This window comes from Drosophila willistoni, unplaced genomic scaffold (genome assembly GCF_018902025.1).
Source record: "Drosophila willistoni isolate 14030-0811.24 unplaced genomic scaffold, UCI_dwil_1.1 Seg182.1, whole genome shotgun sequence".
NCBI lineage: Eukaryota > Metazoa > Arthropoda > Insecta > Diptera > Drosophilidae > Drosophila > Drosophila willistoni.
In genome coordinates this window covers 13564-78186 of record NW_025814143.1, presented here as the reverse complement: position 1 = coordinate 78186, position 64623 = coordinate 13564, and the positions used below count along the sequence as shown (strand labels likewise).

The 64623-nt window shown below is 40.2% G+C and overlaps 2 protein-coding genes across 2 annotated transcripts; both read right to left on the bottom strand.

The window, feature by feature from the left end:
- Positions 1-5993: 5993 nt before the first annotated feature.
- Positions 5994-14536, bottom strand: LOC111519775. Its single transcript, XM_047012611.1, has 4 exons — positions 14506-14536; positions 14103-14438; positions 6547-6593; positions 5994-6486 (listed from the first exon to the last, which is right to left on the bottom strand). Exons 2-4 carry the CDS (start codon positions 14415-14417, stop codon positions 5994-5996), a joined length of 855 nt encoding a protein of 284 aa, XP_046868567.1. The 5' UTR covers positions 14418-14438; positions 14506-14536.
- On the bottom strand, positions 11580-12258 carry LOC124461021. The gene is made up of 2 exons (XM_047012612.1): positions 12137-12258; positions 11580-12069 (listed from the first exon to the last, which is right to left on the bottom strand). The coding sequence occupies exons 1-2, from the start codon at positions 12170-12172 to the stop codon at positions 11677-11679; spliced, it is 429 nt and encodes a 142-aa protein (XP_046868568.1). The 5' UTR covers positions 12173-12258; the 3' UTR covers positions 11580-11676.
- Positions 14537-64623: the final 50087 nt, after the last annotated feature.

Genomic DNA, 64623 nt, shown 5'->3' with positions numbered 1-64623 from the left:
TCTTTAAACTCAAACTTGTGTTTTTTTTTCGCAAAATGTCAGTCAAGGGCTTAGCTGCTACTGCGTATCCTTCGATAAATCTACGGAAATACGATGTTAGTCCAAAAATCTTTGAACTGACTTCTTATCATGTGGGATCCTTACTTGGCTGAATACTTTCATTTTCAACTATATAGCCCAAAAAATTACTTTACTCTGCAGTATCTGACATTTTTCCCAGTTTATTCTCAACCCATTTTCCGCAGCTATCTTCAACACTCTTTTAAGTTTAATTAGACCATCATTCACGTTAACACTTGGTATAATTATATCGTCCATATACACCACTGCATCTCCATTCTTCACTGATTCTCTCATACTGGCATTATAAATCTTGTAAAAACTGCTGAAGAGTTGGATATTGCAATGGTACATATAGGAATTCATACTGACCATTCTGAGTTACGAATGCTGTGTACTTCTGAGATTTTTCCTCAACAGGAACATGGAAAAACCCGTTTGTTAGATCTAGAGTAGTATAAACTAACGCACTTTGAAGTTTTTCTAATACGGTATCCATCTGTGGCATAGGAAAATTATCTCGGACCACTTTCTCATTTAGCTTTCTGCAATCGCAGCACAAACGCTTTTTCCCATTCTTCTTTGTTACAAGTACAACAGGCGAAGCATATTCGGAAAAACTTGGCCTTATTATCTTCTCCTCCAACTATTCTTGTACTGTACTATCAACAAGTTTCTGACAGACTCAGCTAGACGCCTTGGATGCTGATAAACTGGCAACTCATCTGTTAGTACAATCTTCATTTCGATAGGAGTGTTTGTATTTCTAATAGGTTGTAACTTTTAATCAACTTCTTGACTTCACTAGCGATTTCTGTACTGATATGCGAAAGTCACTCTTGATTTCCACTTTATTCTGTTCTGCACTGTGTATACACATACTTTCAAATTCCTTAAACAACTCAGCACAAGATTTATTTGTTTTACACAGTGATTCTTTTATCTTGATGCTCACAAACTTTGTACCTTTCTTTGTAACAACCAAATCGACATGATCTAATATGGTTCTACCCAAATTGCCTCATATGCCATGTCTTCATCAGGAACGATTTGAAACACGACTTCCATCTCAATGCCATCTATCTTGACACTTATGCTAAAACTACCAAAGGTCATCACATGACTTCCACCAATGCTGTAAGGCTCTTCGAATATCCTGTTAATGATTTAATTCCAAGTTCGACCAACACGCTTTGCGTATGAGACTCAAATTTGCTCCTGTATCAATTGGACCGTTGGACTTAATCGACTTATAAGTTGCTTCTTTCAACTCCAAACCCGAATCAGTAAATTTACCTGATGCTTTTACTAATTTATCATCTACAACATTGTACTTTCAACTTTGGTGGTATCTTTTCCCTTACATTCAAATGAGCGATTTCCTGTTTTGCCACATTTAAAACAAGTAAGCGTTTTCTTGTTACAGTCTCTCATCATGTGTGAAGGATCACCACACTTAAAACATTTGCGATCACCTTTGTTATCGATTTTTTCTTTCTATTATCTCTACCTTGCTTGTGAAAAGATGACCCCAATGTTGTTTCTTTGACGATTTCCTAGGATCATAGGATTTTAAGTACGTCTCTATTTGAACTTTCAACGCATCCACTGTTCTGGCTTGATACAATAATGCCTTATTTGCTCTCATGTCTGGTATACCTTCTACGAAATACTCAATTAAACTTTCGTCATCCAAATCGATCGGCTTTGCGATTTCCATTAACGAATACAAAAACTCATACAAATTCTCACCTCTCTTCAACTGTCGATTGCTTAGTCTTCTATGAACTTCGGCTGATGAAACCTTTACTCTGAATTCGTTTTTCAAAGCTACTTCAGGGACTCCCAACTACAAATATCTCTCTTACTACGTATAAACGACAATGCAGCTCCTTTAACAATTGTTTTGCATACACAAAGAGCTGTAACTGACTCCACTGTACGGTTAAAGCGCATTCTTCTAGCTCCCTAGTCCATTGTACAACATCAATCGAACCTAAACCGCAAAACTCGGAAACGCTTCGCTCCACATCTTTTAGTGTGAACCATGACCTTTGCCCATCTGTGTTCGGGACTTCTCGAATTGTTCTAGCCGAGGCGAAATCTGCCTCCCGCCCGTCATTTTCAGTTTCTATTAGATCGTAATGAGCGAGTAGACGCGATTGCAGCTCAGCTTTAAGGCCTGTAGTCTCCTAGCCTAACTCTCTCAATTTAATGCGCAACTCTTCAATACGCAAAGTTAGAATATCACCTCAATCCATTTCACACAATTACAGGTATAATGCTTAACAAGTTTGCTATTTTAATGTATAGTTAGTATCAATCAATCAAATTTGTTACGACTTAGCAAAATTTACACACTATGTTAATGTAGGTCAAATTGTGGTAGTTTATGGTTAAATTCAGACGATTCTTAGAAATGTGCTCTCTGCAGCTCGCTTCAATTTCGTCAATATTTCTGCCACCGGTCTGGTTTCGTCGTGCAAGCAAAGTAACTCACACTAAAGACAATAATTAAACAGCTCACCCAACTATAGTCGTCCTACTCTATAGAACCAATCAATATCGCTGTAGCAACTCACTCAGATGTTCGGTTCGCTCTCTGTTGCCACTCACTCTGCTGTCGCTACTCACTCGGCTGTTTTCCACTCGTTCTCTTGGTCTCTCTTTGTCTGCTTCCACACCAATTGTCTCAACTTCGTGTCTGCTGCCTTCTTGTTTGGACTTGTCGTCGTCGTCTGCTTCTTGTATCGATTTGTGTTGTCCGCTCTCTTTGTCTGCTTCCACACCAATTATCTCAACTTCGTGTCTGCTGCCTTCTCGTTTGGACTTGTCGTCGTCGTCTGCTTCTTGTAACGGTTTGTGTTGTCCGCTCTCTTTTGATTTTCCGCTTCCACAGTGAACACCAGTTATCACCAACTTTGTGCTCTCTGTCTGCTCCCTCCGTCTGTCTGCTTCCACAGTGAACACAAATTATCATCAACTTCGTGTCCGCTGTCTGCTTCTCGTAACGATTTGTGTTGTCCGCTCTCTGCTCTCTTTTGGTTTTCCGCCTCCACAGTGAACACTAATTATCATCAACTTCGTGTCCGCTGTCTGCTTCCACAGTAAACACTGGTTATCATCAACTGCGTGTCTGCTGTCTGCTCTCTCCGTCTGTCTGTTTCCACAGTGAACACTAATTATCATCAACTTCGTGTCCGCTGTCGGCTTCCTCTGTCTGTCTGTCTGCTTTCACAGTGAACACTGGTTATCATCAACTTCGTGTCCGCTGTCTGCTTCCACAGTAAACACTAGTTATCATCAACTTCGTGTCTGCTGTCTGCTCTCTCTTTTCCTCTCGAGTCACCACCGTTCTCGAGCCGCTCTCAACTTTAGTCGCCGACTTTTTGCCAAAACGGCGCCAAAATTTTTAGTGTCGCTCTACTTGCGTCATCCAACCGCTCACCGCTCCCACCAACTTCCACTATTTTTGATCTTGTAGTGTTTGCTTCTTGTGAAATTTGTTCGCGAACAACCTTGATTTTGTATATATATTACACGTTAATGCATGCAATTTTAACAATTTCTGTTCACTTGCGAACTTCACACACACACACAAATTTCACTTATTGTCTTGGGCCAGAAATCTCGGTTGAGCCCCCAGTTGTAGGAATTTTACTTTATCCCGGTTTATTTATTACAATATTATTAAAGGATGTGATTTCCTTGTTAAGTCTTATATTATTAACAATGTTTCTTTGTGTTAAGAATACATATATTTTATATTATTTAAATGGCCTTAGTGATAATTTGGGAGCGCGATGTGATCGAGGCGAGAGTACGATTGCGAGTGCTTTTTGAATCAACGCTTCTCTTTATTTTTCAATGAGTGAGTCGACCAGATAGGTACGGCCGCTACGTGTCTATAAAAAAAAAAAAAATTGCAAATAGAAAAAGGTAGACAAAAGAAAAATAAAGCCACACCCGAAATCCCATACTCTACAATACACAACGTGGCAAAGACGAAATCAAAAATAACGCCACAACCGGAGAAGGAATTACCAAAAGTGAAAATAGTCTGCCCAAACGACTGCAAGGGACCACTATATTCGCCGTATTGCGAATATACCTGTAGCCACTGCTACGTGACCCCAAAAGGAAAATCTGGTGCGAAGACCGGCACCGGTACCGCCTGAGCCCATAGGCCCCGGACATCAGCAGCTGAACTTGAGATTGAACGCGTCCTAAAAGTGAACCAATAGCGCTACAAAGAGCGCCCACCAAAACTTAATTATAAAACTATGCGCTGCGTCGCACAATTTTTTTTAATGCACTGCGATACATTTTTTTTTTATAAATTGTAAAACAAACTTCGTGCAAATGTGCGGCATTAAAGCTGTCCAATTAGAGTGTGGCCTGAAAACCACTCGCAAAAATAGGCAGGGATATATGTAAAAAGATAAATTAAACAAAAACAATTAAGAAAAATAAACTATCTCTAAATAAGACAAGAACAAGACAAGCAACAACAAAAGAAAATTAACAATTATTAAGCAAAATAATAAAAAAAAAAGAGAAACAATTTTTAAAATTTGAATGTTTGATAATAGAATAAGCAAGTTTGATGACATATTTAATGAACCCAATATGGGGTTAATAGATACCAAGACAGTGGACACCACTGCTAACGTTATCAATAAAATAGAGTCATCGAATGTAGATTTAAAACCAACAAATGCACTTTTATTAGTAATTGTAATAATAATGAGCGCATATGTGTTATATAAAGCATACAAACTACACAATAAATGTGTAACAAAAAGAGCCTTAAGCCATGCTAATGATCTTGATAAGATCTAAATAACATATGCATCAATTGTAATAAAAGTGCATTTCAAAAAATTATTATCAAAAGAAAAAAAATATATCAATTTCCATGAATAAAACAGAAACAAAAAGGCTACAAAAATATTTACCCTTCCTTGATTTCCTGATACAATCAGGCGAAACAAATCGCAAATATAAGGATAAGATATTGGATAGCCCAAAACTACAAATTTGAAAAAAAATTGTAGAGCTTATGGAAAAAACCATAAAAGTAGGTTACGGTAGATTGTTAGCCAAGACTCCTTTAAGAAAAGACTTGCCGGATGGGTACACGAACTTTTCAAGGACTCAATCGAGCTGATAAATATATCAGAACCGAATAATGAACCCATAGATTTAACAGACTCAGATGTAGAAATAGTAGATATAGAGTAGCAAACTATGAACATTTTTAAAAGAGAAAAATTTTGTCAATTAAATACAGGTCTAAGCGACCAAATCAATAATAAGTCATAGCAAACCAGCCATTCCAAAAGAAAACACAATGACACAAACGAGGGTAGAATTCATACTTCGATGGTGATATTAAAAGTCTACCGGGTTTCATTGGAGCGCTTCGCGTTCTTGACACCATAAAAGAACCGCACGAAGCGGTAGCCATCGAATGCAACGAGTGCCCATTTTACTCGTTTTTTGCTTTTTGTCATTGTTATTTCACCTATTGTCCAGCGGAATAGCAAAGGCAGATATTCAGATAAAATTTTGACATGTTGTCCAGAATCTTAGGCCTTAGAAAAAAAAACTAGATATTACTAGGCTTCATAGTCTTGCACAGCCATTTTTTTAATGATCATTTTGAAATATAATGAAATATAATAAAATATGTGTTAATTTGACAATTACTCGCAAAACATGAATTTTACTACCCAGAAAAGATATCTCAACTGATAGCATCTGTTTTAATAGTCTCAATACTGTCAGCGTCCATGTATAGATCGATCGCTTCATTAACGCATACTTTCGTAATATTATCGTTGGAGCATGGATCCAAATCGTTTCTATCGATAACAGACCATTTATATGTTTGTATACCATTATTTTGTCGTTCGAGCATATCAAAGATTTTACTTAAGCATTTTTCTACTTTGGGCACTATGACTCGAGCTGGTAAGAGGTAGAAATTCCGTAAGGGGAACAGCTTCGTAATTATCTTTTTTGCAGATGACACCCAGCACCCAATCCATCGTACTCTCGTTTGCTGCCGCAACGTATAGCCTTCCACTATATTCTACAACCGGTGTTTTTCTATTGAACTTTAGGCAGCCGACGTTTCTGTATCCTTCAAAGCTTTTAGAAAATTCATTCAATAGATTGCAGAAGTCTCTGTTGTTGCAGGCGGACGCCGAGATGACAACAACAAATGGCCTGTTTTCCGGGAGAATATCAACGAATGGTGCATCATTGCTTGCTTCTTTGTCCATTGGCTGATCATCTTCCTCATCTGAACTAGAAGCACGAGATTTAATATCGCATGGGACCATTCCGCATGCATCGAACAGGGACCCTGATGATGTGTTTTCCGAGCTTTCCTCGCTCACGGTAGGGTCCACCTTATATCTAATATTCAAAAACATGCCGTATTCATCCATATTGAGTATTCCCATTTCTTACACTTACCTCTTATTCTCCGAAGGTAAATCATGATTTATTATTCGTTTCTGAGCCTGTGGTTGTTGTAATATTGGTTTGGTTGGCTTAGTATTAGTTTAGTTTTTAATAAAAGCACAATAATCTTTTTAGTTGTTTTATGATTGATTTTATTTTATTAGATTTTATTTTATTAATTTTCACACGACCAGCCACTTACACGTTTCGAATAGGAAAAGAGGAAGTAAAGAAGACAGTGTGCCCGTACATTAATTTTTAGGCTTTTCATAATGTTATTTTTGCAGGTTTAAATAACGTCGCAACTTTAGCAATGTTATGTTATTCAACACGCCCCCTCAAAAATTACATTATATTAATTTTCAAAAAAAACAAATTCAATTACTGTGACTGGTGCGTGTACTCTGGGAGGTATTACAATATGATCTGGCATTCACCATTAAGATTGGAAAAACCCAGAAAAACCAATCAGATCATTTATATCATTTAAGCAAAACAAACATTATTTTCATTTCAAAAAGTTACGTTAAACATTACTTAAAAATTAACTTCAGTTTAGTTTATGAGATTTTGTTAAATTGTATATTTTGTTTCTTTTGACTTCTCAAAGCAGTCCCATCTTGCCTCTCAGCTCCATGAACCTTCCAGTAGATAACGGTTTTGTAAAAATATCAGCCAGTTGATTTTCTGTGGGAATATACTCAATAGAAATAAGATTATTTTCTACTTGCTCTCTGGCAAAATGATATTTAATATCTATGTGCTTTGACCGCTTATGACATGATGAACTACTGGCTATGCTTATACAACCCTGGTTATCTTCAAATATTTTTATAGGTTTGTCTAATTAATATAAATACTTTTTGAAAGAGACTTCAGCCATAAGGCTTCTCTTACAGCTTCAAACAAGGCCATATACTCTGCTTCAGTAGATGATGCCGCTACTGAATTCTGCCTTTTTGTGTTCCAACAAATAAGATTTGAATTAAACATTTGAAAAAGATAACCTGTTGTGCTTTTTCTATCAGTTTCATTCCCACCCCAATCGGAGTCAACATAGCCAACGAACACATCTTCAAAATCAATATTTTTTTTAAAAATTAGTTTCATGTCAATGTTTCCTTTAAGGTATCTCAGAACCCTTTTTAAACCTTTCCAAAGTTCTATATTATTTTTATTAGTATATCTACTTAGAATATTGACGGCTGTTGCAATATCCGGACGAGTACAAAGCATAATGTACATTAAACTTCCAATCAAATTTCGACAAGGAGCATCGTATGTGTCGTCTGAGTTTAACATTTCATAATTTAGTTTACTTGGAAGTGGATTATTTACAGATTTACATTCCTCCATATTAAATTTAGTTAAAACCCTTTTTATATATGCAGATTGGCTTAACAATATCTGATCTTGGCATATTTCAATTTTCATTCCAATAAAGTGTCGTATTTCCCCAAGATCTGTCATTCTAAACTTTGTCATAAGATATTGTTTGAAACTGCTCATTATTTTTAAGTCTGATGTCGCTATTACTAAATCATCCACATATAATAACACATAAATATTTTTATTTATATTTCCTTGATCTTGAACATATATACACGGATCAACAGGAGAATTCTTAAATTTACACTCCTTTAGCGCTTGCTCAAACACTTCAAACCAGCACCTTGCTGCTTGTTTGAGCCCATAAATTGCTTTATTTAATTTACATACACTTCCATCATTGCAAATAATTCCCTCAGGGACTTTCATATATATTTCTTCTTTTAGCATACCATTTAGAAATGCCGTTTTAACATCCATATGATGTACTTTAAAATTATATTGGACAGCAATAGACAACACAAGTCGAAGACTAGGAATTCTAGCAACAGGAGCGAATGTTTCATCGTAATCTATTTGATATTTTTGTGTAAAACCACGTGCAACTAATCTTGCCTTACATCTAGCTGGATTTCCCATTTCATCATGTTTTAAAGTAAACACCCACTTACTATCTACAATATTCTTATTTTCAGGTCTTTTAACAATAGTCCAAGTATTGTTTAAGTCATGAGCGGATAATTCTACTTTAACAGCTTCTTCCCATAAATCCTTATCACTTCGACTTTTTATTTCTTCGAATAAATGAGGGGCTTCGTCAAAAATTGTGTGAGCATTGAAAAGATAGTTATTAAACTTAATTCATCTTCGTCATAGGAAATATGTGGTTTATTTTTCAATCTTTCGCTTTTTCTAGTTGCATCATTGATAACTCTATTTGAGACTTCACAAGGCTGTTGTCATCCTTACTCTCATTCGGGAAACTGTCTTTATTATTGTCCTTACTCTCATTCAGGATCTCTGGTACGCAACATTCCATACTCTCATTCTGGAAATTCACCTTTTCATTATCCTTACTCTCGTTCAGGATATTCGGCGCACAACATTCCATACTCTCATTCTGGAAATTCACTTCTTCATTATCCTTACTTTCGTTCAGGATACTTGGTACACAACATTCCATACTCTCATTCTGGAAATTATCTTCTATATTTTCCTTACTCTCTTTCGGGAATTCAATGTTTACTTCATCCTTACTATCATTCAGAATGTCACTTTCAACAGCTCTTGAGTTTACCATATTTGTCTCATCAACTACCACATCTCTAGCAACAATGAATTTCTTATTTTCAATATCCCATAACTTATAGCCGTTAGGTTCATATCCCACAAAGATACTTTTAAACGATTTATTGTCGAATTTCCGTTTTCTAATTTTATTGTGTACGTATACAGTTGAACCAAATACTTTTAAATACTTTAAAACTGGCTTTCTATTATGCCACATCTCGTATGGTGTTGCTGCACGATCTCCAAGTGCCCTACTTGGAATTCTATTTATTATATATGTTGCTGTCAGAACAGCTTCACCCCAAAAATATTTTTCCAACTTTGCACCATTGACCATGGCACGAGCCTTTTCAGTAATTGTTCTAATCATTCTTTCTGATACTCCATTTAACTGTGGAGTATATGGCACAGTTAAATGGTAACTGATTCCTTTCTGAGTACAAAAGTCTCGCATATCGCTAGACAAATATTCCCTACCATTATCGATGTATAGGTTCACAACTTTCAGGTTGAAGTGCGCTTCACTTTTTGCCACAAAGTCCTTAAACATTATAAATACATCCGATTTATGTTTTATTAGGTAAGTAACACAATAATGTGTAAACTGATCTACAAAAATTACATAGTAATTTTTATCATCAATAGTTGTGGGTGTAATCGGACCGCAGACATCAGAATGTATAACAAAAAGTGCTCTACTTATATGTTCTTTATTTTTATATTTGTCAAAACGTAATCTGGCTTGCTTTCCATTTAAACAAGCTTCACATATATCGTCTGTAGGATTAACTTTATCAAGTAGTTTATTATCTTGAAACAAATTCTTTCTTTTTATTTCTAACATTTTCCCTATACTTATATGACCCAATCTTTCATGCCATAATTTATATAAATTTTCAGTTTTTATATCAATTTTATATGCTTTGAATTCAAAAATTGGCATTTTGTACTCACCTGAGTTTTCGGCAATAATAATACCACCTTTTGTCAATTTAACTCCAGACTCGTCAAACACTACTGTCACTCCAGCCTCTTGTAGTCTTTTTACAGAGATTAGATTTTCTGTAACTTCTTTGCAGTATAATGCATCTTCTAGTGTTATCTGGTACCCATTCTCAAGACGAACGATTCCACGTTTTGTTGCAAAGATGTATTGCCCTTCCTTGGCGATAGCAATCTTCACTGGAGTTTGAAGTTCAGTAGAATCCATAAAAAGTGTCTCATCATTGATTATATGGTCGGATGCACCCGAGTCAAGGATGAAATTCACATTTGTTTTCAACTTATTATTATTTGAATTCAAACTTTTAATCATGAACGCGAAACCTGGCGTGGTCGTTGCAATATGAGCTTGTGTGTTATTTTCTTTATTATTGTCATTTATTAGTTTTTTATATGCATAACAATTTTTTTTTATGTGCCCTGGCTTGCCACAGTGGTGACATTTTATATAATTTTGTTTGTATTTGTCATTATATGGCTTGCGAGTATTATTATTTTTTTTATAATTTTGATTTTTATATTTATATTTGTTGTTATAATTGTTTTTGTAGTTATTATTATTATACTTATTTTTAACCTCAACGTGTAATATCTTTTTACTTGTGTCATTATTAGCGTTATTTAGTTTTGTCTCATGATCGAGCAAACGGTGCTTAACGAAAACTAGAGTAAGATCTTCTTTCGATAGTGTCTCTATAGCAGTGATGACCCCGTCATATGATGATGGCAAAGTGTGCAGTAAGTGCGAAACCTTGTCCATTTCGTCTATATTGGCGCCTGATGCTAACAATTCATTAACCATTTCGTCAAAAATAATAAAGTGGTGTATAAGAGCCATCTCGTTTTTTAGTTTAAGCGACAACAACCGTTTTCAGGCAGACAACTGAGATGCCACACTTTTTCGTTCATACACAGAATCCAGATTCCTAAGAATATCACGTGCTGTGTTGTTGTCTGTTGCGAAATCCAAAAATGCATCGCTCAAGTGCCCTACCACTATACTTTTTGCATAGCGTTCGGCCTTAACCCAACTTTCATCTGTTTCTTTAGGAGCCTCGCTATCAATAACTTTTAATGCATCTTGTTCAGCAAGAAGTGCTTTTATTCTTTTTTTCCACACAGAATATTTCTCACCGTTAAACTGATTTATAGTAAGCTTTATCTTTTCCATAATTGTATATTTTTATTTTTTATTTGAATTTATATGTATGTGTAATACAAACGACTATTGTGAAAAAAAAAAAACTTAATGTGCAAATTTTTATTTTATTTTATTTTTTTTTTTTATAGAACGCACTCTGGGCCCATAACCTGTTGTAATATTGGTTTGGTTGGCTTAGTATTAGTTTAGTTTTTAATAAAAGCACAATAATCTTTTTAGTTGTTTTATGATTGATTTTATTTTATTAGATTTTATTTTATTAATTTTCACACGACCAGCCACTTACACGTTTCGAATAGGAAAAGAGGAAGTAAAGAAGACAGTGTGCCCGTACATTAATTTTTAGGCTTTTCATAATGTTATTTTTGCAGGTTTAAATAACGTCGCAACTTTAGCAATGTTATGTTATTCAACAGTGGTTTTATACATTTTTCGATAGATTCACTGCTGGAATCTGAACTTTGTTCCAGCACTGACAAGCTGCTGCTTACCGGCGACACAGTCTCTTTGCCCTTTTCGATCACCACAAGCCGACCCACATAATTACTACCGTCATAGACTGATGTAACCGGTCGACTGTCGTTATTTTCACCGTCCTGAACTCCTGGCATTTCCAATATAAGATCGGCGTCTACGATATTTCCGTCTGTTGACCAAATGTCACATTGTCCGGCAGGAATTCCCAAACGTTTTTCAATCTTTTTTTTCAAACTAAAAATGGTTTCATAATTGGAAATGCTAAATTGCACATCCTACTTAGGCAGAAAACGGACACTTGGTTATATAAGACCATTTATTTATATCCTTACGACTACTTACTCTCTTAGATTTTTGTTTAATGATAATTATCAACATTTTTATTATAAACTTGACTGTATTGTTTCTAGTATGAACTGTGAACTACGAGCACACGATGTCGAATGATTCAAATGTCGTAGATAGAAATACGAAATTGAACGACTCAAACAGTAGGCAAGTGAAAGTGAATTTGTACTATCTAAAAAATCCTAGTTGGCCTGGCATATTTTAGCATATTGAATTGAAATAGTTCATAAAAAGAAGTCCATTCGATTTAACTTTCGGTTTCACGTTCCTTATAGTTAAAAGTAAAAAAATAGACAAAATTTAAAAAACCTCTGTGGTTAAAAACTGTTTCTATCCAGCCATGTTACGTCAATGGAAATATCTCATATATATATGATCCCATTTAGCAATTGTATTGGGTAAATCATTGAATTAACCACCGAAGGCAAATTGAATGCAAATATCAAAGTGCTAAATACTAAACTATTGGGGCAATGGCGAAAATTCAAATTGTCTCAGTTTGAGATATTTAAAAACAATCAAGCAAATAAATAATAAATAAAAGTAATGGTGAAGTAAAACTAGAAATTCAGAATGTAATATTCAATACACCAAAAATTTAATGCGTAATTTCGAAGTGGGTGTGAAGGGATAGATGTACAAACCCTAATCAAAAAGAGTTAATTGATTAATTAATTGCCACAAGTCTAGAAAACATTAATTAGACTATGAAATTAAATTCCAATATGCAAAAATATATTGCTTGCTAATCTACTGTATCCCCAATGGGACTTCCTTTCAGTATTGTCAATATCAGTTGCAAAATAAAATGTCACTGACTACTAGACGAACTCTAAAATATATTGTATTTATTTTTATTATTATTTTTATTATTATTACTACATACTAAAATTTTAAGTGGGACTCGAATGCATTCGAAAAATGGGCACTCGTTTTTTGCTTTTTGTCATTGTTATTTCACCTATTGTCCAGCGGAATAGCAAAGGCAGATATTCAGATAAAATTTTGACATGTCGAGAATCTTAGGCCTTAGAAAAAAAAACTAGATATTACTAGGCTTCATAGGTATTTTGCACAGCCATTTTTTTAAAGATCATTTTGAAATATAATAAAATATATGTTAATTTGACAATTACTCGCAAAACATGAATTTTACTACCCAGAAAAGATATCTCAACTGATAGCATCTGTTTTTAATAGTCTCAATACTGTCAGCGTCCATGTATAGATCGATCGCTTCATTAACGCATACTTTCGTAATATTATCGTTGGAGCATGGATCCAAATCGTTTCTATCGATAACAGACCATTTATATGTTTGTATACCATTATTTTGTCGTTCGAGCATATCAAAGATTTTACTTAAGCATTTTTCTACTTTGGGCACTATGACTCGAGCTGGTAAGAGATGTAGAAATTCCGTAAGGGGAACAGCTTCGTAATTATCTTTTTTGCAGATGACACCCAGCACCCAATCCATCGTACTCTCGTTTGCTGCCGCAACGTATAGCCTTCCACTATATTCTTGAACCGGTGTTTCTTTATTGAACTTTAGGCATCCGACGTTTCTGTATCCAGCAAAGCTTTTAAAAAATTCATTCAATAGTTTGCAGAAGTCTCTGTTGTTGCAGGCGGACGCCGAGATGACAACAACAAATGACCTGTTTTCCGGGAGAATATCAACGAATGGTGCATCATTGCTTGCTTCTTTGTCCATTGGCTGATCATCTTCCTCATCTGAACTAGAAGCACGAGATTTAATATCGCATGGGACCATTCCGCATGCATCGAACAGGGACCCTGATGATGTGTTTTCCGAGCTTTCCTCGCTCACGGTAGGGTCCACCTTATATCTAATATTCAAAAACATGCCGTATTCAACCATATTGAGTTTTCCCATTTCTTACACTTACCTCTTATTCTCCGCAGGTAAATCATGATTCATTTTTCGTTTCTGAGCCTGTGGTTTTATACATTTTTCGATAGATTCACTGCTGGAATCTGAACTTTGTTCCAGCGCTGACATGCTGCTTACCGGCGACACAGTTTCTTTGCCCTTTTCGATCACCACAAGCCGACCCACAAAATTACTACCGTTATAGACTGATATAACCGGTCGACTGTCGTTATTTGCACCGTCCTGAACTCCTGACATTTCCAATATAAGATCGGCGTCTGCAATATTTCCGTCTGTTGACGAAATGTCACATTGTCCGGCAGAAATTCCTAAACGTTTCTCTATCTTTTTTTTCAAAGTAAAAATGGTTTCATACATTGAAACACTGAACTCCACATCCTACTTAGGCAGAAAAAGGACACTTGGTTATATAAGACCATTTATTTATATCCTTACGACTACTTACTTTCTTAGATTTTTGTTTGATGATAATTATCAACAGTATTATTATGAACGTTACAGTATTGTTTCTAGTATGAACTGTGAACTACGAGCACACGACGTCGAATGATTCAAATGCTGTGCACATAGGCCATATCGAATTTTAGCCTTCCACTATATTCTTGATATTTCTCCTCGTATATCCCGAAGTCTTCGGTAGGGTCCACATAACCCTCTAGTTTGTCGTATTTGGCCAATTCGTCGCCAGACTTCACGAACTCGTTCCACGCATTGGACAAAGTTTCCAATTTGGTGTCAATTGCGAAGACGTCGGCATCCTGTGCAGGATTCTCTGCATATCCATATATGCGGGTAATGGTTGTCTTCAATCTTCCTCTGGCCTTTATGAATGTTTTCATTTCCTCCATGATGAAATACCAACTGCTTGTGTGGACCAAAAATTTCAAGACGCGTGTTTTTCCAGAGATGTATTCCCTCACGATCTCGTCGATTATATCGATAACAGATACCGATAGGCGAGTGGCGCCACCGTTTGTCCGCGCTGTTTCCAATAAGCACGCGATTGTCTATTCGATAGTAGGCCAGAACTATCGACTACTAACTTTGAGGTTAACAATTAATTGCAACCACGTTGCAACAAATTATTAAGCAATGAGTAACAAACAAACAATGCCCAACGATCCGGCTCGAAGGACCAAATTATGATGAACAATAAACCACTGTGTTTAATATCTCATAAGAACTTAACTTTATTTTTACTTCAATGTTACTGAACTGTGTCTGCCACTGCTAGAACACGTCTTGATCGTTCGTTTGCTTGCTTATTACTAAATTTTCAATTCTTACGCAACTACGTAGGACATATAGGTTTGTAAAGAGTGACAGAGACAGAGCATACCAGACTGGCGCCAGTATATTCTAGAAAACTTAAGAGAAAATACAAAAACAAAAGCATTGTGAGATGTGCAAGATCATTCATGAGTCTTTGCCTTGCTGCGTATAGCAATGTAAGTTAAATGACAATTGGTTCCTCAACAAGGCGACCAAATCATAAAAAGTTATTTTTATATAAAATAAAGTTTGATCAACTCAACTCTGTTGCATTCCCTGACGTCAGCAATATCTGACCTAGTTAACTCGGTCAGTAACCCAGGTAGTACGCACGAGTATAGATTTTGGCATTGATCAGCAATTTTTTAAACAAAGAAAAGAAACTCAAAAAATTGGTTTCACTGTCGTGGCAGTTATCAGTGTAAAATTCTTTTACACTATATATTGGAATATTGGAAATAAAAATAAAACTATTGTTAAAACACTAAGCAAAAGGCAACTTCGATTTATTTCTTGTGCTACACTTGACCAATTTTAGGAACGAGTCGGAGCGTTCCCTGTCTTTGACAAAATAAATGAACTCCCATCGGGTCAAGTACTAGTACAGATAAGCAATTACATAAGAATATAAAAGAACATGGAGGAGTTTTATAAACAGCAGACAGAACGAGGAGAGGCAATCCAGGCCTTTATTCGGAATACCAAAAAAGATTCTTTCGCCAGGAAAACGAAGCCATCTTATTTCGAGGAGAAACTTGAGCTCCTGAAATACATGTGGGAGAACTTCGAGAAAAGTCATCAGGAGTTGATGGACAAATTAAATAACGTGCCAACTGAAGATGACTACTTTGTAACGGACTATTTCAGCAAATGAAGACGGTATCTAATATAGTGGAAGATTGGAAGGACCATTTGGCAAAAATAAAGCTAGAGAGACAAGCTCGCCAACGAGAGGAAGAGCGAGTCATGATCAAACTACTGGTTCGTAAGCAAAGTGCTCTGCTGGAGTCATTGTCCAGGACATTAAGACAAATTGTGCCTGAAGATAAAATGACTTACAAATCGGTAGTCGACAAATTATGGATGCAAATTGAAGAAATCCATTATGAGATTCATCGGCTAGCTGAAAATCCAGCCGAAGCCGGATATAATATAGCTACGTTTGTGGCCGCAGAAAATACAATGCTGAAATTCTGTGTGGCACCAGCAGAAAATGTAGTGATACAATCACCACCTGTATTGCAATCGATACAATAATTGCAACTATCCAAAATTCCCATTCCAAAATTTGATGGGGATTATCTGAAATGGCAACAATTTCATGACATCTATAAAAAGGTGGTTCATGAGTCAAATGTATCCACGATAGAGAAAATGTGGTACTTAAAATCAAACCTTTCTGGAGAAGCAGAGAGATTGATACGGCACCTGGAATTAACAGAAGCCAATTACAACACTGCTTGGTCAGTGTTGCAGGAACGTTTTAATAACAAACGAGTTCTAGTAACAGCCATACTGGCAAAGCTGTTTGATCACCCAAATGTGGGAAATGACGCAGCTTCTATAAAGAATTTGCATGATAACATTTTTGAATCATTGCAAGCCTTAAAAAATGTAGGCGTCAATATGGAATCGTCAGATGCTGTCATAATGTTTCATATGACAAGAAAATTGGATAGATTCAACCACGCACTATATGAGCAATCTCTTTCCAACACAAGGGATCTGCAGGAAGTAAAGGACTTCCTATCCTTCTTGGAACAGCGCTTCCTAACATTAGAGGCGATTGGGAAACCAAGAAACGAAAATCGCAGCATTGAAAAACCAAGTCCAAGGAAGACATGCACAACAGCATCTGGGACAAACAGTACAGCAAAGCACAAACTCTTCCAATGTGAAAAGTTCAAAATCAAATCCGCAGCAGAGCGGCTTAATTGGGTGCAGAGACACAAATTGTGTGTCAATTGCTTCAAGCCGGACCATATGGCAATATTTAAATGCGATAAAAAACATAACACAATGTTGCATTTAGAAACAGGCAACCAAATTGCTACATCTGCTTCTGCAGCTTCTGCGTATGGAATTGGCAGAAAATACACCCTGTTGGCAACGGCCAAGGTAGTGGTAAAAGGGATCAATGAAACGAAAGGAGAATTTCGAGCACTCTTGGATAGCGGCTCTCAAGTAAATCTCGTCTCAGAGAGACTGGTAAAGAAGTTATCGTTAAAAATTAGCGAGACTCATGTGCATATAAATGGAGTGGGTGGTCAACCACAGATAAGCAAGGCGCGAGTAAGCTTGGTTGTAAGGTCAAGATACAACAAGTTCGCAATGCTAGTTGAGGCATTTGTATTGCCACACATAATAGGTGACCAACCCACAGAACAAATAACGCAGAAAGTCACATTACCAGACAACATTCAATTAGCGCACCCAACATTTGATAAACCCGGAAAAATTGATATGCTGTTGGGAGCTGATGATCACTATGCTATACTGCTACCAGAAAGAAGACGGGGCAATCGAAACCGTCCAACATTACAAAACTCAGAGTTTGGATGGATTGTTGCTGGCAGAATTAATATGTCAACGTCAGCTTCAATCACATGTATGGTAGGCATGACGAATCCAGAGGAATCACCAGAAAGATTCTGGCAGCTAGACACACTAGAGCCAATAAAAAGGTACAGGAGTCCGGAGGAAGAGTATTGTGAAAAATTCTTCCTCGATAACCTACACACGGCGGCGGACAATCGACTAATTGTAAAGCTTCCATTTGCTGAAGAGGCGTCATCTCTTGGAGAATCTCGGGAAGTAGCCATAAGAAGATTCATGTCGTTAGAGATGCGAATGAACCCTGACATAAAAAAGGAGTATGTAAAATTTATGTCAGAATATGAACAGCTTGGACATATGAATCAAGTAATGGTAGAACAAATTCCCAGAACCATTACTTTATACCGCATCATTGTGTACTAAAACCAGAAAGTACCACCACCAATCTAAGAGTGGTATTTGATGCCTCATGTAAAACGTCATCAGGAAAATCACTGAACGACATTTTATATCCTGGACCAGTTGTACAGAGTCAACTCTTCTCAATTCTTCTGCGGTTCAGGACACACAAATATGTGTTCACGGCAGATATTGAAAAAATGTATCGCCAAGTTTGGATAAACCCTGCCGATCAATTCAATCAGATGATTATGTGGAGAGAGGATCCAAGTCAAGAACTAAAGTTTTATCGTTTAAAAACAGTAACTTATGGAACCACGTCAGCCCCATATTTAGCGACGAAGTGTCTGGAATATTTGGCACTGAAAAACATTGAAAAATTGTCGTCTGGAGCATCAGCATTAAAAAATGACTTTTATGTTGATGATTGTCTCACAGGAGCAGACAGTTTACCAGAAGCCCTGCAAATAAGACAAGAGCTTCTAGAAATCTTGAAACCTAAGGGTTTCAACTTACGAAAATGGTGTTCAAATAGCAGTCAACTTCTAAAGGAAATTCCAAAGGAAGATACGATTGCTGACATCAATCTCGGTGACACACTGGAACAAACAAGTGTCAAAACATTGGGAATCATATGGGCACCCAAAGAAGACCAATTATGTGGAAAGGCTCAAAGACATACAAAAGGAATAACCAGACGAGTGGTGCTATCCGAAGTCGGTCAAATCTTTGATCCCCTAGGACTGTTCGCACCGGTAGTGGTAAGAGCGAAAATGTTTCTTCAACATGTTGAGAGGATGTACAGGCATTAAACCACATGAAAATTCCAATGCATATTTTTGATGGCAAGGTCCCCACTACAAAGGTATTGCATACATTTGTTGATGCATCAGAAAAGGCGTATGGTGCGGTAGTTTATGTCCGATCAACCTATAAAAATGGCCAAATTTCGGTCAGATTGTTGTGCGCCAAGTCGAGAGTGGCTCCCCTGGACAAACAGACACTGCCCAGGCTGGAACTATGTGCAGCTGTACTTGGAGCTGAACTCACGGATAGAGTTCGACAGGATCTCCAATTCGGATCAGAAAGTGTGGAATCATTTCTCTGGTCAGACTCAACAGTAGTATCTCGTGGATTAATTCACGGGCGTCACATTTCCACACGTTTGTGGCTAATCGGTTGACAAAAATACACGCAGTATCACATCCATGGCAATGGCGTCATGTGTCATCAGCGCTCAACGCAGCTGATGTTCTGCCTCGAGGCATATCAGCAGTTCACCTTAGCGCACATTATGGTTGTATGGACCACTATTTTTGCATGGACCACAACGTGGCTGGCCAGCACCATTTAAGCCTACAGAGCACACGATGGATACCGTATGAAGAAAACCAAGGTATTCAGCATGGTGACTGCCACGGCAAACAACAAGATTGAATGGATATATACGGTAAATCACAGAAATTCGTTTTACCGGCTACAGCGAATAGTGGCGTATGTGCTACGGTTTTGTCACAAGCAGAACAGGAAACCAACGGCTCAGTTAGAGTTGGAAGAGTTGGACCAAGCACGGAGAGTGATCATTAAGCAAATTCAAGAAACAGGATTTGCATATGAATTACGGCACTTAAAGAAACGACCTGATCAACCGCTAGATCGCAAAAGCACGGTGGCAACAAAGAGTCGCAATGCAGAGGCACTTCGAGCATGTCAACTCAGAGCTACGGACAGGAAATGATCTCCTTCATATAGAACGCCAACGACGATCGCCTTTCGATATAATTGGGAACATTGCGAACGGCTTATTTGGTGTGCTGGACTCAAAGTATGCAACAGAGATGTCAGGCACCATACGAAAAGTTAAATCAAATGAAGATTACTTATTAAACTTGCTGCAAAATCAGACATCTGTAATTGATTCAACGATAAATATCTTTAAACGAGATGAAGCCACAATTGAAAATCAGATGAAACTAATGGAACAACAAATGAACGACATGACCAAGGTCCAGGACAATGCGGTAAAGGCATTGCAATGGTATATCACGCTAACTACTCAGATGACAGTTATTGCAGGGAATTCGCAACGAATTCAAACCGAAATTTCCCGAGTATTTACAGATGCCCATCATAGCAAAATAAGCCCGTTACTACTATCACCAGGCCAGCTTCGAGAACATCTGAACCAATTGAAGAGACATCTTCCGTTTGGTTTGGATTTGCCAGTTCCAGATAACGACATCTTGCAATTATATGGCTTAATGAAGGCACAAGACACAATCGCAAGCAGGCAGTGCAACTGTATAACCTGGTACCCATTCCAGCAATTGGAACTCATGGGATTGTAATCATGAACATTAAAATTCCCATAATTGCTGTCAACAAGGAACAGAATCAATACATTGGTTCTGCTCAAGAGCCGATTTGGAACAATGCCATCAGCTCAACAACGAGCAATATATTTGATTTGATAAACAAACGACGTTTACGGCTAATAGCAACTGTGAGTTCAAGCTATTCAAAAACAAAATTATCAACTTGTCAAATGCAGCACACAAACAGATCATTCGTGTGGTACGACATGTATCAGAAAATCAGTGGATTTTTGCCACCACTAGACCAATTGAACTCGCAGTGACCTGTGACGATAATATACAAGGTGTCACTATTAAGAAGACTGGATTGTTAACTCTATACCCGACGTGTACAGCAAGGAGTTCTGCTATACGAATAACAGGTCACGGTATAACTACGACAGACACAATAAAATTGTCATATGTCCGATTTGGCAACTTCAGCATTGGCCCAACAAAAGTAGCGCCAACAACAACACAATTCATAAAGATGCAGCTAAGCTACGACGAACTAAGCAACATTCAAGGAAAACTGGAAACTAAGCAAAACTGGAAATTGCCAGAAGACCCCAGCCAGCCGGCTCACCATGTTATCATCTCCTACATAGCGCTAACAATACCATTGGTTCAACGGCCGGGAGTATGTTGGTCTTTAGATTATATAAAATAAGCTAACATTAAGACAATTATAATATAGAACAAATGGAAATGTATGTCAATTAAGTATGTAGCCCGATTATAGATATCGATGGCTCATCAGTCATAAGTAGATCTGATATGGTCAGCAGTAAACAATAAAGAACTAGTTAATTAAGCTGCTATAGTTAGCTATTATCAACAAAGACGTATTTTGCTGACCTAACACTATGTCGAACTATGCACTGGTGAGCTCGCTATTTTGTACTATAAAAGAAATGCATTATTCTTAGTAAGATCAGATACCAATTGTAGCTACATCGGGTGTGCATCGCTGTGTCTTTGGCCCCCATCTCTACCTTTGTAATCTCACTCCGAGGTCCACCCAATTTATGTGTTGGTTGCGACAACCTTTAGTCACTGGTTTATGTGCTAGTGCCTATATATATATATAAATAAATAAACATTTAATAACTTCAAGAAACACTAACGTCTTTCATTGAACAGCACCGTTATAACTATTGATATTGATTCCTCACTCTCTGATTTTATAAAGCGTCTCTCGCTCTGCCTTGCAAGCGAAGATGCTCTCTTTATTGTTGAATATCTAACTCTCTTACTACTTTGTCTGCGAGCAGAGAGTCAGTTCGTAAGCAATAACCAAAGTGATCAGATCAATCAAATAAAGCAACGAGCAATTAACAAGTAACAAATACATACTATTTATACTACCATAAGTCGATGATGGAAGCTGCAGCAAGAGTATCTACTCCACATGCCTCTTCTTACACTAACCCCGAACAATTAGTAACGGAAAAACAGCGTCTAAGAAGAGAATCGCAGATTAGTCGCTCACCAGCAGCAAAACTTCGCCTAAGGCATGCTCATCGCAACCTCTCCAAGGCGTTAAGACAAGAGGAAAGCAGGGCTCAAAAGAAATACATAGAAAAGCTCAGTCCAACCAGCACTAAACATCCTCTGTGGAAAGCCCACCCAACTTTAAGCGCTCCTACAGAGAAAAATTCGATAAGGAGTCCAACCGGTGGATGGGCCCGCAGTGACGAAGAGAGGGCATCCGTATTTGCCACACATCTTAAAAGGGTTTTCCAGCCAAATCCAACATCAAACTCATCTGTACTTCCAAGTACTTCCCAACGGATAAATCACTGCAGTTATTAACAACTACATAAAGCCGAAAAAAGCCCCTGGCCATGACCTAATCACACCGAAAATGATCCTAGAACTCTCTATCATCGCTATACAATACATCTGCAAACTGTTCAACGCTATAATAAGAATTGGCTACTTCCCAAGAACATGGAAAAGGTCCACTATCATCATGATTCCAAAAGTGGGAAAGGACAAAACTTAGCTGCCATGTCTTTCGAAGCTTTTTGAAAAGGTCCTGCAGATCCGACTAAACTCGCATCGGAGAACACAATCCCATCACACCAGTTCGGCTTCCGCGAAAAACATGGTACAATTGATTAAATCAATCGCATAACATCCGAAATACGAACAGCATTCGAACTAAAAGAATACTGTGCGGCTGTCTTTCTCGACGTTGCCCAGGCCTTCGATAGAGTTTGGCTGGAGGGTCTGATGTTCAAAATCCGGCAAAAACTGACACAGTACACCCACAAACTCATGGAATCTTACCTTTACAATAGGAAATTCGCTGTAAGATGTAATGGCTCCGTCTCGGCTGATTTTGAAATTAAAGCTGGTGTACCGCAAGGCAGTGTACTCGGCCCATTGCTCTACCTGCTGTACACTGCAGACTTACCAACGAGTTTAGGACTTACAACGTCCACTTTTGCCGATGACACGGCAATCCTCAGCAGATCCAAATGCCCAATACAAGCCTCTGCAAAATTAGAGGAACACCTCAAGGTGGTAGAGGAATGGTTAGCAACCTGGCGTATACGGGTCAACGAGCAGAAATGCAAACATGTTACATTTACGCTTAACAGAAGAAACTGTCCAGCTAATTAAAATTATCAAACCAAACCAATAAGCAATCTAATCATTAAGCCACGTCCTAGATTATCCGATGAACAAGGAGAAATTATACGAGAAAAGCGGCGCTTTATCATTCAACAAGTAAGGGCATAAATTCGTGCTTCTCAAACAGAAGAGCACAGAGGACAGCCACATACTTGAATTGAACGACGCTGTTTTCGTCGCTCCATAGAAATCCGGCTTTTTTACTCGATTTGGGACATGTTTACTCTGTAAAGTTAAAGAGAACGGTGTGAAACGATGCTGGCTACGCAGGCCTACTCACGGCTGTCCTGAATCACCTGTCACCCGGTCGTGATTCCGCCTAAAACCTACTAGGGCCGTCGGTGCTCGTCTGGTCAGGGGCGTGAGTGGCGCCAGTAGTAGTAGTGGGGTGGTCGCACCCTAGCATCTTCGACAACTCCAACGAAAAGCTCTTTTCCTGGTTTGAGTCCCCTGTTTTTGTTTTTTGGTCCCCCGAGTACATAGCGGTGTTTCAGCCCTCCAGCTGTCAACTCAGACTGTGGGCCTCAAGATATGTACTGTGCCTTGGAGGCAAAAGTACCAGGTTCAAATCCGACCTGTGGAGAAAAATTTCAATTGCATTTTTTCCACAGAAATTAAATTAATTTTCAGAAAATTTCTAACAATTAATTCGGAATTGTTGGAACCAGTCGAGCAGGGAGCGGCATAAACTCCCAAAAGTCCCAAGGGGAAATACCTGGTTGCAAGCAATGGACGGGTGTCCCCAGCAGGAACAGCGTGTGCAGCGGATCAAGCAAGGCCGGCATCATCGTTTGCAGCACTCACATCACCCCCCTGACGAAAGTGGAGGCTGCGAGGCATTACATACGTGGCTGCATAGGCAAGATATTTGTACACAGTTGCTACTTTCCCCCGAGTCTTTCTTTTGATGAATTCTGCGGGACCGTCGACGAGCTGGCAGCTGACGCCCGTTTGCACACAGCCTGCCTTATCGCGTGTGATTTCAACGCCTGGGCAGTGGATTGGGGCAGCACTTATACCAACTCAAAGGGAAGAGCGGTTCTGGAACCCTGCTAAACAGTGGCGGTAGACCTGACGTTCGCCAGTAGCTCTCTGTACCGAAACGCAACCTGGGAAGTCGGCAATTTCTACACCGCCAGTGATCACGAGGCCATACTGACCGTTATCGGGTCCAGAGAAATCTTGCCAGTGCCAATCCCGCAAGAGAAAGCGTACAGAGCCAGCAGCATAATAAGAGCAGCCTTTTCAAAAGCTCTCTAAACGAGGTAACACTTCAGGTGGACAGCGCTGAAAATATGGCAAATTGCTTGGCTAGCGCAGTCCTCTCGACATGCGACGCTAGAATGAGCATAAGAAGGACCTACGCAGGCCCCCACCGCCCGTTCTTCTGGTGGAATGAGACGATCTCCAAACCTGCTTCGCTGCTGAAGTAGGCGAAGGCAAGGTTTGACTTGAAGTGATTTATTGGGGCCGCAAGCCCGGTATTTATAGGCGAACATTTACATTGGTCTTATGGCTAGTGTCCTTAACGGTACTTAAAGCTATGCTTAAGTTCTAATTACTTATATTCTATCCATAGGTCACACTTCAGTATGTGGCCTAATCATGTCCCTAAAAGTATACTACACCTCCTTTTTTTCAAAAAGAAATTTTTATTTTTCTCATATCCTTTTTATATTATTTTTATTATAATCATCTATATCTATAATCAACTACCAATCTCCACCGTTTTTCCTTGCTGCCAGGTAGCGACTTTTTAGACATTGATGGTTCAATAATATCATCATTGATCAATTTGTCCACTGGTTTATTGATTTCGTTTTCTTTAATGTGTGCTATCCTGTAGTTTTTGGTGTAGATTGGTGTTGTGTCTTTGAGTCTTAATTTTTGTTTATAGAAATTGTTGGAGGATATTTGTTCAGACTCTATTGCGCTAATACATCATCAAATTCTGAGCATAATTTATGTTGAGGTTCTTTCACGAAGTCTGGAAAATTGGGTGCTAGTTTGTTCATTATTGTGGATTTATGTTTTGAATCATGGTGTTTGTCTATTTTTAAGATTTCATAATCCGACAGTTTTTCATTTAATAGGTTTATATTTGTAATTTGCACGTCTGTGTTGTTAGTATTTAATATGCGGACATATGGGTTAGTCTTAGAAGCAATTGTGTTTGCGACGAATACCCCCGGGTGTAATTCTTGATTAGGGATAAAGATGTTATTATTTTTTGATATTGCAATGCGTACAATTTTTTCTGTTCTAGGTGGGATATGGAATACATGTGTGGTTTGACTGATCCCTATATTGATTATAATTTTATATCTTGATTTATATGGATCTATTATGTGACGAATCACATTATCATTGCAATTTAAACTACGCCCATGTAGGGCGCGTTCATTTTTACTTTTATTTTTTAATACGCCCATGGAGGGCACATTAAATATCCCAACATGAAAACTAACTGTAGTTCTTTTTTCTAATAGTCAATACTTACGATCGACACCTCCCTCTCTTTCTAGCTACCGTCTTGATGCGGCTGCAGCGTCGACGCGTTGCGGAGAGAACAACCTCCCGACAGCGGACTCAGCGCCGCAAGCCGAGCTAAAGAGACCATGAGAAAATCGAAGGTGAGAGAGAGAGACGGCGATCGTGACGGGTGCCAAAGCACAAGACGCATCGTATGTTTTCACCGTTAGGACATAAGTAGGCCGAGCAAGGGCGGGTTTCAACAGAGAGTTAGAATTAGGAGAAAATCACTGCGCCAGTGAACCAGCAGCAGAAAACAAGGACATAGAACCATAGGCAACCATCAAGTGAAATCCAGGATTAGCAGGTGAGCCTATGTCCAAAGTTCCCCCCTTGTTTTGCTTGAGTGCGGTAGGGACCCAAATTGCAAAAGATGTTTAGAATTAATTAATTATCAATAAACTCTATACTATGATCGTTTAACACACCCGGCATTATTTTTTTATTCGTCACCGAATCTATGTATACCCTTTCCCTTCCCATGTCCTTGGCCACTTAACTATTTGAGTGGAGCCGGAGGATCAGCGGACTTCGGCAGGATGAGCTATTCTCCTGCAGACGAAGTCAGTCGCTGGTCTCTAGGCTCAGTCACTCAAGGTGAGGAGGCAACGGATCTTGGCCAAGCGGGCTTCGCTTGGCAGACGAGATCAGTCGTTGCAGTTCCTCTTCACCATCCCTTTCTAATAACCACACTAACATTTCCTTTCACGCCTCCCTTTCCCAGTCCAAGAGGCAACGGATCTTGGCCAAGCGGGCTTCGCTTGGCAGACGAGTGGAAATTGAGATCAGTCGTTGCTACTTCTCTTGGACTCTCCTCCTACTCCTTTCCCTTCCCTTTTCTCCCCTTCATGTGGTCTCAGTCCCCTATCCTAATACTCATTAAGGTCTCCAGATCAAATAAATATTCTGTAGACGGGACTCTGGGACTGAGAACTGTACCCCAGCCAGAGCTTCCTTACAGATGGCGCCCGAGCAGGGACCTTGATGAGTATTATTGGGGAAATATTACATAAATAAAGGAATGTAGGAATTTGTCCTATTTAATATATTTATTTGTAGTATTTAAGTTTATTTTAATGTAAAACTATTTATTTGATTATTTTAATTAGATTTAGTTGGAAATTAGTCGTCTTTGCTGCTTCGCGTCGTTTCGTCTTTCGTCTTTTTGCAACCGCTTTCGCTCGTCTCTTCGGTTCGACTGCCCGTCTTTCGCTCGTCTTTAGCTCAATTCGCCCCGCTCAGCAGAGTTGCCAGACCCAATCCCACAACTCGGCCATCCTAGTATGCATTCGCCTCGAATGCATCCTGGTCGTCTATGTCACACGGAACCCACGGCTTCATATAGGCAGCGCAAGTCGTAGTTCGCCTAGGACCATCGTTGAACAATGTATCTTTGACCACGTCGTATGTATCTCTGGCCTTTACCATGGTTATGCGGTACGGACCTAAATATTTGGGCTTCAGCTTCAAACCTCCTCCAAGTTGGGTTCTTTTAATAGCTACCAGATCACCGACTTTGTATATGGAAGCAGGTCTGCGACGTAAGTTGTAGGTCTTCTTATTTTCTTCTTGCATACGAAGGATCTGCTGCTTCGCTATATTCCGTAGATCATCTCTGTTGTCGTTAAAAATCTGAATCATCTCATCGTGTATTATTCCTTTCAGCTTAAGGTCGTCTTTTGTGTGGATCTTTGTACCAATCAGTAGTTCGAACGGCGTTGAATGTGTTATCAATTCTTTTAGCAAATTAAAAGTTTATCTGACTCTCGTTGAATCTAAAATTTGCATCGTTTTTTAATAAATCAGTAAGAGGCTTGGCTATAATCGAAAAATCTGCAATGAACTTGCGAAAATAACCAACCAGGCCAAGAAAACTTTGGAGCTGCTTTCGATTCATCGGCATAGGAAATTTGTTTACAGCTTTGGTCTTTGCGTCTGAGATACATATCTTTTGATTCTTTATAGTATGCCCCAAAAATTCTATTTCTCTCTTCAAAAAGCAACATTTCTTTAAGTTAATGACTAAACCAAATTCTTCACATCGCTTCAAAACATTTCTCAGATTGGAGACGGCTTCCTCTTCAGTTTTACCAGGGATTATAATGTCGTCGACGTATGGGATAGCCGTACCAGCACGGGTTAAATCACGAAAAATGGCATTAACGTGTCTCTGAAATACCCCAGGGGAGTTCGTCAATCCAAAAGGAACTTTTAAAAACTGGTACTGTCCGTTGTGTGTAACGAACGAGGTGAATCTTCGACTCTCTTTTTCAACATCTACATGGAAAAATCCATTCTTTAAATCGATTGTGCTGAAAACCGTTGCTCCTTGTAGCCGATCCAATTGATCTTCAATCAGGGGTAATGGAAAATGGTCTTTTACTATTACCTTGTTTATTCTTCTGTAGTCAATGCACAGACGTGGAGTGCCATCGCGTTTTTTACTAATACGACCGGACTGCTGAATTCAGACTCGGTTGTTCTATTATTTCGTCTTTCAGCCACTGATCGACTTGGTCATCGATTATGCACCGTTCAGCAAAAGCGAATCTGCGTGGTCTCGAATAAATTGGACTATCGTCTTTTAAAACAATACGCATTTCAACATTTGTCGATTTTAACTTTTCCGGCTTATAGTTTTTGATAAGTTCGTTCACTTCGCACTTTGTACTTTTCGATACATTTGAGTCAATGTCAATTTCGTCGTTTTCGACCTTTATTCTCAGTACTGAACTTAATTCCGTTTCATCATTATATTTCCCGATTTGTACGCCATCGCGATTGATTTTTATTTCGGCTTGCTTACAAAAGTCTTCTCCCAAAATCACTTCATCATCTAGGAATTCAGATGAAACCACTAAAAAAACCAAATCAAACTGTTCTTGGCTTACGAAAAGCCTTCCCGTAAACGAACCGATAGGTACCACTCTCTTTTTATCTCCGAAACCGTAAAGAACTTTATCAACTTTAGCGAGCTTAGGTTTTTTCAAACGATTATAAATTGTTTCCGTTACGATATTATATTTGCTACCAGTATCAAGCAAGGCTATACACTTTTCATTGTTGATTGATACTTCTTTACACATAAACATATGATCAGCTGATATTTTATTAGTATTACGAACATCTGTGTTATTTTCAGGCTTTTTATTTGGACAGTCTTTTGCTATGTGACCAAAATTATTGCAACCAAAACACTTCCTTCCTTTACTCTTATTGTCACAATTCTCAGATATATGTCCTTTTTGCCCACAGTTATAGCATTTTATACCACTTTCTTTTTTGATTTGAACGTTCTTAGACTCACTTTTTTGATTACTTGACTTTTCCCGCATTTTTTCATAACATTTTATTTTCTCTTTAAACTCTTTTAGGTTATTAGCATTGTACAATATTGCTTTGTTCATACTCAAGTCATTAATTCCGTCAATTACATACTGCATAAGAGCACTGTTCTCTATATTACCCCGTGATGCCATCTCTTTCATTTTCAACAAATATTCTTGAACACTTTCACCTTTCTTTATTTTCCGTTCTGACAATTGTTTATGTAACTCCGCGCTATTTATTACTGTTTTAAATTCATTTAAAAGTGATTCTTTCAATGTCGACCAATTTTTAATTCCGCGTTCACTCAGAATAAACATTTTAGCAACTCCTTTAATAGCTCTTTTAGCAAAAACAAATTTTTGTAAACTATCCCATTGCATCAAGTCAGCCATGTCTTCGAAATCCTCAATCCATACTTCAACTGATAAATTTTCATCGCCATGGAAAGGTCGTAAAGAGTCTTCAACGTCCCGAAAACTCAAAGCGAACCTCGGTGGTGGCATGTTGACATTCACTGCACCTTGCGTATCAATATTGTTGGCCACGACTGTAGAGTTTGCCCTATTCGTTTTGTTTCGCATATTTTTGTTTGTTGCAGCTGTTCTAAAATTCGTTTCGTCGCTTACTACTGACAACATTTCGTCTTCGTCTTGCATATTGCCTACATCTCCATCTCTTTCGCACTCATCGTCGTCATCTTCGTTTTGATCATTCTCTGTGTCAAGGTCAGCTAGCAAATTTACAGCTTGCAAATTGCGAAATAAATGGGAAGTTAGATTCGATTTATCATGCCATAAACCCAAAACTTTACAAATAATCACTAAATCGTTATTTGTTAAATTCTTTTCCACATAACACACTTTACTTTTATATAAATCGCTGTTGCAATCAAAATCAAACCCTTCAAACTTTCTTAGTCTTTGGCGATTTGCACGATCGCCTTCTTCTTCGTATATAAACTTGTGAAACAATTTAATATTAGATTTCTTTTCAGTTTTCAGTGCCTCTTGCACATTCACAAAGTCTTCAAGTTTGCTCATAGTTCTTTCTCTTACGCACACACACTAATATTGTACATACAAATATGTATATGTTGTAAGATTCCAATTATTTAAAGTCTGTTAAATACTCATGCATATATCGATTGTTAGTAATAAGTATCGATTGTTAGTAATAAGTATCGATTGTTAGAAATAAGTATCGATTGTTAGTAATAAGTATCGATGGTTAGCGATAAGCTCTCGATAGGTTGAGAGACGGCGTCTCTCTTCTCTTCCGGCGATGCAACGAGCAAGTTGCATCTGCGCAAAACCCAAAGATTGAATCCGACCAATACAAACTAATCTTTATCATTTTTACTTAATAAATAGGTGATTACAACTCAGAAGTGGGATGACCACCCGAAAGGATACATATTTCGGGACACGGCACGCCACACGTTCCAAATCCAGGACGGCCGCCTCCACGCCCACCGCTGTTAGTGCACCCACTGCGGTGACTACCGCTGCAGTACCGAGAACCGCTGTGCCGACAACTGACACACGTGCCCCTGCCGGGCCCGCCGCTGCTGGGCCAACTGCCGACATACGAGCCCCTGCTGGGCTAACTGATGCCACATTCGCCCCTGCCGGGCCAACTGCCGCCACACTCGCCCCTGCCGGGCCCGCCGCTGCTGGGCCAACTGCTGATATACTCGCCCCTGCCGGGCCCGCCGCTGCTGGGCCAACTGCTGATATACTCGCCTCTGCCGGGCCCGCCGCTGCTGGGCCAACTGCTGATATACTCGCCTCTGCCGGGCCCGCCGCTGCTGGGCCAACTGCCGCCATACGAGCCCCTGCCGGGCTAACTGATGCCACATTCGCCCCTGCCGGGCCCGCCGCTGGTGGGCCAACTGCTGCCATACTCGCCCATGCTGGGCCAACTGCTGACATGCTCGCCCCTGCCGGGCCCGCCGACGCTGGGCCAACTGCCGCCATACGAGCCCCTGCTGGGCTAACTGATGCCACATTCGTCCCTGCCGGGCCCGCCGCCGCTGAGCCAACTGCTGCCATACTCGCCCATGTTGGGCCAACTGCTGACATGCTTGCCCCTGCTGGGCCAACTGCTGCCATACTCGCTCCTGCTGTGCCAACTGCTGACATATTCGCCCCCGCTGGGCCAACTGCTGACATATTCGCCCCTGCCGGGCCAACTGCTGCCATACTCGCCCATGCTGGGCCAACTGCTGACATGCTTACCCCTGCTGGGCCAACTGCTGCCATACTCGCTCCTGCTGTGCCAACTGCCGCCATACTCGCCCCTGCCGGCCCCGCTGCGGCTATATTCGCCCCTGCTGTAACCGCTGCCGCCGCACCCGCCCCTGCTGTACCCTCCGCTGCGGTGTCCGCCGCTTACAGGCCACCTCTACAGACTGCCGCCTCTGCACCCGCTGCCACTGCTGTACCCACCGCCGCTGCCACTGCTGCACCCGCTGCCACTGCTGGACCCGCCGCCACTGCCACTGCTGTACCCGCCGCCGCTGCCGTCGCATCCATTACGGTACCTGCCGCCGCTGCCACTGCTGTACCCGCCGCCGCTGCCACTGCTGTACCCGCTGCCACTGCTGTACCCGCCGCCGCTGCCACTGCTGCACCCGCTGCCACTGCTGGACCCGCCGCCACTGCCACTGCTGTATCCGCCGCCGCTGCCGTCGCATCCATTACGGTACCTGCCGCCGCTGCCACTGCTGTACCCGCTGCCACTGCTGTACCCGCCGCCGCTGCCACTGCTGCACCCGCTGCCACTGCTGGACCCGCCGCCACTGCCACTGCTGTATCCGCCGCCGCTGCCGTCGCATCCATTACGGTACCTGCCGCCGCTGCCACTGCTGTACCCGCCGCCGCTGCCACTGCTGTACCCACCACCGCTGCCACTGCTGTACCCGCCGCCGCTGCCACTGCTGTACCCGCCGCCGCTGCCACTGCTGTACCCACCGCCGCTGCCACCGCTGTACCCGCCGCCGCTGCTGTCGCATCCATTACGGTACCTGCCGCCGCTGCCACTGCTGCACCCGCTGCCACTGCTGTACCCACCGCCGCTGCACCCGCTGCCACTGCTGTACCCACCGCCGCTGCCACCGCTGTACCCGCCGCCGCTGCTGTCGCATCCATTACGGTACCTGCCGCCGCTGCCACTGCTGCACCCGCTGCCACTGCTGTACCCACCGCCGCTGCACCCGCTGCCACTGCTGTAACCACCGCCGCTGCACCCGCTGCCACTGCTGTACCCACCGCCGCTGCACCCGCTGCCACTGCTGTACCCGCTGCCACTTCTGTACCCGCTGCCACCACCGCTCCCGCCGTTGCACCCGCTGCCACTGCTGTACCCGCCGACTATATGTCTGCCATGCGGGTTGCGGCCTCTCTCGCCGCCCCCGCCACTGGTCCCGACGCGGACCCATGGGAAGAGATGCCCGCTTTAGTGCCCTCCGTATCGACTGCCGCGGCCGCCATCACACCGGCCACTTCCGCCTCCCCCAGCCTGGATGAGCAACTGGTGACGCTACAGAAACAACATGAGTTGCTACAGCTACAGCATCAAATCCGCAAACTGCAGCAGGGGATTGACGAATCCCAAGCACCGAGGCAGCAAGTCTGTGACGTGAGTGTTATTGAGAGCATGGTGGCTCGATTTTCAGCGGATACCGCATACGATGTGAAGAAATGGCTGAACGATCTGGAAGACGCATTTGAAATTCTGCAGTTGAACGACCGCCTACGGTTGGTCGCATGCCGTCGTATGCTGGAAGGTACGGCGGCGGTGCTGCTGCGCACGGTATCGGTGCACAGCTACGAAGAATTGAAGGCAATCCTCTTGCGAGAATTTGGACGCTCGTGTAGCATCGAGGAAGTGTACCACGCTCTGCGTGGCCGGCGCATCAAGGCAGGCGAGGGATGTTTAAGATTCGCAATCGAGATGCAGGAGATTGCCATGAATGCTCCGATTCCGGAGAACGAGCTGGTCGACCTGATCATTGATGGACTGCGGGACAACTCTACTCGAGTCGGCATGCTGTACTCAGCTCGGACAATGGCTGAACTGAAGCCCCTACTGGAACGCTACGAGCGCCTCCGTATGCTGGCCGCTGCCTCCAGACAAAGCAATAGTGTGAAGGCGCAGCCAACAACAACTGCCGTGGCGCCTGGAAACAAATCGTCAGGCACCGTCACGAGTGAGACCAGATGCTTCAACTGCTCAGGATGGGGGCATTACAAGAGTCAATGCCCCAAACCAATGAGACCTCCGAATTCATGTTTCAAGTGTGGCATAGTGGGCCACAGCTACAAAAACTGCCCGTCTCGAATTGGGAATGCCACCAATATCACTGCCGCCGCCGCTGATGAAGCGGGAGATCGACTAGACCATTTACAACTGGTGAGTGTTGCTTTTGTTTGTGATGAAGTGCAAGATAGGAAATTTATAGATATGTTTTCCCTCCTGGATTCGGGTAGTCCAAAGAGTTTTATCCGTCAATCTGAAGTCCCTCCAACTGCCGTCTTAGCCCCCGTACATTGAACTGCCGTGGTTTAGGAAATAGCCAACTTCTGTCCTTAGGCCAAGTCCAGTGTAGTGTTCGCCTCCGCAACACACAGACAATACATACGTTTGAAGTCCTGACGAACCAAGCAACCGAACTGCCGATGATTATAGGTAGAGATCTTCTGTATAAAATTAATATTAGACTCTGTAAACTGAAGGAACGAGAATATGAAAAAGAATCGTTGATACTCATGAATAAACCGACTGAGTGTATAAATCCAAAACTTACTGCTGTTCTGAAGTCCTTTGACATATTTATGGAAAAGAGAGTGATACTGCCGTGTGATAGAAATGAGATTGTGCCTGCCGAATTGTTGTCTGATTCTCCCCTTCCGAAAACTTCTGCTGTACCTTCGGAAACATTGAACGATGCACTTATGGCGATAAATTCCATTGAGCTCCCTGCTGTCAGTGAATTAGACTTTGATATAGAGTGTGATAGGAATGAGATTGTGCCTGCCGAATTGTTGTCTGATTCTCCCCTTCCGAAAACTTCTGCTGTACCTTCGGAAACATTGAACGATGCACTTATGGCGATAAATTCCATTGAGCTCCCTGCTGTCAGTGAATTAGGCTTTGATATAGAGCCCGCGTTACGGGAAGAGCAAACCGCAGCCCTTAAGTCTATTATTTCCACTTCGTATGTACAAGTTGATCCAGATTTAATCAAGCCCATGAACTATGAGATGAAAATAGAATTGACTAGCCAAACTCCGATTTTCTGCCGCCCCCGCCGTCTGTCGCACCACGAACGCATCGAGGTGCGTGAGATTTGTGACGATCTCTTGAAAGCTGGCATTATTCGCCACAGTAGTTCCCCTTACGCTGCCGCGATTGTCCCTGTACGCAAAAAGGACAACACCCTAAGAAAGTGTGTAGATTACCGCCCGTTGAACAAAATTACAGTTCGAGATCATTTTCCGATTCCTCTGTTAGATGATTGCATTGAACATCTGGGTGGCAAATCATTCTTCACTATCTTGGACTTGAAGAACGGTTTCCACCATGTGAAAATGCACCCAGACTCAATCAAATATACTGCCTTTGTAACCCCTGATGGCCAGTTTGAATATGTACGCATGCCCTTCGGACTTTGTAATGGCCCTTCCGTGTTCGCTAGATTCGTTTATTTTGTCCTTAAGGAATTTATAAACCGAGGTCAACTGGTGATATATATGGACGACATTCTAGTCGCGTCGCATGACTTTGAAACCCACCTTGAGATTCTGAAGGAAATATTGTATGTGTTAAGAGTGAACGGGCTATGCCTTGCGTATAGGGAACTAGAGTACTTGGGCTACTTAGCCAATTCCGCCGGTATCACGCCTAAACCAGCTCATATTCAGGCGATACGGGATTTGCCCATTCCAAGGGATAGCAAGGAATTAGAGCGTTGCCTAGGCCTATTCTCATACTTCCGCCGATTTGTATCAGGTTTCGCTAAGATTGCGTGTCCGCTGTCCCGATTGTTAAGAAAAGATACCCCTTATGTCTTCTCCGATGAATGCCTTGAAGCCTTCCGAACACTGAAGTTGAAATTGATCGAATCCCCCGTGTTATCTATTTACAACCCGAAGTCTGAAACAGAGTTACACTGCGATGCTAGTTCAATTGGTTTCGGAGCAGTGCTCCTCCAGAAACAAACAGACGGTAAATTACACCCAGTGTCCTACTTCTCTAAGATGGCCTCCGCCGCTGAATCGAAACTACACAGTTATGAGCTAGAGACGTTAGCTATAGTGTATTCCTTAAAACGTTTTGAGACGTACCTTAAGTTCATCCCGTTCAAAATCGTGACCGATTGTAATTCCCTTGCGCTGACACTGAGAAATGGTGGACATTCCGCCAAGATTGCTCGCTGGGCCCTGCTGTTGGAAAACTATAACTACACGATTGTACACCGCTCGGGGTTGGGTATGCCCCATGCTGATGCTCTAAGTAGAATAGAAACTGCCGCATACGTTGACGATATAAACCTTGACTTCCAACTGCAGTTAACCCAGAACCGGGACCCTGAGATTGTCAAACTCCGAGATGAGTTAGAGAAATATGAGATAGCGGATTTCGAACTGCGAGATGGAGTAGTGTACCGCCTGTCCTCGACGAGTGTACCCCAACTTTATGTCCCTTCCGAAATGATAAATCATGTCATACGAGTAGTGCACGAGAAGCTTGGCCATATGGCCACGGAGAAATGTTGTGCACAGATCAATAAGCATTACTGGTTCCCGTGTATGAAGTCTTATGTTAACAATTACATTAAAAATTGCCTCAAGTGTATCTACTACTCCGCGTCCGCTTCGGACCACCGTGTCACGCTACATAGTATTCCGAAAGTGCCCCTTCCGTTTGATACCGTCCATATTGACCATTTGGGCCCCCTTCCGTCCATACGTTCTAAGAAAAAGTATCTTCTGGTTGTCATTGACGCTTTCACCAAATTTGTGAAGCTGTACCCTGCCGCCACGACTAATTCACGTGAAGTATGCCAGACATTAGAATCTCAGTATTTCGCAAATTACAGTAGACCCCGCCGAATCATCAGTGATCGAGGTACCTGCTTTACTTCCTCCGAGTTTGAAGAATTTCTGAAGGCCAATAATATAATTCATGTGCTGAATGCCACTGCCTCACCCCGGGCCAACGGCCAAGTCGAGCGGGTTAACCGTGTGTTGGGCCCCATGTTGGGTAAACTGACGGAACCTGTGGACCACGCAGATTGGGTCCAACAACTGCCGAACATAGAGTTTGCATTGAATAACTCCGTCCACTCCACAACCAAATTTGCCGCTTCCGTACTTCTATTCGGTGTTGAACAACGAGGTGTGGTAGTAGATGAACTAACCGAACGGTTGGGTGAGAGAACGGAGGAGGTCGATGCCTCAGAGGTAGACGTCCGGAGATTAGCCTTCCGTAACATTGTTAAGTCCCAAGAATATAATTCGGAATATTATTCGAAGCATCACCTCCCTGCCGTTAGTTTTGAGGAGGGGGATTTCGTAGTTATTAAGAATGTGGATACTTCGGCAGGCACGAACAAAAAGCTTATCAGGCGGTATCGTGGTCCGTATGTGGTTCATAAAAAACTTCCGAACGACCGATATGTTATCCGGGATGTAGAGGGCTCCCAAATCACCCAACTACCATATGATGGTGTCCTAGAAGCCTCCAAATTAAAGCTATGGGTTGCCCCTGATCAAGATTGCACTTCTGATAGCCAAACAAAGGCGACACCAGCCACTTAAGATTCTTATTTACCCCCCCTCCGTTGTTACCAATTGGAATCGAGGTCGATTCCTCGTCAGGACGGCCGAGTTGTAAGATTCCAATTATTTAAAGTCTGTTAAATACTCATGCATATATCGATTGTTAGTAATAAGTATCGATTGTTAGTAATAAGTATCGATTGTTAGAAATAAGTATCGATTGTTAGTAATAAGTATCGATGGTTAGCGATAAGCTCTCGATAGGTTGAGAGACGGCGTCTCTCTTCTCTTCCGGCGATGCAACGAGCAAGTTGCATCTGCGCAAAACCCAAAGATTGAATCCGACCAATACAAACTAATCTTTATCATTTTTACTTAATAAATAGGTGTTTACAATGTATATATACATACGTCGTTTGCCACGTCACCAGATAACTGTGGTATTTAAACACTTTCGCGTCGTTCGTTGAAAACTTTTTCACCGTTTCTTTGCCGCTTTTTCGTCGTTAGCCGCCAATTTTTCGTCGTTTGGTGCTAATTCTTATTCGTTTTTTTTTCTGGTCGTTTGATTCCACTGTTGCGTCGTTTTGTGTATGTTCGTCTCTTTCTCACTCACTGATCTTACTTTTTTACTTCTTTATAAGTTGAGCCATGCCTTCTTTGTAGGTTGAGTCATGCCTATTTTGTAGGTTGAGCCCCCATATTTGTAGGAATTTGTCCTATTTAATATATTTATTTGTAGTATTTAAGTTTATTTTAATGTAAAACTATTTATTTGATTATTTTAATTAGATTTAGTTGGAAATTAGTCGTCTTTGCTGCTTCGCGTCGTTTCGTCTTTCGTCTTTTTGCAACCGCTTTCGCTCGTCTCTTCGGTTCGACTGCCCGTCTTTCGCTCGTCTTTAGCTCAATTCGCCCCGCTCAGCAGAGTTGCCAGACCCAATCCCACAAATTTATATATATGTATGTACATTTATTAATATAAGTTAAGCACTTCTATCACAACTCATACCATAACATAGAAGCCATAGACCCAAGTCCGTCAACACATGCCCATTAACCGCATGCCCATTGGCCGACCCTATTTCATCATCACATGCAATACCCATTGGTCAACCCCACTCAATCGTCACATGCCCATTTGTCGCATGATCGCCAATCTCAAGTAACAGTCCGATCGCTAGGATAAACAATAAGCCTGCACCCCATTTTCCCAGGCCCTAGAAGAATGGTGTCGGGTTCGGTGCATACGCAGAATCACCCCACAAATTTCGGCAATAAACAAAGAATGGTCCTGAACACTTGTGTAAACAAAGAATGGTCCCACGCACTTAAAGTGGACTATTGGACTCAGCCAACGCCGCCGCCTGCGACGACGTCGATTACCCAAGCCTTCATCCAACAGTCTTGAGCCTAAGTACAAACCAACCGGTAACTTTGCTTAAACTCCGCCGAATTCGCTCACCAAAGTCAGCATCTTTCAGTTGTAATTAAAACATACTGTATTGTAATAAAAGTGACTTTATAAATAAAAATTCATTTTTTTAACCCGTGAGTGAAGGAAGTGTTTAATTGGCGCCCGAGCAGGGACCCTGCTAAATACAGCGTGATCGTGAGTTAGTGAAAGATACCAGTGATTCGTGACCAAAAAACGCGTTAAAGGCCTTTAGAGTCAGTGAAACAAAAACACTATATCGAACTATACCACGAATCAGACAGGGTCATTTTAATCGCTGCGAATTCCTCTAAGACCAGTTCGGAGGAAAACTGAAAACCAAAATGTGTTTGCCCAGGAGCGTTAGTACCTTCAACGTTGGAAAAGCGAGACCTCCTACAAACCGATCAGTAAAAAGCACCGAGGATGATAGCATTAACGTAAGTTAAGTGAAATAAATTTAAGCAAAAATAAATCAAAATAAAAATTTTTATTGTGAAAACACAGTGGGTGAAAAAAATTGTGAATCAAGATCAAGAATCAACTCTTGCTAAAAAAGAAAAGAAACAAAGAAAAGTAGAAGCTAAAATTTTTTTTATATAAAATCCTTTTTAAAAAATTAAATTTTTTCCCCACTCGAAAAAGAAAAAGAAAATAATGAAAAATTAAGAAAGAAAATAATAATAAGTAATATTCAAAAAAGAAAAAGAAAATAATGAAAAATTAAGAAAGAAAAAAATTAAGGGAAAATAATTTTGAAATTTTGAAAAAAATATTTTTATAAAAAATAACCACATAATATTGAAATTTTTGTATAATACCACAAGCCATTTCCATCCAAGATTAGCGGATATACCGCTATATTTATCAATCCAAGATTAGCGGACATACCGCTATGTTTTTATCAATTCAAGATTAGCGGACATACCGCTATATTTTTATCAATATAAGCAAAAAATTTAATTTTCGCGGATTATATTTTTCGTATTCGCGATACCGTAACACCTTGAATTAATCCTAATTAAAAAAAAAAAAAAAAAAAAAAATCCATTTCCAAAATGACTAAAGACAACTGGGTTAAAGCCACAGTCCTTCAGCAGGGTGGTATTCATGCAGCAGGTTCTGATGCTCCGACAGCATCCACCTCAAGTGCATCAACCGCAAATAGAATGGAAGCACTGTCAATACAGGGACTAGATGTAGCTATCCAAACAATTTTGTCGTCTCAGTTGCAGGAAATAGTGAAACAATTAAATCATTCTCAGTCAGGACATATTCCCTTTAGGGACCAGACAGCTGGCGTTCAGGATGATTGGCATGAACTAGATAAAGTGCCAGACATCGTAAAGAATCTTGACAAATTCTCAGGTAGCCGTGAGGATTTCTCAACATGGTTTACTACCGCCACACAATTGATGGAATTGTATGCCCCCATTCAGGGAACACCCAAATACTATGCAATTCTTATGACCATTCGAGGAAAAATTACAGGCCATGCCAATACATTGTTGAAAGTCTATCGCAAAGCATTACATTGGGGTGCAATCTCGCAGTGTTTGTTATCTGAGTACACGGACAAACGAGATTTAAGCACTTTAGAATATCAGCTGTTTACCATGACCCAGAAGGGCACCTCCATTCATGACTTCTACTTCGCAGTTCACCAACAGATGTCGCTAATACTAGACCAAATCGAAACGATGGGTTATACTCCCGAGACTATGGAAGCCATGGCTAAACAGGTCAGAGATAGTGCTCTAGATACCTTCATCAGAAGTCTGAACGGAGATCTCTCAGACAGAATGAGCTTAGCTCAACCCAAAGATCTGAGGCATGCATTGCAATTGTGCGAGATGTTGGATAATAAGAGGGCTTGGAACATTATCGGCCATCGTGACACTCGTCCACCTGTAGGACTAAAACCCCCGCAGTACGCTAAAATTAACGTGCAACCTCAACAATCGTTCATACCAGCAATTCCACCCAAACCTTACAACAACAACAACTATTATAATCAGAAACCCATGCAAAACGTGTTCATTCCCCAAAATAGATTCCCTCAATCTAATAACCCCGTATTTTTCAACGCACCACCGAGGCCATTTGCCCCGAAACCTCAGCCAGCACCAACTCCAATGGATGTCGACGGCTCGATTTTAACCAAAAAAGTTAACTACATGAACAAACCGAATGTTAACGAAATTAACAAATTTACCACAACAATTTGCTCTCAAGAGAGTCAACCAGTCCACCGCAAACTTTCCCAATAAAGTGCAGAGGCAATTCCATATCGAAACCGGTATGTCCGGTGAACAATATATCACCATACCGCCTCGAGAAGAGCATTACTCCGATATGTCCGATTATCAGGCTGCTTATCAGGGCCAAGAAGACCCTTTTGAATTAGTCCCATATTCTGAGGTTCAACAATATCAACAGCAGGAGGAATATTTTACCTCACATATTTTATCCACAGAACAAAGAGGAAACCAGACCACAATCACAGGAGCCTCAACAACCACAAATTGAGGACACCGTTAATTTTTTAGGTTAAAGAAATAGCAAAAAATATCAAAACGAATGAACACAAGTTTTACGCGAACACCGTAAGCGGTCGCATTTTAATAACCAGCCATATCCATTTGGGTTTATTTAACGAACCCAATAAACCAATAACATTCTTCCTATTACCTAATCTGAATCCGTTCCACGGAATTCTAGGTAATGACTCACTAAGAGAGTTAAACGCTATCATTGATGTAGGGAAAGATCTACTATACGTCAACAACTCTCATGTTGTTAAAGTAAAGCAGATGCGAGCCCATCAGGTCCATACCATCAAATCAGATGAGCTCACTAATCAGCAGAAATTAGGATTGAAGGCGCTCCAAGAGGAGTACAAATCGCTATTCGCGGACCCAAATAAAAAATTGACTTATGCTACTAATGTCCAAGGAGAAATCCGAACGACAACGGACACTCCAGTCTACACCAAGCATTACCCATATCCAGCCTCTCTAAGAGAAGTAGTAGAAGACCAGCTACAAGAATTATTACGAGATGGTATAATACGACCCTCACGGTCGCCCTATAATTCCCCTGTGTGGATAGTCCCTAAGATTGACAGCCTTGGGAATAAGCAATAAAGGATGGTCATAGATTATAGAAAGCCCAATGCAGTTACAGTTTCGGATAGGTATCCTATCCCCGAAATCGGAGAAATGGTTGCGCAGTTGGGCAACAATAAGTATTTCTCTGTTCTTGATCTAAAGAGATTTCCCTTAAGGAATCTGATATTGAAAAAAAGGCATTCGCCGTGAATGGAGGGAAATACGAGTTCACGAGACTCCCCTTCGGCCTAAAGAATTCCCCATCAATATTCCAAAGAGCTCTCGATGATATTTTGAGAGATCTCATTGGAAAGATTGTTACGTCTACATCGACGACATAATAATATTCAGTAAATCGGAGGAAGAGCATTTCCGACATCTAGCTTTGGTATTTTCTACCTTGTCCAACGCAAATATGAAGGTCCAAGTAGATAAATGCAAATTCCTAAGACATAGCGTTGACTTCCTAGGCGTAGTAATTTCAAGGGAAGGAGTTAAAACCAATCCAGAGAAAATCCAAGCCATTAAAAAGTTCCCTATACCAAAAAACCTAAAACAACTAAGCTCCTTCCTGGGACTAGCTAGTTATTACAGAAGATTTATCAAAGATTTTGCTAAATTAGCTAGACCCTTGACTGCGTTATTGCGAGGAGAACATGGCAGAGCCAAGAAAAATGTCTCAAGCAAGATCGAAATCCGATTCGGTGAAGCCGAAATCGATGCCTTTGAGAAAGTAAAAAATGCATTAGTGTCACAAGACGTTATGCTAGCATACCCTGACTTTAAACAAGAGTTCCATCTAACCACCGATGCCTCAAACATCGCACTAGGCGCTTCTCTAGAACAGAATGGGAGACCCATTACATTTCTTTCCCGTGCGTTATCCAAAGCTGAAGAAAACTATGCCACAAATGAAAGAGAAATGCTAGCAATAGTATGGGCATTGGATAAGCTAAGAATGTATGTATACGGCAAATCCAAGGTGATCATTTACACCGACCACCAGACTCTCACTTATGCTCTCAGCCCAAAAAATAACAACATAAAGCTGAAGAAATGGAAAAGTTACCTGGAGGAATATAACTACGAGTTAAAATATAAACCGGCTAGCTCAAATGTCGTAGCAGACGCACTCTCTAGGAACCCTACTAACATAAATGCTAGTAGTACGTCAGCTACAGTCCACAGTGATGAAATCTCGGGGCATGAACTCATTCCAGCAATGGAAGTCCCCATCAATGTCTTTAAAAACCAATTGTTTATCCTCACTGGTGATAACGAATCCACCACCTTCGAAATATCATTTCCCACATACCACAGACACACAATAGTGAGAAGTAATTATTCCGAAGACGATCTTGTAACTATTCTAAAAGAAAAAATGGATCCGAGAATAGTAAATGGTATTTTCACTTCCGAAAGTATCATGGGTAAAATTCAACAAATTTTTCCGGAGCATTTTAGGAATTACAAGGCAAGATTCACACAAATCCAAACTGTAGATGTCCATGATCAGACCCAAGAACAAGAAATCATAATTAAAGAACACCTTAGAGCACATAGAAATTCCATCGAAAATAAAAAGCAAATTTTATCTGAGTATTTTTTCCCAGGTATGAAGAAAAAAGTAGAAGCAATAGTAAACTCTTGCCAAACATGCAAACTCTCGAAGTATCAAAGACACTCTCCGAATCAAGAAATACAACCAACCCCTATTCCGACATATCCAGGCGAAATAATCCATATAGATTTATATTCCACCCAAAATAAGATAATTTTAACAGCCATAGACAAATTTTCTAAGTACGCGCAAGTTAAACTCTTAAACTCAAAAGCAGCAGAACATCTTAAAGTACCCTTACGTGAGTTATTGATAGCCTTCGGTATGACGAAAACCGTGGTAATGGATAACGGAAAAGCTTTAAATTCTGCATCAATAAAATTTCTTTTAAATAATCAGTTAGGTTTACAAGTCCACACTACCCCACCTTATACTTCATCCAGCAACGGCCAAATAGAAAGATTTCATTCCACATATACGGAAATAATGAGATGCTTGAAGTTAGAGCACCCAGAAATGGAATTTGAGGATTTAATATTCAAGGCTGTAGATGAATACAATAAAACAATCCACAGTACAACCAATAAAAAGCCAATAGAAGCATTTTTCGCAACAAATTTAATCCATACACCAGAAAAATTAGCACTCGAAAGGGAAAAGATTTCAGAAAACATCTTAAAGAAACAAAACAAAGACCTAGGGTACCATAACAAAACAAAAAAACCCATAAAAATTTACGATCCAGAAGAAACCATCTACGTTAGGATTAATAAACGATTGGGTTCGAAACTAACGTCTAGATATAAAAAAGAAATAGTAGCCGAAGATCTTAATACCAAAGTTAAAACCAGGTCAGGCAGGATAGTTCATAAAAACCACTTGAAATATTGATAAACATCCTTTTCCGACAGATTGCTTATGTTACCACTTTGCTGGGGTCACACAACCATATTAGACTACAATAAGTCAAGAGTGGTCATGTTGGAAACTGGGTTAGCCGCGCGCCAGAATGGAACCTTTAAAATCGTCCATGTCATCGAACTAGAAAAATATCAAATGGCCATATCCGTTTTAAAAGAAGTCGTCAAAAATTCGACAAACCTAAGTCCGTATCAGCCTTTTTTGGCCTATGGGATAACGCGGATACAGAATGAACTGAGGAGGCTTCAGCCGATGCAGTTTAGAAACAAAAGATCGCTTGATATACTTGGCACGGCGTGGAATTGGCTAGCGGGCACACCTGATCATGAAGATCATATGATTGTGGTAAATAAGATCAATGAACAATTGGTAAACAATAATCGGCAGGTCGTAATTAATAATCTAATAGAGAATAAGATAAACGATTTAATTAAAATAACTAATACCATATTAATTAAAGGTAAACCCGAATCTAACAATAAGTCAAAAGAAATTGAAATAACCAAATTTAAATTGAGTCTCCTAAGAGAAGAAATAACAAATATTATCTATGCAATCGATTGGGCCAAGTCCAATACAGTAAATTCACTAATATTATCCTCTACCGAAATATATTTCATGGAAACAATTAAAGAAGAAAGTTTTACATTTATAAACATTGAAGAATTAATAGAGTTTGCTGAGGTCAGTGTAGCCTCAGATGGTAAATCACTCCTTTATATTGTTAGCCTTCCCAGAGTAATCAATGAAATTTGTAAACAAATCCTAGTAATACCAATTAAATATCAAAAATTTATAGAAGAAATAGACTATGAAAACATCATGAAATGTAACAAGAAATACTTCGGGTTAACCAATAAGAGTAATTGTAAAATTTATAATGGTAAGACAATTTGTAAACTGGAACATCTGACTAATTTAGAAAACAGTAAATGTATAGGAGCCTACTTGCAAAGAAGGAATCCTCCACAATGTAAGGTCATCAACAACCAGCAATAAAATCCCATTCGGAAATAATGCCTGGTACCTTGCTGCTGAACCAATTCCAAGGGGACATCAGCATCAATGGAGAAAACATCACCCTAGAAGGCACCTTCATAATCCAAGCGGAAAACGCGACAGTCATTATAGAAGACTCCTGGTATATTGTGAAGACACGCTTTGAAGCCGAGGTTCAACCGCCGCTGTTACAATTACTATCAAATAAGCAGCAGAGAGGTGAAAAGCTATCGCTGGAAATGATCAAGGAGTTACACATCAATAATACTAATAATCTGGAGCGTATCCAAAGAAACAACTTGATTATGTCTTCATCAAACTGGATTATTCTAACCCTTCTAGCAGCTGCCATGATAACATATTGCATCATCAAAAAATACTGCAGCCACGGAACAGGCAACCATGGACCACCAATGGAAGTCTCAATCGGGCCTTCCAATATGTTGTTGCGACCGAGGACGTCCGCACTTAAAGGGGGAGGAGTTAAGTACTTCTATCACAACTCATACCATAACATAGAAGCCATAGACCCAAGTCCGTCAACACATGCCAATTAACCGCATGCCCATTGGCCGACCCTATTTCATCATCACATGCCCATTGGTCAACCCCACTCAATCGTCACATGCCCATTTGTCGCATGATCGCCAATCTCAAGTAACAGTCCGATCGCTAGGATAAACAATAAGCCTGCACCCCATTTTCCCAGGCCCTAGAAGAATGGTGTCGGGTTCGGTGCATACGCAGAATCACGCCACAAATTTCGGCAATAAACAAAGAATGGTCCTGAACACTTGTGAAAACAAAGAATGGTCCCACGCACTTAAAGTGGACTATTGGACTCAGCCAACGCCGCCGCCTGCGACGACGTCGATTGCCCAAGCCTTCATCCAACATAATCGAACCATAGCAAATCAGTCTTGAGCCTAAGTACAAACCAACCGGTAACTTCGCTTAAACTCCGCCGAATTCACTCACCAAAGTCAGCATCTTTCAGTTGTAATTAAAACATACTGTATTGTAATAAAAGTGACTTTATAAATAAAAATTCATTTTTTTAACCCGTGATTGAAGGAAGTGTTTAATTTATATAAATATATATATATATATGAGTCCACATAAGGGTGAAAATTTTATATGTATGCATATTCATTTATATATATATCGGAGTCCACTCAGAATTAAACATTTTTTTATATATATATATATATATATGTATATTTGTGGTTAGGGTATTTAAAGGTCGCATATACGTTGTCGATGTGCCACGCGCTTTAGTTTTCTTTGCAAGCGACAGTTACATGCGAGAAAGAGACAGGGACACACGAGCAGCCAGTAAGAATGAGAATAGACAATTCACCGTTTGATTCGGGGCGTGTGTGTGAGCTACGAGTATTCTCTTGCCATTTATATCTCACACTTACACACAGCTTTGATTCAACCGGTTTTTTTTTTGTCATTCCTTCATTCACACTAATTTGCAAGTACAGTCGCGCGTTGGGTTTCGTTGCAATGAGAGCAACAAATTTAAAAAAAAATTTTATATATACATATATAACACGCACACAGTCATGCCATGCTAGGTGAGAAAATCGGCAGAGTCTCTGGCAGGGTTTCGACAGAATCATCAGCATACGTCAGCTACAGTCCACAGTGATGAAAGCTCGGGGCATGAACTCATTCCAGCAATGGAAGTCCCCATCAATGTCTTTAAAAACCAATTGTTTATCCTCACTGGTGATAACGAATCCACCACCTTCGAAATATCATTTCCCACATACCACAGACACACAATAGTGAGAAGTAATTATTCCGAAGACGATCTTGTAACTATTCTAAAAGAAAAAATGGATCCGAGAATAGTAAATGGTATTTTCACTTCCGAAAGTATCATGGGTAAAATTCAACAAATTTTTCCGGAGCATTTTAGGAATTACAAGGCAAGATTCACACAAATCCAAACTGTAGATGTCCATGATCAGACCCAAGAACAAGAAATCATAATTAAAGAACACCTTAGAGCACATAGAAATTCCATCGAAAATAAAAAGCAAATTTTATCTGAGTATTTTTTCCCAGGTATGAAGAAAAAAGTAGAAGCAATAGTAAACTCTTGCCAAACATGCAAACTCTCGAAGTATCAAAGACACTCTCCGAATCAAGAAATACAACCAACCCCTATTCCGACATATCCAGGCGAAATAATCCATATAGATTTATATTCCACCCAAAATAAGATAATTTTAACAGCCATAGACAAATTTTCTAAGTACGCGCAAGTTAAACTCTTAAACTCAAAAGCAGCAGAATATCTTAAAGTACCCTTACTTGAGTTATTGATAGCCTTCGGTATGACGAAAACCGTGGTAATGGATAACGGAAAAGCTTTAAATTCTGCATCAATAAAATTTCTTTAAAATAATCAGTTAGGTTTACAAGTCCACACTACCCCACCTTATACTTCATCTAGCAACGGCCAAATAGAAAGATTTCATTCCACATGATGCTTGAAGTTAGAGCACCCCGAAATGGAATTTGAGGATTTAATATTCAAGGCTGCAGATGAATACAATAAAACAATCCACAGTACAACCAATAAAAAGTAAATAGAAGCATTTTTCGCAACAAATTTAATCCATACACCAGAAAAATTAGCACTCGAAAGGGAAAAGATTTCAGAAAACATCTTAAAGAAACAAAACAAAGACCTAGGGTACCATAACAAAGCAAAAAAAACCCATAAAAATGTACGATCCAGGTGAAATCATCTACGTTAGGATTAATAAACGATTGGGTTCGAAACTAACGTCTATATAAAAAAGAAATAGTAGCCGAAGATCTTAATACCAAAGTTAAAACCAGGTCAGGCAGGATAGTTCATAAAAACCACTTGAAATATTGATAAACATCCTTTTCCGACAGATTGCTTATGTTACCACTTTGCTGGGGTCACACAACCATATTAGACTACAATAAGTCAAGAGTGGTCATGTTGGAAACTGGGTTAGCCGCGCGCCAGAATGGAACCTTTAAAATCGTCCATGTCATCGAACTAGAAAAATATCAAATGGCCATATCTGTTTTAAAAGAAGTCGTCAAAAATTCGACAAACCTAAGTCCGTATCAGCCTTTTTTGGCCTATGGGATAACGCGGATACAGAATGAACTGAGGAGGCTTCAGCTGATGCAGTTTAGAAACAAAAGATCGCTTGATATACTTGGCACGGCGTGGAATTGGTTATCATATGATTGTGGTAAATAAGATCAATGAACAATTAGTAAACAATAATCGGCAGGTCGTAATTAATAATCTAATAGAGAATAAGATAAACGATTTAATTAAAATAACTAATACCATATTAATTAAAGGTAAACCCGAATCTAACAATAAGTCAAAAGAAATTGAAATAACCAAATTTAAATTGAGTCTCCTAAGAGAAGAAATAACAAATATTATCTATGCAATCGATTGGGCCAAGTCCAATACAGTAAATTCCCTAATATTATCCTCTACCGAAATATATTTCATGGAAACAATTAAAGAAGAAAGTTTTACATTTATAAACATTGAAGAATTAATAGAGTTTGCTGAGGTCAGTGTAGCCTCAGATGGTAAATCACTCCTTTATATTGTTAGCCTTCCCAGAGTAATCAATGAAATTTGTAAACAAATCCTAGTAATACCAATTAAATATCAAAAATTTATAGAAGAAATAGACTATGAAAACATCATGAAATGTAACAAGAAATACTTCGGGTTAACCAATAAGAGTAATTGTAAAATTTATAATGGTAAGACAATTTGTAAACTGGAACATCTGACTAATTTAGAAAACAGTAAATGTATAGGAGCCTACTTGCAAAGAAGGAATCCTCCACAATGTAAGGTCATCAACAACCAGCACGTAAAATCCCATTCGGAAATAATGCCTGGTACCTTGCTGCTGAACCAATTCCAAGGGACATCAGCATCAATGGAGAAAACATCACCCTAGAAGGCACCTTCATAATCCAAGCGGAAAACGCGACAGTCATTATAGAAGACTCCTGGTATATTGTGAAGACACGCTTTGAAGCCGAGGTTCAACCGCCGCTGTTACAATTACTATCAAATAAGCAGCAGAGAGGTGAAAAGCTATCGCTGGAAATGATCAAGGAGTTACACATCAATAATACTAATAATCTGGAGCGTATCCAAAGAAACAACTTGATTATGTCTTCATCAAACTGGATTATTCTAACCCTTCTAGCAGCTGCCATGATAACATATTGCATCATCAAAAAATACTGCAGCCACGGAACAGGCAACCATGGACCACCAATGGAAGTCTCAATCGGGCCTTCCAATATGTTGTTGCGACCGAGGACGTCCGCACTTAAAGGGGGAGGAGTTAAGTACTTCTATCACAACTCATACCATAACATAGAAGCCATAGACCCAAGTCCGTCAACACATGCCCATTAACCGCATGCCCATTGGCCGACCCTATTTCATCATCACATGCAATACCCATTGGTCAACCCCACTCAATCGTCACATGCCCATTTGTCGCATGATCGCCAATCTCAAGTAACAGTCCGATCGCTAGGATAAACAATAAGCCTGCACCCCATTTTCCCAGGCCCTAGAAGAATGGTGTCGGGTTCGGTGCATACGCAGAATCACGCCACAAATTTCGGCAATAAACAAAGAATGGTCCTGAACACTTGTGAAAACAAAGAATGGTCCCACGCACTTAAAGTGGACTATTGGACTCAGCCAACGCCGCCGCCTGCGACGACGTCGATTGCCCAAGCCTTCATCCAACATAATCGAACCATAGCAAATCAGTCTTGAGCCTAAGTACAAACCAACCGGTAACTTCGCTTAAACTCCGCCGAATTCGCTCACCAAAGTCAGCATCTTTCAGTTGTAATTAAAACATACTGTATTTTAATAAAAGTGATTTTATAAATAAAAATTCATTTTTTTATCCCGTGAGTGAAGGAAGTGTTTAATTTATATAAATATATATATATATATGAGTCCACATAAGGGTGAAAATTTTATATGTATGCATATTCATTTATATATATATCGGAGTCCACTCAGAATTAAACATTTTTTTATATATATATATATATATATGTATATTTGTGGTTAGGGTATTTAAAGGTCGCATATACGTTGTCGATGTGCCACGCGCTTTAGTTTTCTTTGCAAGCGACAGTTACATGCGAGAAAGAGACAGGGACACACGAGCAGCCAGTAAGAATGAGAATAGACAATTCACCGTTTGATTCGGGGCGTGTGTGTGAGCTACGAGTATTCTCTTGCCATTTATATCTCACACTTACACACAGCTTTGATTCAACCGGTTTTTTTTTTGTCATTCCTTCATTCACACTGATTTGCAAGTACAGTCGCGCGTTGGGTTTCGTTGCAATGAGAGCAACAAATTTAAAAAAAAATTTTATATATACATATATAACACGCACACAGTCATGCCATGCTAGGTGAGAAAATCGGCAGAGTCTCTGGCAGGGTTTCGACAGAATCATCAGCAGAGTCATCAACAGAGTTTTCGACAGGATTAATAGTATCCTCAACAGCATAGTTCGGAGAGCACTTCGAGTTGAACGGGACCTGGGTATGGGTAACCTAAAAATCCACCGCTCTCACTCAAAGCAGCAGAGTGAAAGAGAAGGAAGAGTAAAGCACAAGGGGCCATTTAAATCCAAGCATATGCACTGGAAAAGGCAGTCAGTGTTTGGAACTCAACAAGAAAACATCGAGGGAAAAAATTGCTTCAATCCGAAAGGATAACAACTGGACAAGGATCATCAACAGGGCTACTCATCAATACAAGGATTAACAACAGAAGGATCAACAAGGACATAGGACAAGGACATTCATCGCCAAGGTGAACTAAGCTCGAGGATACCTCAGCACCAACGGAGATTAATGCAAATGACATCAGGAAATTCGGCAGCAAGGACCACTATTTTTTCAAGGATATTCTAAACATTAATCGGAGTAAACGCTTATTTTCTTTGGGCAACATCGAGGGAGAATCAATCACGTCCTCAATAACTATGTTCTACATTCAAGGATTTACCTATTTCAAATAAACAAACTGGATCTAATTCTATCAACAGGCAAGATCTTTCTTATATATTCGAACCATTGCAAAGATTTTGTTCAAAATATTTAAACCGAAAACCACCTCGAAAGTTTCGCTGGCGGCGATAATTCTAATTTACGCGTCACCGTTACTTACTCTTCATTGAACAAAGATATATACATTTTTATATTTTCTAACCCCTTCCCTGCAGAATTTATTAAAAGAGCTCTCGATGATATTTTGAGAGATCTCATTGGAAAGATTTGTTACGTCTACATCGACGACATAATAATATTCAGTAAATCGGAGGAAGAGCATTTCCGACATCTAGCTTTGGTATTTTCTACCTTGTCCAAGGCAAATATGAAGTGTTCAATGAAAGACGTTAGTGTTTCTTGAAGTTATTAAATGTTTATTTATTTATATATATATCTAGGCACTAGCACATAAACCAGTGACTAAAGGTTGTCGCAACCAACACATAAATTGGGTGGACCTCGGAGTGAGATTACAAAGGTAGAGATGGGGCCAAAGACACAGCGATGCACACCCGATGTAGCTACAATTGGTATCTGATCTTACTAAGAATAATGCATTTCTTTTATAGTACAAAATAGCGAGCTCACCAGTGCATAGTGTTAGGTCAGCAAAGTACGTTTTTATTGATTAACTAGGTCTTTATTGTTTACTGCTGACCATATCAGATCTACTTATGACTGATGAGCCATCGATATCTATAATCGGGTTACATACTTAACATTGACATACATTTCCATTCGTTCTATATTATAATTGGCTTAATGTTAGCTTATTTTATATAATCTAAACACCGACATACTCCCGGCCGTTGAACACCTGTTCAACGTTATCCAACGTTGACCGCAAAATTGCTGGGGGCTGGGCTTACTGCAGCAGGAGTCGGTATGGGATTGACGATCCTCACGGTTGTCTGCTCTGGACCATTGTGTCTTGGGGGTTGTGAGCATCTTTTTATTCCATATACCATCACAAGAACCAATGGTATTGTTAGCGCTACGTAGGAGACTATAACATGGTGAGCCGGCTGGCTAGGGTCTTCTGGCAATTTCCAGTTTTGCTTAGTTTCCAGTTTTCCTTGAATGTTGCTTAGTTCGTCGTAGCTTAGCTGCATCTTTGTGAATTGTGTTGTTGTTGGCGCTACTTTTGTTGGGCCAATGCTGAAGTTGCCAAATCGGACATATGACAATTTCATTGTGTCTGTCGTAGTTATACGGTGACCTGTTATTCGTATAGCAGAACTCCTAGCTGTACACGTCGGGTCTAGAGTTAACAATCCAGTCTTCTTAATAGTGACATCTTGTATATTATCGTCACAGGTCACTGCGAGTTCAATTGGTCTAGTGGTGGCAAAAATCCACTGATTTTTGTGATACATGTCGTACCACACGAATGATCTGTTTGTGTGTTGTATTTGGCAAGTTGATGATTTTGTGTTTTTGAATAGCTGGAACTCACAGTTGCTATTAGCCGAAAACGTCGTTTGTTTATCAAAACAAATATATTGCTCGTTGTTGAGCTGATGGCATTGTTCCAAATCGGCTCTTGAGAGCCCAATGTATTGATTCTGTTCCTTGTTGACAGCAATGATGGGAATTTTAATGTTCATGATTACAATCCCATGAGTTCCAATTGCTGGAATGGGTACCAGGTTATACAGTTGCACTGCCTGCGTTGCCACTAATGGAAATGTGACCTTAAATATCACATGATTGTTTGCGATTGTGCCTTGTGCCTTCATTAAGCCATATAATTGCAAGACGTCGTTATCTGGAACTGGCAAATCCAAACCAAACGGAAGATGTCTCTTCAGTTGGTTCAGATGTTCCCGAAGCTGGCCTGGTGATAGTAGTAACGGGCTTATTTTGCTATAATGGGCATCTGTAAATACTCGGGAAATTTCGGTTTGAATTCGTTGCAAATTCCCTGCAATAACTGTCATCTGAGTAGTTAGCGTGATATACCATTGCAATGCCTTTACTGCATTGTCCTGGACCTTGGTCATGTCGTTCATTTGTTGTTCCATTAGTTTCATCTGATTTTCAATTGTGGCTTCATCTCGCTTAATGATATTTATCGTTGAATCAATTACAGATGTCTGATTTTGCAGCAAGTTCAATAAGTAATCTTCATTTGATTTAACCTTTCGTATGGTGCCTGACATCTCTGTTGCATACTTTGAGTCCAGCACACCAAATAAGCCGTTCGCAATGTTCCCAATTATATCTAAGGGCGATCGTCGTTGGCGTTCTATGTGAAGGAGATCATTTCCTGTCCGTAGCTCTGAGTTGACATGCTCGAAGTGCCTCTGCATTGCGGTGCATGCCTCTGGAACCTTCATTAACACGCATATTTCTCCAACCTTTACTACTCCGTCTGAAAATGTCTTCAGGTCGGCCCAATATGGTTCGAGATCGTAGAATGCCACAATAGTCCAGTCAGACGTTGCCATCCTTCCTGTGCCAATACTTTCATAGTATATGCCTGGTTTGGGGTTGAATCGAGTTATATTAGTTCTTTGAGCAAATGCTATAGGCAATAATAACAGCATTAGGCAGATCGTCATTGCCAACGGTGGCAGACCGATCGATAAGCGTCTTTTTGTTTTTGGTTCTGCGTTGTCCTCGATACCAGGGTCTTTTTGGGAATTCGATTCTGTGTCATCTGCCTCGATTTTACGTTTTGTCGCCGTCTCTCTAAGCAAGGGGGCCAATTTATGGATAGCCCGCTTGTAGGTGCCTCTGGCTGTTTTAACGTCTACCACGCGGACGTATCCATCCAGGCCTGGATATAGTTTAACAATTCGTCCAATTGGCCACTGCAAAATTGGCACATTATCCTCCTTAAGAATTACCATCATGCCTTCTTTGACATTGTTATATGGTTTTTTCCACTTGGATGTACCCTGCAGTTCTTGTAGGTACTCTTGAGACCATTGTGTCCAGAATGTATGCTTAAGCCGTTGCACTAATTCCCATTGCTCTGGAATCGATCGCTGTGTTATTGGCTCTGCATCTGGTTGGGCTACTAATGGTTCTCCGATCAATAGGTGGCCTGGGGTTAGAGCTGTTAAGTCGTTGGGATCGTCTGAGTTTGGCGTTAACGGACGAGAGTTCAGCACTGCTTCAACATTGACAATGATGGTAGACAGTTGTTCGAACGTTAAGTTTGCTGTCGATACGTTTTTCAACAGTAAATGCTTAGCGGACTTTACCGCAGCTTCCCATAATCCTCCGAAATGTGGAGACCGTGGTGGTATGAACTTAAATTGCACTCCTTTTTGATTGCAAAATTCCTTGATACTACCTGCTGCCGTTTCTGAGTGTATTGTATCGGTCAGTTCCTTAAGTTGGTTGTTTGCTCCAACAAAGTTTGTTGCATTATCGCAGTATAATGTCTGGCATCTTCCTCTGCGCCCAATAAAGCGCTGAAGCGCGCCCACAAATGAGGAGGTGGACAGGTCTCCGACCAACTCCAAGTGTACTGCCTTGGTTGCAAAGCATACAAATACTGCAATGTAGGCTTTGTCGGGACGTTTTCCTCGAACCTTATGGTGGATCCAGAATGGTCCACAATAGTCTACTCCGGCATTGAGAAAGGGTCTATTCTGAGATACCCGATGCTCAGGTAAGTCACCCATGACTTGTTTAAAGAACTGCGGCCGGTACTTGGTGCATACTACGCAGCCCTGGATCACATTCCGGACCATCGGTTTCACCTTAATGATGTGGTACTGTTGCCGAGCTATTCCGCGTAGTGCCTCATGTCCACAATGAAGATTTTCTTCATGAAGTTTCCGTAGCATCATTTTTACCACCGGATCATTATACGGCAAGAGATATGGATTCCTTGTTTCCGTTGATACTGGTGCTTGTTGTAGCCTAGTTGCTACTCGTATGATTGAATCTTCATCCAGTATTAGTGGCAACGTTGCCACCGTGCTTTTGCGATCTAGCGGTTGATCAGGTCGTTTCTTTAAGTGCCGTAATTCATATGCAAATCCTGTTTCTTGAATTTGCTTAATGATCACTCTCCGTGCTTGGTCCAACTCTTCCAACTCTAACTGAGCCGTTGGTTTCCTGTTCTGCTTGTGACAAAACCGTAGCACATACGCCACTATTCGCTGTAGCCGGTAAAACGAATTTCTGTGATTTACCGTATATATCCATTCACTCTTGTTGTTTGCCGTGGCAGTCACCATGCTGAATACCTTGGTTTTCTTCTCAGCGGTATCCATCGTGTGCTCTGTAGGCTTAAATGGTGCTGGCCAGCCACGTTGTGGTCCATGCAGAAATAGTGGTCCATACAACCATAATGTATGTGTGCTAAGCTGAGCTGCTGATATGCCTCGAGATAGAACATCAGCTGCGTTGAGCGCTGATGACACATGCCGCCATTGCCTTGGATGTGATACTGCGTGTATTTTTGTCAACCGATTAGCCACAAACGTGTGGAAATGTGATGCCCGTGAATTAATCCACGAGAGTACTACTGTTGAATCTGACCAGAGGAATGATTCCACACTTTCTGATCCGAATTGGAGATCCTGTCGAACTCTATCCGTGAGTTCAGCTCCAAGTACAGCTGCACATAGTTCCAGCCGGGGCAGTGTCTGTTTTTCCAGGGGAGCCACTCTCGACTTTGCGCACAACAATCTGACCGAAATTTGGCCATTTTTATAGGTTGATCGGACATAAACTGCCGCACCATACGCCTTTTCTGATGCATCAACAAATGTATGCAATTCCTTTGTAGTGGGGACCTTGCCATCAAAAATATGCCTTGGAATTTTCATGTGGTTTAGTGGCTGTACATCCTCTCGATAAGCTTCCCATTGCTTCTCCAAATACGGCGGTAGGTCACCATCCATCTCAATTCGTTCGGTAGCAACATGTTGAAGAAACATTTTCGCTCTTACCACTACCGGTGCGAACAGTCCTAGAGGATCAAAGATTTGACCGACTTCGGATAGCACCACTCGTCTGGTTATTCCTTTTGTATGTCTTTGAGCCTTTCCACATAATTGGTCTTCTTTGGGTGCCCATATGATTCCCAGTGTTTTGACACTTGTTTGTTCCAGTGTGTCACCGAGATTGATGTCGGCAATCGTATCTTCCTTTGGAATTTCCTTTAGAAGTTGACTGCTATTTGAACACCATTTTCGTAAGTTGAAACCCTTAGGTTTCAAGATTTCTAGAAGCTCTTGTCTTATTTGCAGGGCTTCTGGTAAACTGTCTGCTCCTGTGAGACAATCATCAACATAAAAGTCATTTTTTAATGCTGATGCTCCAGACGACAATTTTTCAATGTTTTTCAGTGCCAAATATTCCAGACACTTCGTCGCTAAATATGGGGCTGACGTGGTTCCATAAGTCACCGTTTTTAAACGATAAAACTTTAGTTCTTGACTTGGATCCTCTCTCCACACAATCATCTGATTGAATTGATCGGCAGGGTTTATCCAAACTTGACGATACATTTTTTCAATATCTGCCGTAAACACATATTTGTGGGTCCTGAACCGCAGAAGAATTGAGAAGAGTTGACTCTGTACAACTGGTCCAGGATATAAAATGTCGTTCAGTGATTTTCCTGATGACGTTTTGCATGATGCATCAAATACCACTCTAAGCTTGGTGGTGGTACTTTCTGGTTTTAGTACACAATGATGCGGTATAAAGTAATGGTTCTTGGGAATTTGTTCTACCATTACTTGCTTCATATGTCCAAGCTGTTCATATTCTGACATAAATTTTACATACTCCTTTTTTATGTCAGGGTTCATTCGCCTCTCTAATGACATGAATCTTCTTATGGCTACTTCCCGAGATTCTCCAAGAGATGACGCCTCTTCAGCAAATGGAAGCTTTACAATTAGTCGATTGTCCGCCGCCGTGTGTAGGTCATCGAGGAAGAATTTTTCACAATACTCTTCCTCCGGACTCCTGTACCTTTTTATTGGCTCTAGTGTGTCTAGCTGCCAGAATCTTTCCAGTGATTCCTCTGGATTCGTCATGCCTACCATACATGTGGTTGAAGCTGACGTTGACATATTAATTCTGCCAGCAACAATCCATCCAAACTCTGAGTTTTGTAATGTTGGACGGTTTCGATTGCCCCGTCTCCTTTCTGGTAGCAGTATAGCATATCAATTTTTCCGGGTTTATCAAATGTTGGGTCCGCTAATTGAATGTTGTCTGGTAATGTGACTTTCTGCGTTATTTGTTCTGTGGGTTGGTCACCTATTATGTGTGGCAATACAAATGCCTCAACTAGCATTGCGAACTTGTTGTATCTTGACCTTACAACCAAGCTTACTCGCGCCTTGCTTATCTGTGGTTGACCACCCACTCCATTTATATGCACATGAGTCTCGCTAATTTTTAACGATAACTTCTTTACCAGTCTCTCTGAGACGAGATTTACTTGAGAGCCGCTATCCAGGAGTGCTCGAAATTCTCCTTTCCTTTCATTGATCCCTTTTACCACTACCTTGGCCGTTGCCAACAGGGTGTATTTTCTGCCAATTCCATACGCAGAAGCTGCAGAAGCAGATGTAGCAATTTGGTTGCCTGTTTCTAAATGCAACATTGTGTTATGTTTTTTATCGCATTTAAAGCATCCCCTCCAAGAGCAATTTTTTGCCATATGGTCCGGCTTGAAGCAATTGACACACAATTTGTGTCTCTGCACCCAATTAAGCCGCTCTGCTGCGGATTTGATTTTGAACTTTTCACATTGGAAGAGTTTGTGCTTTGCTCTTTCGCAGAAAGCACACAGGGTACTGTTTGTCCCAGATGCTGTTGCGCATGTCTTCCTTGGACTTGGTTTTTCAATGCTGCGATTTTCGTTTCTTGGTTTCCCAATCGCCTCTAATGTTAGGAAGCGCTGTTCCAAGAAGGATAGGAAGTCCTTTACTTCCTGCAGATCCCTTGTGTTGGGAAGAGATTGCTCATATAGTGCGTGGTTGAATCTATCCAATTTTCTTGTCATATGAAACATTATGACAGCATCTGACGATTCCAAATTGACGCCTACATTTTTTAAGGCTTGCAATGATTCAAAAATGTTATCATGCAAATTCTTTATAGAAGCTGCGTCATTTCCCACATTTGGGTGATCAAACAGCTTTGCCAGTATGGCTGTTACTAGAACTCGTTTGTTATTAAAACGTTCCTGCAACACTGACCAAGCAGTGTTGTAATTGGCTTCTGTTAATTCCAGGTGCCGTATCAATCTCTCTGCTTCTCCAGAAAGGTTTGATTTTAAGTACCACATTTTCTCTATCGTGGATGCATTTGACTCATGAACCACCTTTTTATAGATGTCATGAAATTGTTGCCATTTCAGATAATCCCCATCAAATTTTGGAATGGGAATTTTGGGTAGTTGTATCGATTGCAATACAGGTGGTGATTGTATCACTACATTTTCTGCTGGTGCCACACAGAATTTCAGCATTGTATTTTCTGCGGCCACAAACGTAGCTATATTGTATCCGGCTTCGGCTGGATTTTCAGCTAGCCGATGAATCTCATAATGGATTTCTTCAATTTGCATCCATAATTTGTCGACTACCGATTTGTAAGTCATTTTATCTTCAGGCACAATTTGTCTTAATGTCCTGGACAATGACTCCAGCAGAGCACTTTGCTTACGAACCAGTGGTTTGATCATGACTCGCTCTTCCTCTCGTTGGCGAGCTTGCCTCTCTAGCTTTATTTTTGCCAAATGGTCCTTCCAATCTTCCACTATATTAGATACAACCGTCTTCATTTTGCTGAAATAGTCCGTTACAAAGTAGTCATCTTCAGTTGGCACGTTATTTAATTTGTCCATCAACTCCTGATGACTTTTCTCGAAGTTCTCCCACATGTATTCCAGGAGCTCAAGTTTCTCCTCGAAATAAGATGGCTTCGTTTTCCTGGCGAAAGAATCTTTTTTGGTATTCCGAATAAAGGCCTGGATTGCCTCTCCTCGTTCTGTCTGCTGTTTATAAAACTCCTCCATGTTCTTTTATATTCTTATGTAATTGCTTATCTGTACTAGTACTTGACCCGATGGGAGTTTATTTATTTTGTCAAAGACAGGGAACGCTCCGACTCGTTCCTAAAATTGGTCAAGTGTAGCACAAGAAATAAATCGAAGTTGCCTTTTGATTAGTGTTTTAACAATAGTTTTATTTTTATCTCCAATATACCTATTCTTTTACACTGATAACTGCCACGACAGTGAAACCAATTTTTTGAGTTTCTTTTCTTTGTTTAAAAAATTGCTGATCAATGCCAAAATCTATACTCGTGCGTACTACCTGGGTTACTGACCGAGTTAACTAGGTCAGATATTGCTGACGCCAGGGAATGCAACAGAGTTGAGTTGATCAAACTTTATTTTTATATAAAAATAACTTTTTATGATTTGGTCGCCTCGTTGACACAAATCGTTGTTAAATGTTTTTTATAAAGTGATCGCCTAGTTGATCAACTTTTATTCAATGGGTATGCACTGCTACCCCGTTGCGGAAAACCAACTCCTAGTTTTCCAATAAATCTTTTTTATTCGCCAAGGTGGCTACGCAATGATTGCCAAGTTAATCAATTGCGATGTTTTTAGTCGGGACCCCAGATTGATGTGAGATGTTCATCAATTTGTGCCCTCGCTTAGGATTGTCGTGTCCAAAGCGTGCAAAGAAAGTAGTCGCCTAGTTGACCAGTTTCCTTTTTGTTGAGAGATTGGTCGCCTGAGTTGACCAAATGTTCTCGCTTGATGACGGTTTCACCAAGTCTGTTATTCTTTTAACTTGGAGCCGCCAATGTCGGGGTCACCAAAATGTTCAATGAAAGACGTTAGTGTTTCTTGAAGTTATTAAATGTTTATTTATTTATATATATATCTAGGCACTAGCACATAAACCAGTGACTAAAGGTTGTCGCAACCAACACATAAATTGGGTGGACCTCGGAGTGAGATTACAAAGGTAGAGATGGGGCCAAAGACACAGCGATGCACACCCGATGTAGCTACAATTGGTATCTGATCTTACTAAGAATAATGCATTTCTTTTATAGTACAAAATAGCGAGCTCACCAGTGCATAGTGTTAGGTCAGCAAAGTACGTTTTTATTGATTAACTAGGTCTTTATTGTTTACTGCTGACCATATCAGATCTACTTATGACTGATGAGCCATCGATATCTATAATCGGGTTACATACTTAACATTGACATACATTTCCATTCGTTCTATATTATAATTGGCTTAATGTTAGCTTATTTTATATAATCTAAACACCGACATGAAGGTCCAAGTAGATAAATGCAAATTCCTAAGACATAGCGTTGACTTCCTAGGCGTAGTAATTTCAAGGGAAGGAGTTAAAACCAATCCAGAGAAAATCCAAGCCATTAAAAAGTTCCCCATACCAAAAAACCTAAAACAACTAAGCTCCTTCCTGGGACTAGCTAGTTATTACAGAAGATTTATCAAAGATTTTGCTAAATTAGCTAGACCTTTGACTGCGTTATTGCGAGGAGAACATGGCAGAGCCAAGAAAAATGTCTCAAGCAAGATCGAAATCCGATTCGGTGAAGCCGAAATCGATGCCTTTGAGAAAGTAAAAAATGCATATGCTAGCATACCCTGACTTTAAACAAGAGTTCCATCTAACCACCGATGCCTCAAACATCGCACTAGGCGCTTCTCTAGAACAGAATGGGAGACCCATTACATTTCTTTCCCGTGCGTTATCCATAGCTGAAGAAAACTATGCCACAAATGAAAGAGAAATGCTAGCAATAGTATGGGCATTGGATAAGCTAAGAATGTATGTATACGGCAAATCCAAGGTGATCATTTACACCGACCACCAGACTCTCACTTATGCTCTCAGCCCAAAAAATAACAACATAAAGCTGAAGAAATGGAAAAGTTACCTGGAGGAATATAACTACGAGTTAAAATATAAACCGGGTAGCTCAAATGTCGTAGCAGACGCACTCTCTAGGAACCCTACTAACATAAATGCTAGTAGTACGTCAGCTACAGTCCACAGTGATGAAAGCTCGGGGCATGAACTCATTCCAGCAATGGAAGTCCCCATCAATGTCTTTAAAAACCAATTGTTTATCCTCACTGGTGATAACGAATCCACCACCTTCGAAATACCATTCCCCACATACCACAGACACACAATAGTGAGAAGTAATTATTCCGAAGACGATCTTGTAACTATTCTAAAAGAAAAAATGGATCCGAGAATAGTAAATGGTATTTTCACTTCCGAAAGTATCATGGGTAAAATTCAGCAAATTTTTCCGGAGCATTTTAGGAATTACAAGGCAAGATTCACACAAATCCAAACTGTAGATGTCCATGATCAGACCCAAGACCAAGAAATCATAATTAAAGAACACCTTAGAGCACATAGAAATTCCATCGAAAATAAAAAGCAAATTTTATCTGAGTATTTTTTCCCAGGTATGAAGAAAAAAGTAGAAGCAATAGTAAACTCTTGCCAAACATGCAAACTCTCGAAGTATCAAAGACACTCTCCGAATCAAGAAATACAACCAACCTATTCCGACATATCCAGGCGAAATAATCCATATAGATTTATATTCCACCCAAAATAAGATAATTTTAACAGCCATAGACAAATTTTCTAAGTACGCGCAAGTTAAACTCTTAAACTCAAAAGCAGCAGAATATCTTAAAGTACCCTTACTTGAGTTATTGATAGCCTTCGGTATGACGAAAACCGTGGTAATGGATAACGGAAAAGCTTTAAATTCTGCATCAATAAAATTTCTTTTAAATAATCAGTTAGGTTTACAAGTCCACACTACCCCACCTTATACTTCATCTAGCAACGGCCAAATAGAAAGATTTCATTCCACATGTACGGAAATAATGAGATGCTTGAAGTTAGAGCACCCCGAAATGGAATTTGAGGATTTAATATTCAAGGCTGCAGATGAATACAATAAAACAATCCACAGTACAACTAATAAAAAGTAAATAGAAGCATTTTTCGCAACAAATTTAATCCATACACCAGAAAAATTAGCACTCGAAAGGGAAAAGATTTCAGAAAACATCTTAAAGAAACAAAACAAAGACCTAGGGTACCATAACAAAACAAAAAAAACCCATAAAAATGTACGATCCAGGTGAAATCATCTACGTTAGGATTAATAAACGATTGGGTTCGAAACTAACGTCTATATAAAAAAGAAATAGTAGCCGAAGATCTTAATACCAAAGTTAAAACCAGGTCAGGCAGGATAGTTCATAAAAACCACTTGAAATATTGATAAACATCCTTTTCCGACAGATTGCTTATGTTACCACTTTGCTGGGGTCACACAACCATATTAGACTACAATAAGTCAAGAGTGGTCATGTTGGAAACTGGGTTAGCCGCGCGCCAGAATGGAACCTTTAAAATCGTCCATGTCATCGAACTAGAAAAATATCAAATGGCCATATCCGTTTTAAAAGAAGTCGTCAAAAATTCGACAAACCTAAGTCCGTATCAGCCTTTTTGGCCTATGGGATAACGCGGATACAGAATGAACTGAGGAGGCTTCAGCCGATGCAGTTTAGAAACAAAAGATCGCTTGATATACTTGGCACGGCGTGGAAATGGTTAGCGGGCACACCTGATCATGAAGATCATATGATTGTGGTAAATAAGATCAATGAACAATTGGTAAACAATAATCGGCAGGTCATAATTAATAATCTAATAGAGAATAAGATAAACGATTTAATTAAAATAACTAATACCATATTAATTAAAGGTAAACCCGAATCTAACAATAAGTCAAAAGAAATTGAAATAACCAAATTTAAATTGAGTCTCCTAAGAGAAGAAATAACAAATATTATCTATGCAATCGATTGGGCCAAGGCCAATACAGTAAATTCACTAATATTATCCTCTACCGAAATATATTTCATGGAAACAATTAAAGAAGAAAGTTTTACATTTATAAACATTGAAGAATTAATAGAGTTTGCTGAGGTCAGTGTAGCCTCAGATGGTAAATCACTCCTTTATATTGTTAGCCTTCCCAGAGTAATCAATGAAATTTGTAAACAAATCCTAGTAATACCAATTAAATATCAAAAATTTATAGAAGAAATAGACTATGAAAACATCATGAAATGTAACAAGAAATACTTCGGGTTAACCAATAAGAGTAATTGTAAAATTTATAATGGTAAGACAATTTGTAAACTGGAACATCTGACTAATTTAGAAAACAGTAAATGTATAGGAGCCTACTTGCAAAGAAGGAATCCTCCCAAATGTAAGGTCATCAACAACCAGCACGTAAAATCCCATTCGGAAATAATACCCGGTACCTTGCTGCTGAACCAATTCCAAGGGGACATCAGCATCAATGGAGAAAACATAACCCTAGAAGGCACCTTCATAATCCAAGCGGAAAACGCGACAGTTATTATAAAAGACTCCTGGTAAATTGTGAAGACACACTTTGAAGCCGAGGTTCAACCGCCGATGTTACAATTACTATCAAATAAGCAGCAGAGAGGTGAAAAGCTATCGCTGGAAATGATGAAGGAGTTACACATCAATAATACTAATAATCTGGAGCGTATCCAAAGAAACAACTTGATTATGTCTTCATCAAACTGGATTATTCTAACCCTTCTAGCAGCTGCCATGATAACATATTGCATCATCAAAAAATACTGCAGCCACGGAACAGGCAACCATGGTCCACCAATGTCTCAATCGGGCCTTCCAATATGTTGTTGCGACCGAGGACGTCCGCACTTAAAGGGGGAGGAGTTAAGTACTTCTATCACAACTCATACCATAACATAGAAGCCATAGACCCAAGTCCGTCAACACATGCCCAGTAACCGCATGCCCATTGGCCGACCCTATTTCATCATCACATGCAATACCCATTGGTCAACCCCACTCAATCGTCACATGCCCATTTGTCGCATGATCGCCAATCTCAAGTAACAGTCCGATCGCTAGGATAAACAATAAGCCTGCACCCCATTTTCCCAGGCCCTAGAAGAATGGTGTCGGGTTCGGTGCACACGCAGAATCACGCCACAAATTTCGGCAATAAACAAAGAATGTTCCTGAACACTTGTGAAAACAAAGAATGGTCCCACGCACTTAAAGTGGACTATTGGACTCAGCCAACGCCGCCGCCTGCGACGACGTCGATTGCCCAAGCCTTCATCCAACATAATCGAACCATAGCAAATCAGTCTTGAGCCTAAGTACAAACCAACCGGTAACTTCGCTTAAACTCCGCCGAATTCACTCACCAAAGTCAGCATCTTTCAGTTGTAATTAAAACATACTGTATTGTAATAAAAGTGACTTTATAAATAAAAATTCATTTTTTTAACCCGTGAGTGAAGGAAGTGTTTAATTTATATAAATATATATATATATATGAGTCCACATAATGGTGAAAATTTTATATGTATGCATATTCATTTATATATATATCGGAGTCCACTCAGAATTAA

Bases quoted from the DNA above. Each gene is read 5' to 3' on its own strand.
- LOC124461021 (XM_047012612.1), bottom strand. From the start codon at position 12,172: ATGTTGATAATTATCATTAAACAAAAATCTAAGAGA. The intron at 12,070-12,136 runs GTAAGTAGTCGT...CTGCCTAAGTAG, and splicing joins TTAAACAAAAATCTAAGAGA to GATGTGCAATTTAGCATTTC.
- LOC111519775 (XM_047012611.1), bottom strand. From the start codon at position 14,417: ATGTATGAAACCATTTTTACTTTGAAAAAAAAGATAGAGAAACGTTTA. The intron at 6,594-14,102 runs GCTCAGAAACGA...CAACAACCACAG, and splicing joins AAAAATGTATAAAACCACAG to GCTCAGAAACGAATAATAAA. The intron at 6,487-6,546 runs GTAAGTGTAAGA...TTTGAATATTAG, and splicing joins TTACCTTCGGAGAATAAGAG to ATATAAGGTGGACCCTACCG.